Genomic DNA, 72,089 nt, shown 5'->3' on the forward strand with positions numbered 1-72,089 from the left:
GGACAGCAGCAGTAACGTGACTTTGGAAAATCACCATAAATTGTGGGAGATGAGTTAGAAGCTGCATAAATTATGTAATTAAATCTTAATGAGTCTAGTTTCAAATGAAATAAACGAGAACATATTTTAAATTCTGTACAATGAGAAATTTGATTCGTAATGAAGAGTGGTCAGATTAGTCAAACAGTAAAACATGGGAAACTTTAAGAAAAATCTGGTATTGATTGGCTAAACCAAAAATTCTGAAAATTTTATGGATAGAAGATATGTGAGTCTATTTTCAGGTAAAATTAACGACACTTGATTTGGAGTTTCGTAGCTCCAGTTATAAATGATTTAGTGGCTGTTGCTCAGGAAGACAGCTTGCAGTGAAATTATGATTATGTGGTAAACACTGACAAAAATTTGTTAATGAGTTGCTTATTGATTTCTTATAAGCTTACTCTGATCTGTAGGTGTGGTTGGCCGAATATTGTAAGGGGTTAATACGTAGTTCGTATTTGAATAGTTAGATTAATGTGTTAGTAATCCAATTGTAGGCAGTTTGTTTGTGGATCTCATCAGCATATCATCACAAACAGGTGTGTAACTAACACCCTCTTTCTTAGTCTGGATCGGCAAAAGTCGAAAAGCCGAAATGCCGAAAACTGGTATTTTGTAGATTTGCGAGTGTGCGAATGCTCGTGAGGTAAATCAATTAATGTTTTTGGTAAGCTGCAAAATTTGGACTGCAAAGTGCATGATTTTTGTGCCATCGATATTTTTGGGCTTAATGGGCCAAAATTGGAATGATGGGCTAATGGGCCCAATTCGGTAAGAACCCTCGGTACGTGATTCTGTTAGCACGTGAAAAGTAAGAATATGCATGAAAAACCCTAAAATAGATAAATTACTGAAATACCTTTAAAAGTGAAAAATTTACAGTTTTACCCCTAGTAGATAAATTATCGAAATACCCCTAGGGTTAAATTGACCTAAATGTATGTTTGACTGTTGTTATTTACTGCATGCCATGTTGTTATTATCTGATGCATGGGATTGGGATATTGACGGAGGAAGTACTGAAAGTGACTTGTCCACGTACTGGAGGCTTTGCCTCAATTTACTGTTAACTGAGCAGCAAGGCTGCAACTGTGGAGTGTTGGCCTGGGTGGGTTGAGCTATTCCCCACATGGAGTGTAGGGCTGGTACGGGTGGAGTGTAGTGGTTGGTGGGTTGAGTAGTCTCCCCAAATGGGCTTGCATATGTTATTGATGTTGCATGTATTTTGAAATGGGCCTATGGGCCATACTGTTATCTGAATAAGGGGCTAAGGCCTAGTTTATTGTAATCTGAAAAGGGCTCTGGTCTAGTACCACTATTACCTGAATGGGCTTAGGCCCAATAGGCTTGAGCTGACTTGGGCTTTGAATGAGTTTTCCTTACACACTGAGTTTCCCCAAACTCACCCCTTTTATTTTCATCCACACAGGAAATCCCCAACAATAGTGAGCTTGGAGCTGTGAGGGAATTCAGAGTGGCCACCCGTTCTGAAAGTTTGGTTTTCTTCTGGTGAACTGGACATCCTATTATTTACGTTTGAAGTTTTGGGTTTTTAAATGTAATAAGGCCGCTTAATTATTTTTGATGGTTTTAATATGTATTACTAAGATAGGTATTACTTAGTTTAACTGTTGAAATTGGATAGCTTTAGGGCGCGTTTTCAAAAATAACAATTGATTTTAAAATAACACGACAACAAGCAAAGCTTCCGCAATGAAAGTATTTTCCAAAATTAATCACTTTTCCTAAAAATGACATAATCAAATCGGTTTCCTAGAAATATCCATGACGTTAAGGTGTGGCAATGGCGGTATGCATGTCTAGGATTGAATCCGAAGGGGGCTTGGTACTTAAGCAGTCCGATGGACTCACCACCTCTTTTCCGATTTCCTACCTGGTGCACAACTTCCATTCACTTTAACCTATAATGAAATTATCTTCTAAAACACTAAGTAGGTTTTTCTAGATCAACAATATAAAATGTTTTGAACGCTTCGATGTGGCATGTCGGATCCGGCCATAACGTCTGGGCTGGGTTTGGGGTGTTACAATGAAAAGTAATGATAATAATTATTATAATAGTAATGATATAAAATCAATGAGGTAATAAGCAAATGGGTATAAAAAGAAAATATAATCATAGTAATAATAGTTGTAGTAATAATAATAGTAAGAAAAATAGTGATAATATAACAATAATAGTAATATAACAAAAGAATAATAATAATAATAGTAATGGAGATAATAATAATAATAATAATAATAATAATAATAATGATACTAATAATAATATAAATAAAAATATAAACAACAAAAAAAATAGCAATAGCAATAATAATAATGGAATGAAGGTAATAATAATAATAGTAAATAATATGCAAGAAAATAAAATACAATTATAATACCATAATGTTAAATAATAAAATAAAATATAAAAGAAAAGGACGAAAAGGGGCTAATTTGAACTCTAGACAGAAATTTGGGGCGAAAATAATAAAATAAAAAGAAATGGGACCGAAATGCTAATATACATAAGTGCCAAAGCCAAATTAAAAAGAAATGAAATAAATGAGGCATGATTGAATGTTTGCGCAAATGGGAAGGACCTAATGCACAATTCCCCCATTTTCAATTAAAAGGCACATATTAGGCCTGATAAACGGGTTAAAGTGCAGGCCTTCTTTTTAAAAAAAAAACTTAAAACCCTATTTTTTTTTTATTTTGTGTTTCCAGCCCCCCTTTTTTTTTAAAAAAACAAAAAGCTTTTTGTTTTCTCTCCTTCCCCTTTTCTCCCCCATTTCTCTCTTTTTGGCTAGGGCTTCATACCCATCATCGCCGCCGCCGTTAAGGCCACCATGGACGGTGGTTGAAGGCATGTGAAAAGGAGGGTTTTTCACCTCCGTTTAAAGAGTTTGAAAACCGAGCCTCCTCAAAACCCCCTCAAAAAAACGATATATGAAAGAAAGGCCCCTTTTTCTCTCTTGAAATCGACTTCAGCGACGGAGAGGAGAACTCCGATGGCCGACCAAGGGGCGTTCGGGTAAGGTTCTCCTCTTTTTGTTTTCTTTTATTGATTTTTCTATTTAAAATAGATTTGTAATGAAAATAAAAAGATAAAAAATATAAATTGAACAAAAAGAAACCGAACAAGTAGAGACTAAAATCAACCTTTCTTGATTTTGTTTTCTTGATTTTTTACTGATGTGTGTGTAAAAAGCTTTTGTAAAAAAGAAGAAGAAATTTCAATGACCAGGTTCCGGCTTTTAAAGCCAAGTTACAAGACTTTTATTTCTATTTTTTGTCTTTTTGCTCTTGTTTCTTCTGCTACTTGGCCTCTGTTGTTGCTGCTGTTTCTTGTTGTTTGTGTTTGCAAGGTATAGGAGTGTCAGACGCGTGGAGCGTGGTGACCAAGGCTGAGGGGCATGCGTGGGGCGTGGTGGCCAAGGCTGAGGGGTATGCGGCGGCTGAAGGTCTTGGTACCTAAGTTTGGTTGCTGAAAAATTTTAGGATAGTGGGCTAGTTGGGCTTTTAGGGTTTTAATTTTTTTGGGCTGTAATTGGGTTGGTAACTTTGTTTGTAAATGAATTTTTAATTTGGGCTATTTTATTTGTGTTTATTTGCCTGGGCCAAAATTGGCTACTACAAGATTAAAACAAGTTTTTATATTTTTAGAGGGCCAAAATAAAATTTTACATTTATTAATTTAAAATTTTAAAAATTTTAAAGACACCATATAAAAAAATTATTTTAAAGGAGGTCAGGACCCTTGTCAGCCCCTTTTAATTTTGTCACTGCCTGAGGGGTTTAACTCATCGGCATTTTGGAAGCTGAAAACCCTTATCTACAAGTGAATAATATACTTATATAAGGAGAGTTTGGTAAATAGAATTTTGGATTTTTTTAGTTTATTTGGGTACAAATAAAAATTTGAGTAATCAAATCCTCTAATTGTAATGTTTGGTTAATGGAGATTTGCAAGAGCTTTTTAAGCTAAAATTTCCCTAACAAAAAATGCTAGGATAGACAACTTCTTTCACAGCTGATTGAAAATGAGATATATGGAATGATATATCTGACCATACTTGCTCAAGAATTACTCTATTTGCAAAAATTACTCCATTTGTCTACTCCATTTGTCACATGTATATATTTCTTGAATATTTATGTATGTTTAATTTATTTTCAATTTACTTGTGTAAAATTATTTCTTATACAACTTTATATTAATTGAAATATACTAATTGAAAAATTTATTCAAAGTGTGACCTAATTATTACTAATTTATATACTAAGAACATGACATAATTATCACTAAGAATATAGTTTACAATTATATTGATACACTATTAATATTTATCAATTTCCACAATATTAATATTTGCAAATAAGAAACTTAAGAAATTTGTTTATTTAAATTTTTAAAAATATTCACTAATTAATCTTCATAATGGATGTTTTAGTTCTTTGGTAATAGTGTTTTATTTTAATAATTTCACTCAATAAAACTTAAAGCATTATAAAAAAATAAATACTTAATAATAAAATGTGTCATTCTATTATTTGTCATTTTACACATTTCAACTTTCAGCTATCAGTTAAGTTTTACCAAACACTTTTAAATAAACAATTAATAGAATCAGTTAATCAAATCAGTTAATAGAATCAATTAATTAAACCAATCACTATAATTAACAATAAATTATCAACCAATTAAAATATATTTTCATAAGCCCCAAGGGTATAACCCCTCAGCAAGGCCATATATATCCATATATTATATATAAAAATAAAAATAAATAAAATTTGTTAATTGCACTTTTTACGAGTTGTGGCATCTCTCGTCAGCTGCCTGCTGTATTTAGAAAAAAAAAGGAAAAAATTGTTATAACCCTAAGCAGATATTTTAAAAAGGAAATTGCTCCTTAAGATTAATAATAAAAACACTACTAGCTTGTTAAAGCATTTAGCAAAAAAATAATATTTTTAAAAGTAGACATTCAAGTGGAAACTGTTCGCACTAAAATGGAATAGAACTGTAATTGAATAGAGTTGTAATTAATAATTCAATTATTTGGATAACTGGAATAGAATTATAATAGTATTCTTGTATTTAGTTAAATGAAATAAAAAGTGTAATAGCATAGGAAAAAAGTTAAAATGACCAGAACATTCTTAGTAAATTTTTTTTAAAGTAGATGATTATTATTATTGTTATTAAATTTTAATAAGATTATTATTAAATATAATTTAATAAAAATAAAAAATAATTTAATCATATTTTAATATAATTATTAAATATAATTTAATATTATTATATAATTTAATAACATTCTTAATTTAATTATGTTTTTATTTTTGTAAAGATATTAAAAAACCAAAAATGTTAAATGCTGAAATGACAAATATACCATTTAATTAAATTTAGTGACTATTTTGTAATTTTTTGAATTTGAATGACCAAAATATAAACTTACAATAGTTTAATGACGGTGGGTGTAATTTACCAATAAAAACCCACCAAATACCCAAGCCCACTTGCCCACCAAAATCCCAAAACCGACCAGCCATCATCACTTTCTTCCCCATTTTCAGTTCACGATAATTCTTTTCCTTTCACCCAAATTTCCCATCAACAATTGTTCTTAAAATTGCTTCATTCCAACATTTTTATTTTATCTAAAATGATAAAATATGTATCCTTCAATAAAATATTTATCCTTCAACTCTTATCTACTTGTTATGCTTAGAAATTTTGGATTCCAAAATTCATAAATAGCAACTAGTCATGATTTTCTGTTTTGCCTTAAAGATCAAATAATAACAAAGATGAAGAAAGATGCAAGGTACTTACTTAAAAAATTAAGCAGATTCGGTTCCTTTAGGTGTTCCTGTAGATGGGTTGTTGTTTCTTTCCTTTGCATTTTGTTGGAGTGTGTAATAGCCCAATTTTCAGTGGTGTGGAAAATAGTGGTTTCAAGACCATAATTCCGACAAAATACTTCGTGAATATTATTTAATTAGTATATTTATGAGGTCTATAGAGTCATATTAAATTTTGGTTGAGAAATTATTTATTTGGATAGTTTAATAAGTAAAAAAGAACTGAATTGTAAAAATTACAAAGGTTATGTAGTTAAATTAAAGGGACTAGGTGGACAATTTAATCATGGAAAATTAGTTAGTGGGATTTGATGAGTTTATGTTTAATAAAGTAACTTAGTTAGACTTAATTAATGATTTATTAAAGCTTAGTTAAGAAAGTTGAAGTATTTACAAAAATGTCATAAGTATATAAATTAAATTAAACCTAAATTTAAAGAAAATTTTTCATTATTCCTCATCTTCTTCACGGAAAAGAAAGAAAAAAGCTAGGGTTTTCCAACTTTGATTTTAATCTTTGATTTGGTAAGTGTATTGATGCTCGTTTTTAGTAACTTTTTATGTTTTTAAGGTCGTATCAATTTGGTCTATCTAAATCGAGGACCAATTGGTGAAACTTTTAAATATTATAAAATTTTTCATTGATGAATGAGGTTATTTCTTAAAGTTTATGATGAAATATGGAGCTTTGTTGATAGATTAGAATATTTTGAAAAGTGATTTTTGATGATTTTGATGTTTAGGGATTAAATTGATTAAATGATAAATTGTTTGTACTTGACGTGAAATTATTACAAATAGGGATTTATATGAAGTTATAGAATATTTCGGTATCATGGGTGTTTAGGAAAAATGAGTAAATTGCATGATTAAGGCCTAAGGGTTGAATTGAATAAAATGTAATTTAAGGGGCAAATAGGTAAATTGCCAAAAAGGACTTAGTTGCATGAAAGGATCAAATTGTGTTGTTGTCCTTATTGATGGAATGAAATTATTTTTTTTAGATCGAGAACGTGCTGATAATCGTGAAAATGAGAAAACTACGGAATAGTCCCTGTATTTTGGAATCTTCTGCAATTCAGTCCAATAAGTTTGTATGTTTATTTATACTCCTAAAATGCTTAAATTCTTGTTAATATTCTCTTAATGAATGTTGTTTCATATATTGAAAGTACACTCTATCGAGCCAAATCTTACTGTTATACTGAATGAAGCTCAATCGAACAAATCATACTGTTATACTGAATGGAGCTTAACTAAGCAAATCTTACCATTATACTGAATAATGTTTAATCGAGAAAATTTTACTGTTATACTGAGTGAATTTCAAACGAGTAGAAGTCTATGGATATACTAATGAAAAACTCAATCGAGCAATGCCTACTGAGTATATTGAACTACCGAATTGGTTTTAATTATTGTTATAAGCTGCGTATAATTTGTTCATTTTGTAGATCACATTTTGAAGGCTAAGAATATCGGGTCAATGCTAGGAATCACACTATCTGAGAATCTTGGTAGACTTAATTTCTCGATTTTGGTATATGGCATGTACTAGGACCCTATGTATTGTTATGAGAAATGCCTAGCTTATGAGTAATATATTGTGATATGTTGTGCACTTGAACAACTTGTGATCTCCTACTTGTTACTTAAATATGTTTGATAGGTCATAGTATGAAATGATATGCTATGAGTTAACTTGAGCTTGAAATGAAATGGATGTTTGTTTATAAAGAATGATGTGTTTGTAACTACAAATTGGAAATAAATTGTGATGAAACACATTGAGGTGCCAAGGTTAATAAATGTTTGATATATAGAATGAATTTATGATTATCTTGAGTGTGTTTGAAGTTGAATTGCACCTTCCATATGTGTATTTGAAGTGTGTGGGTACCTATGCAATAAGGGAGTAAAATTAAGCAAGAAATGGATCATTTTGGGTTTACATGGCCTGAGACGCGAGCGTGTGACTCAGCTGTGTAAGGCACACGATCTTACGACTTGCGAAATTGTCGTGTGCCATCTGAGGGTCTTTTGTATGCAAGTCAATGAGTTACACGACCTAGCACACGGGCATGTGACATGGCCGTGTGACCCTACTCAGAGAGTTACACGGGTGAGGACACGAGTTGGGACACGGCTGTGTGTCCCTTGTTCAAAAGTTTCATGGCCTAGGAGGTTCCACACGACTGTGTGTCCTTTGTTTTCGAATTTTGCTTCTTTTTACTGAATTTTCAATTTTGTTTCGATTTAGTCCTGAATTACTCCCAAGCTATTTTTAGGGCCTCGAGGGCTCAGTTTAGGGATGAAATGTATGAGAATGAATGGTTATGATATTTTTCTTGAATTTATTGAATGTTATGATGCTTAAAGGTTCTAATTGATCGGTAATACTTTGTAACCTTAATTCGATGACGGATATGGATTAGGGGTATTACAGAGTGTTTGAGGTTGAGATGATTGAGACTCTTTTTTAAAGATAAATGTTATAATTTTTTTTCCATGGTTTACTTGCTGCAATGTTTAGATTAAAGTGTTGTTGTGTTGGATGATCGCTTGGGATAAGTTAATTGATTTTCTTTATTTAATTTTGGGGTTTTATATTATTTTTTGCATGGGTAAATTAGGTAAAAAAAAGGAAATCTATTTCAGGAATCACCGAATAACCCATTCAAATGTAGGTGTGCTGAATGGTGATTACGAGACTTTGTCGCTTAGTCCTCGATTAGGCCATTCGATTGAATGGCCATTAGCCCAACCAAATGCTTGCTTCACTGTGGCAGCTTGAATACACCCGAAATGGCTCAGTCATTCAGGTGAACCAAACAACACAATAGTTTAATAGTAAAAACACTACTAAATTGTTAAAGCAATTATCCAAAATTCAATATTTTCAAAAGCAAACACCCCAGTGGGGAAATTGCTTGCTAGATTAATAACATAAACTCCTCAAAGACACTTAATCAAATAACAATTAAAAAGCTGACTTTAGAAACTCTTAAATCTTTGAAGAATATATTACGAAATCTCTAAAGTGTTAGGAATATCTGAAGCAATTGAAACTCTCTACATTTATTAAAAATTTATGAACCATTTTCATCGATCTAGTAGATAAAAAAAAGACTTAGTGTACAACATGGAGGCTTCCCCCATTCTTTTGTCTTAGATAAGGTCATTTTATAATCTCTTCCTCGACTAGTGGCAATTGTTATACATATAAAATATCAAGTCTGTAACGATCCAATTTTTAGTGGTACCGAAAAATGCAATTTCGGAACCCCATTTTCATAAATCAAGTTTGTAAGTATAAATATAATAATATTTATAGAGTTAATATAAAAATATATTGAATATTTTTGAGTAATTTTTTCAAATTAATAGTTAATTAAGACTTTGGACTAAATTGTAAAAGTGCAATCTCTATAGAGTTTTAATTGATAAAAAGTTTAAGGAACTAGATAGCAATTAACAAAGGGTCAAAATGGCTAATAAACCACTATTAAGTACAAGTTAATGTAAAATGATGGCAATCTCCAACTAAGTAAAATTAAAAGTGGATTATGGTAATTAATTATGAATTATTATGTTAATTGTTTACTAATTAAACTATATATATATATCAGTTTAAGTAGACAGAAAGAGAAGATCATCATCTTCCTTCTCTTTTGGCTTACTCTATAGAAAGAAAAAAGGTTGAAGAAGCTTTCAAACCCTTGGTTATTCGGTTATACATTTAGGTAAGAAATCCAAATATTTTTCTTATATATTTTTTTATAGATTTGTGATCATGGTAGCTTTATTTAGTTATACCATGTACCAATTTGATCAACTATTAAAGTTTTAGAAAGTTGTCATTATTGATTAATTAGACTTGAAATTGGTAGATTTTAAACTTGGATTATAAAAATGACTAGATTGTAAACTTAATTTAGCTTGTTTGTTAACTTTGTTACATTAGGGACCAATTTGAATAAACGTAACACCTATCATGAAATTATGTTATAAATAAAAAATATAAGGTCTCTAATGAGAATACGTGAAATCGAATTTTAACCTAAAGCTAGAAATTGGAAGTTATGGCTATCCTAAGTTTAGGACTAAATTGAATAAAATAAAAAAATGAGAAAAAAAAAGATGGACTTATATAAGATCATGCATATCATGAAATTGTACAAATTTTTTTTGTTTTGATTTGTTAAACAAAATAATTATATAGATCAATATTTGGATCAAAGTGAAGCTAATAAGGAAAAAAATGAAAATTATGGATTAGTCCTTGAAGGATCCACTCGTTTTGTATTTTAAAAAGTTAAGTTCATATGATACATACTACCTCATCTTGTGTAATATGTGTTTTTGGGTTTAATTTTACACACACACATACACGTGCTTGAGTATACCTTGAAAAACTAGTGAATTTGGCATATAAGGCTAATAATGGATTGAATTGAAATGTTATGTGATAATTGACTATTGTGAGTTTAAACCCTTAGGAGCTACCTGGTATGGTGTAGTTTACCCGTGTATTAGAGTTCGTTTTACTAGGGTTCCATAGGGCAAAACATTATAATTGAAATATGAAACTTGAAAATGTAATGAAATGGATTCGATAAAATAATTTGATATAACGTTGAAGTGAATTGTATAGAATCGATATAATCTTATAGATTGGTAATGGAACATGACATTGAAAATGAGCTATGTGAAATTGGCATGTTCTTACAGATTAATGATAGACTATTGACATTGAGAGAAGTTATGTGAAATAGAGATAATTTGGTTTGTTTTGAGCTTGCTTATAATGTCTAATAAACATAGATACTTATGCTCACTTGTTATTTTAAGTGTCATATCCTAGCCAAAATTATGTCAAAACTAAGGTAGTTAACATGCTTGTGTATGAACAAAGTAAGCATAGTATTTTCCATTTGAACTTACTAAGCATTTATATGTTTACTTTAGTTGTTTTTGTTAGAAAAAATCTGATTTGAAAACAGTTTTTTGGCACAGTGAAAAATAAAAATTTTAAAAACCGAGTCAGTTTATGATATTTATAGCAATAAACCCTGAACCAAATTTGCACCTATGTTTTCTGATAGACGGATCCTTGTCGTTCCCGACTTTCAACCAAATGGCTTTCTCTGCTATTCTTGTACCACGAAATGCTTCAAGTGTGGCTCTAACAATTTGAATCAAAACACAGAACTAGAAATAGTTTTCTTTGTTTAAGTGTGAAAATGAAAAATATATTCTCAAATAGAAATTGGTAGAATTGCTATTCTGGAAAATAGATTCAATAGTTAAGAATTAATTCTCTCTATTTTCGTGTAGAGTAACAATATCTTAAAATTCTGTAAATAGCTCTACCGGTGCCATCTATTTATAGGAGAAGGAGGTAAAACCCTTATTGAATTGTAAAAGTTTATTTCAACTAGAAAACGAACTCCTAGTCTATCTAGTAGTATAGGGGGTGGCAACCCTAGTTAATAATACTTGAGTTTGTCGTCCCATTCATTAACATAAAGGGCTTTTGGGCCTCTCCCACATGGGGTCCAATTACAACTACTTCCTAGCTTTTAACCCAATATTTTATAAATCAATCCAACTTGATATTTATTTTTCTATTTCCCAAAATAAACATTTCAATAAATATCCAATTAAATAATATTCTCAACTCAATTTTAATTTCGTTAAAATCATGATGACTTTACCGTAAAAGAATCTATGAGAAAATATATTTAATATTTCTACATTCAACTGTTCACTATGACCAAATGGTTTATTTCCATTTTCGAATTTCATTTAATTCGAAAAACATAAATTCATTTCCAGGTTATTTTCATTTTTCATTTTGGACAAAACCAGATTCATTTCAAAATAATTTCATTTCTTCATTCAAAACCAGATTCATTTCAAAATAATTTCATTTCTTCATTTACATTTTGGAGAAAACCATAATCATTTCTGAATGTCATAATCATTTCCAAATGTTTCTCATTTCTCGATTTTCACCATTTTTATTCATTTGATTCAATATGCAATTAATTTATTGTTTTAATGAGCTAGTGGAGAATTAATTGGACATATACAATTGAGGCTCTAATGATTTAAAATTAAGTTTAAGGTTTTCGCCAATTAATTATAAACTCATTTAGTCACAAATTCATTCCATTATAGTATTGTGACTGATCTCTTCCCAATGACATACCATTATGAAAGCAACTCGATCAGTGCTCATCCAATAACATTGTCATAAGTGTGTTACCTTCATAGGATATCCTTAATCTCTTTAGGATAATATTCGTTCTCCCATATGATCCTACTTATCTCATAGTAACCATTATATTTTCCTTCATGAAAAGTCAATTACTATCAAATAGTAATCAATTCATTCATCATACAGATGAATGACCCGTGACCACATTTACTTTTCATCAACCATGTAAAGCCAATGAGAGGATATCATTTACCCATGTCTTGGGCTATGAATTCCACTATTGCGAATGACGTTGCATACTGTAGAAGTCGTATACACAGTGCACCAACTTTCATTTCCTTATCTATTTGAACTCAGGCTTTTACTTACATCAAAGTATATAAGTCACACATACATAGTCTGTCATCCGCTCAGGATTTAAGTATGTCACACTATGAACGTTATAAGTAAATAAATCCATAAATGAATTCAGGATCTATTCTTCTTGGGTCATGTCCAATGTACTATCAGTCCAATCAGTCACATCTATATCTCTATCTTTTGGGAGTCATCCGCTCCTATGCCCAAGACAAAACATCTCCCCGGTTGGATTTGATAGGCGACATATTAGTCTTTCAATCAGTTTGCTCATTTTCGATTATACTAAAGACATATTTAGGTTCGTCTACTAATATAAGTTATCTTTCTATATTACGATCTAACCACATAATACCGCTTAATATTAATTTAAACATTAGACAACCAGTGAGAAACATTTGCTTTTATTTTTCTTTGTGTGCAAAAATCATATGAGGACAATTATATAAAGTTTATTAATGTAATTACAAATTTATTTTATTAACCAATCTGTTCGAAAAAATTACAAGTATACATAGACGAAAATACTACACTTAGGGCACCAGATCCAACAGTTTTCCCTACTTGTAGATCATCACCTTGTGGAACTTGCCGAGCCAGATCAATGCGAAGCACACATACCAGGACGACGATAGAATTATATTGATTTTGAGTCTAAATATTGTGGCATGTATCTAAGGGCATTTTTGGATGGATAGTTATGTGACATTTATGGTTATGGTATGTTTGAATGTTAAGCATGAGATATAACTTAGTGCATGCTTTGTTTGATTCGCGTTAGGGTCATTTAAGTGATTGGTTCCCAAATTGCATAAGTATTGTATGTTTGAAATGGAAAATGAAACAATTTGGTATGACTAGTTTGATAAAGGGTTGAATATGCTTAAATGATAAATATTTGATTGGTACTATATTGAATGTTTGGTTAAAGATTGGTATGGAATGATGGTGTTTTGATTGTAGATTCTCATAATGAAATGACAAAAAAAAAAGAAAAAAAGAAAAAAAAAGGTTGAATATCAATAAAATTTACCCCATAATTAATAAACAATTACAGGGAAGGATCAGATAATCCCGTTAGTCGGATGGGGATTTAATTCAGGAAGCAAGTGTTACCGCTGCTTCATCCAAGCCAAGTCGTCATGATTAAGAAATTAGAAGAAATTAATGCTGCTTGATATTTACTTAAATTATTATTTATGGTATTATTTTATTATGAAATGAAATGGAAAAATAATAATTTCCGAATTCTAATGTAGATCTCATGAGAAGTTATTAGACAATATTTGTTTTTGTTAAAATATTAAATATTAGACAAAAAGTTGTTGGGCGTTATAAATGTTGATGTGCATTTTTAACTATTTTTCTGCACAAAATGTGCTACGTAAGTGCACACATCGTCTTCATCATTATCATAAAAAAGAAATCAATAATTGGATTTCCATGTATAAAATTACATCCAAACTGGATTTATTTAGTAAAATAAAAATAAATATATTTTTTTTGAAGTGAAAAAAATAGTGACTCGTATTATCTTTTGGGCCTTTGTTGGAACTTTGGAAAGCCTCAAAATTTCTAAGTTGATAAAGGGCCTACACATCAAATTACCCACCATTTCAAAGCAAATCCAATGAGATAACTCCGGGATGGGTTAGATCAAGACCCGAATGTCTTGACCCAGTTACTTGAAGTTGTTTATAAAACACCAACATGAAAACCCTAATTCGTCTTTGTTGATTTCTTCCCAAGAGCCGCTCTGCTTCTCGGACCACACACCTTCTCAACCTAACTACAATGGTACTCTCTTCTTATTTCCTTTTTTCTATTCTAGGAATTTTATATGTGTTTGTTTCCTGAGAAAATGCGTTCTACAGGAAGTTATGTTGTTTGTGGGTGAAGGGTTCAGCTTTGTTGTCTTGTTTTCACTTCAAAATCTTCATTTCTCATGCATCAAAGAAGTAAAAGGAAGGAACACATGAAACCAAACAAATCATTTTAACATCATTGGGGGAATAGAGTTAGTTGTTTTTCATGAGTTTTCCTCGGTTCAATTTATTTCTGATATTTTTATTTATTTATTTTGATTCACTATCACATTGGTTGTATGCTAGGAGAGAATTTGAATAGACTTCTTCTAGGATTGGGTTAATTATAGCCTATTCATATGGTTTTGTGGAGAATTCAACTTGAAGAAAGCAATATAGGTTATTATATGTTAATTGGCTTTTTTGTTATTTCTTGGTACAAGTTGTTGAATCATTCATTTGTTCATGGTGCAGACTAAGAGAACGAAGAAGGCCGGAATTGTTGGGAAATACGGTAGGTGCTATTGGATTTTATTCGGTATTATTTTGTTAGAGAGGGTTACTAATCAGTAGCCATGTTTATGTTGGAGGAAATTATTATGCCTTTCTAATTTTATCCAAATTGTTCAAGTTTTTAACCGATGTAGTAGCTTTACGCTCTTAAGTAATCTAAATTAAGATGGAGGTTTTTCCTTTTCTAGTCTAAAGTTTCTAATTCCTTGATTTGACTCTTAATGAAGGTACCCGATATGGTGCCAGTTTGAGGAAGCAAATTAAGAAGATGGAGGTCAGTCAACACAGCAAGTACTTCTGCGAGTTCTGTGGAAAGGTTAGATGGTTTTGATTATCGGTTTTAATTGTTTGCTGTGTCTTCTGTTGCCATTTCTTTATTTGAGTTGCATGTATTGGTTCTAATAAAATCTGCTCCTACAGTATGCAGTGAAGAGAAAGGCTGTTGGAATCTGGGGCTGCAAGGATTGCGGGAAAATCAAAGCCGGGGGTGCTTATACTTTGAAGTAAGTACCCATGTTTACGCTATTTCAACAATTTAACTTGTTTTTTCAGATTGTCTAAGTATCTCTAACAAGTTGCTGCATTTCATAATATAACAGCACTGCTAGCGCTGTGACGGTGAGGAGTACCATTAGAAGGTTGAGGGAGCAAACTGAGAGCTGAGCCAATAACATTAGCATACCCAACTTTCGTAGGATGTTTTTGCATGTTTAATCTAAACGTATTGAAATCTTTCTTTTGACAATGATGTTATTTTGTATCAGGATCTGGTGTTGAAACTTTATATGAGATATTGAGTTGTTGGTTTCTTCATGATGTTAAGTCTTCTTTTGATTTGTTTTCTTGCCTTGCCTTTATGGTTTTTTAAAAAAGTTAATTTTTTTTGGTAGGAGTATTATTTTTTACATATGTTTTAGTATATGGATTAGCAATAAACTAATTCAATTGGTAATATTTGACCATTCTCATAACTTATTTTTAGTGAAGAGGAAAAATCTTTGATTATTTTGAAGAGGTTTTATTTTTTTACAAGAGTTATTACTAGGAGTGTAAATGATACATTGGTATTTGTAAGTTACTCGAGTTTGATTCGAAAAAAATTGAACTCGATTTGGTAATTATCAAATTGAGCTATCGATCAAGTCAAATTTGAGCTTAGTAATGCTTAACTTGAATGACTCACGAGCTTTTCATACTTTTATATTATTAAATTATACTATTATTTCTAAGTTTAATTATTAAGTCAAGTTCAAGCTTGGTACGAAAGTTGATAAACAGTTTAATTAAGTTTGAGCTTAAAATTAAATGTTTGATCCAGCTTCAAATTTTGATTCGAGATTGAGCTTGAGTTTGAGCTTAACAATATTTAAACTTGACTTGGCACTCCAATTTATTACTTTTTTTTTAATTTCAAATTTAAATTTGCACTAAAGGTTTATTTGGAAAATACATAATAATTAAATGAAAATGTAATTACTATGGTAGTAACTACTCTCTTGTCATTATAAGAAATTGTAATTTTCTAGACATGTTTGGCCGATAGAGTCTAGTACTAATTGTAAATACATGGTTACATTATTTTCATTTTAAAAAATATTAATTACTATAAAAATTTAAAATCTTGAATGGTATTATAAAAAAGAATTAGTATGATAAAAATAATTTATGAAGAAGCAACAAAAATTAAAACCAAATAATCATATGTATTGTGATAGTTTAAAAAAGTAGTTGATAATGCAATTGTTAAAAAAATAAGAAGAAAAATAAACATCATATGCAATTTTATCTAATTATTCTAGTTCATATTTGTTAGGTTATTCCCTCTTTAATATTTAACATATGCTCTTTATCATAATCCGTTGGTCTTTAACCGAGTTTATTGTTATCTGAATTTGAATCTGCATCATTAATATCATCAAGATCTCATTTTTCCTATGCTCTTTAAAGTATGGATCGTCTCAATTTCACCTATGATTAAAGTTATGAAAAACGCAACATACTAGCACGATCCAACATTATTTTTATGTTATACTAATGTTATGTTGTTGATATGAGAAATATCTTTTTAGAAAAATAAATGTCTTTTCAACCACATTTCGAAACTTTAAATATTTTAAATTAAAGAGTTCACGAGCGGTCTATATGCTTGTGTCTAGCATCATTTTCTCAAATAGTATATTTGCATAGTTAACCTTATGAGTTCATAATCTAGATAGTCTATAGCTTTAATTGTAAATATATATATATATAAATTTAATTTGAAAAAAGACTTATGTTAAGTTATATTCTTTTTTATAATATATAAATTAAGTAAAAAATAATATAATATTTTAACATATAACCTTTATAAAAAAATTATAATTTGTTCAAAACTTTCATATCACTTTTTTATAAATAATATAATTTATGTCATAAATTTAGAAAGTTATTTGTTAAGGGAAATTATTTGGTACACTTCCAATGGAGTTTTTATACTCCACAAGTAGTGGCAGGAGGTTGACAAGTGTCTTATAGGAGTACAATAAAACATTAAAAAATAAATATTTAAAAAAAGAGACATGTCAATTTTTTAAAACTCCATGTGAAATAAAGAAAATACACCGTCATTATATCAAATACTAACCCTTTTTTTTAAAAAAAAATTTAAGTTATGATAAAAAAACTATGATGTATTTTTATATATATATGTATATTATATTTATAATATATAGCATGAACACATAAATAAGTTATGCCCATATTTATTGACCATAACTTTTTATAAATAAATATACCATAACATTTTTATAATATGTAAATTATTTTTATAATAAACTTTTTGCTATAATTTTAGAAGTTTTTTAGGATTTGAATAATTTTTTTAAACTTTATAAACACACATTATTTTTATAATATAAGATTTTTTTTGCCATAACCATTCTAAACACTCATACATGTTCATGTTTATAATATAATTTTTATAACCTGTATAAAAATAATCTTTAAAATTGGATTTGGGTGTAATTAGCTATGTAATTACTTTAATTCTCATCCTCCCGCTACGAATTGAAAAGTGTAATTGGTGCCTCCAACTTCACTAAATTCTATTGGATCCACCAATTACAATGGTCATCCAAACATGTCATCCTTGTGTAATTACAAGCAATTGCACTCAAATTTAATTGCTAGGTGACTTTCCAAACGCTATGTTTAACAACGGTAATATATATAAGTAGTAAATAAACTTTTACCTCATGTTATTGTACTAGTAACCAAATGAGGCATTACGGTCTTGGTTCGATGGTGGTTTTTGTGCTTTTGAAAGTGAGTTTTCTTGTAATAGTCCGATTTTGGGCCTGGTCGGAACAGTGGTTTCGGGACCACGAATCCGACGTAGAAAACCTTGTTTTTTATTTCATTTTCATGTTCTACAGTTTTACTAAATGATTTTTTGAAAATTTCGTTCGAAAATTTTGACGTTTGAGCACTCAATTTAGCAAAAAGGACTAAATTGTAAAGAGTGCAAAAGTTGAGTTCTACATGCCAGAGGTGTCTAATTGTTATGAAATTTTAAGGTACGAAAATACGTAGAAGCAATGTCCGCTAAAATCATATTGAAGGTCCTTAGATGGTAATTAGACCATTTTGCTTTAATTTGGACAAAAATAGACATGAGGTAAGAGAATTTTAATGTTTTGAGATAATGACATTTTGGTCATTTGATAATTAAATGAATTAAAAACCAAAAATCAAGCCAAATTTAGTCCATCTTCTTCATGCTTGGCCAAATTTTGCAAGGAGGACATAGCTAGGGTTTTTCCACTTTTCAAGCTCGACTGTAAGTCCGTTCTAGCCCAGTTTTTAGTGATTTTTATGTTTTTAAGATCCTTGATCTATCTATTTCTACCATTAATTTGAGAGATGATTGAGGTCTAGGGTTTGACCCATGTTAGATACTTGTCTATTTTGATTCCTAATGGTAGATTATGCAAGTTTAATGTTAGATAAACAACTTTTACTAGGTGATTTTTGATGAAAATGTCAAAAGGACCAATTTGTAAAAAGATTTCAAAATGTGTATAAAAGTGTGATTAAATGGAAAATGTGAGCTGTTATAAGCATAAAATGTGGTCGGCTAGGCTTGGGTCATGATGAAATTGAATAGATTTCATTTTACGAGCCTAGGGACTAAAATGTAAATATGTCAAAGTTTAGGGGCAAAAATGTAATTTTTCCATAATGTAAGTTTTGGACTGAATTGAGTAATGTGATTAATAAATGAGTTAAATTTTCTATTATAGATCAAGAGAAACGAGGTTCGGACTTAGATCGAAGGAAAAACAAAATATTTGATAATTAGGTCTATTTCCTACTATTTTCGTATCGAGGTAAGTTCTTATGTGAATAATGCATCGTTATAATTATGTTTTAAATGCTTTACTATTGTATGAATTATGATTGACCATTGAGCATGTTCGACAAAGTTACGACTAGCGTAAAATCCTGGTTGAATCTTAAGAATAGATAGGATACAAATGTCATGACATTAGAGTTATCGAGACTATGTGTAAGACCATATATGAGATATGGAATCATTATGAGAATTCGTGTAAGACCATATCTGGGATATGGCATCAATATGAGATTTCGTGTAAGACCATAGCTGGGCTATTGGCGTCGATACGAGATCCCACGTAAGACCATATCTGGGATATGGCATTGGTGTGGTACTTTGTGTGCGAGATACCCGAGTATTCTTTAGTATTCCAAGTGGTTCAACGAGAAATGTAACGAGAATATCAAAGTTGTGAAAGACTGGTATGTTGTAAATTAGTACAAGTATGTACATAAAACTCATGTTTAATGAGCTCTATATCTGATGAATCCCTCGTTAGGGTTGTGAATGAGTAAGTTTGATTATGAGATTTACAATGACATTTATGTTAATTTATTTCAAGTTAATTGTATGTTAAATGTGAGTTTATAATGCTTATTATTTGCATGGGAACTTACTAAGCTATATAGCTTACTCCCCTTTCTTTTCCCTTGTCTTATAGTGTCACCAAGCCAGCTTGGGGATCAGAGATTGTCGGAGATCCAATCACACTATCAACTTAATATTTTGGGTACCAGTCATTTCAATATTTTGAGTTATGGCATGTATAGGGATTTGGTCATTTTGTTATGTGTCATAATTGAATTGGCCTAATATGTGGGCCTATATTGGTTGATAATTTATTTGTAAATGGCCATATGGTGTTGGCTAATATTGGTTTAAGTATATATATAAATATGCATGTGATGATGTTTTTATGGATGTGGGAAATTGCATGATTTGAGTTGAGATATATGTGATGTTTGTGAATGATTAATGATAGCATGCGAATGTAGTATTGATGTATTGGTTGTGGCTGATTTGGTTGAATGTATATACTTGGAATGATACTATGTTTTGTTGTGTAGGTTTGTGCATAGAAGGGTGACAATATGGCTTGGAAAATAGCCTTATTTTTGTTCACACGGGTAGACACACTCGTGTGTGTCTAGACCGTGTATGACACACGGCTTGTCCCATGGGCGTGTGTTCTGGCTATGTGTCCCTTACACCTTAATTGTTGCAAAATAGAATGCTCAGTATTGAGCACACGGGCAGATACACGGGCGTGTTTTTAAGCCGTGTGGACGGCGCGGTCTCGAACACGGGTGTGTGCCCTGGCCGTGTAAAGTCTATACCTATTTTATGAAAAATTATGAAAATTAAATCAACCACACGGCCTAAGCACACGAGCGTGTGCCTTGGCCGTGTGACTTTAATTTGTTCATGGATGACAAACAGAGAGTTACACGGGTTAAGGACACGAGCGTGTGTGACCATACAGCCTGCCCACACGGGCATGTCCCAAGCCACACGGGCGTGTGGCTCTTAAAACATGAAAAAATTTTCAGTGTTGTAAAATTTTCTCAAAAGTTCTCAGTTTAGTCCCGAACTGCTTCCAATGCATGTTTTGGGCCTCGTAGGTTCGTATAGGACAATATGAATGTTAATGAAAAGTTTTAAATTTGGATGGAAATTTACGTCTCAGTTTTTTATATTTGTGTTTAAGTCCAGTAATGCCTCGTACCCTGTTCCAGTGTCGAATACGGGTAAAGTGTGTTACATTTCTTCTTAGGGTCTGTTTGTTTCACTGAAAATGACTTTTGGAAAATGATTTTTGGAAAATGGATTACTTTCCTGTAAAATTTAATATTTTCTAGTGTTTGGATAAATCCATGTAAAATATTTCCTGTTGTTTGACAGATTTCTTAATGAAAAAGTTGTTTTCAATGAAATAAACATATCTTTGAGATTTTCTTATCTTTTAATTTGTTTAATTGAGTTTATTTTATATCTATAAATTTATATTTTACATTGTTTTTATATATATTAAAAATATTTTATAAATTAAGGTTCATTACAACGCCATTTTTTTGTTACATGATTACCAAGTGAGTATTTTTTATTTAAAAATGTGACATCAATAAAATTGACAAAAAAATTTTACAATGTCAACAATTGGACTTGATTTTCAAATCTGAGAGGGACTAAATTCTTAAAAATAAAAGTACAAAGACTAAATTGCAAATTTGTGAAAAGTACATAGACTTATGATATATTTTAATCATTATACTACAAAACATTTATTATTTATATGTTTATGATTGTAATAAATATTTATTATTAAAATATTAATATTGGATATTTTCAATAATATGTTAAGAATATTATTTAAAATTATTATTTTTAAAATTTATTATTAAAATAAAATTGAAATATTAAATAATTTATTAAAATAATAAATTATATTAATAATTTATTATATGACTACATATAAATAATTAAATATTTATGTTTAATAATATTGAAAGATATAATATTTTATATTAAATATTTTAATAATTTTAAATGTTTTTAAAAATAAAAATAAAAATTATTATCAATATAGTAATATTAAGCTTGATTTAAATTAATTTTTATATAAAAATAAAATTGGCTATAGAGTAGCTCTCTTTAAAAAAAAATAACTTATGTTTTTCAAAAGGGTATGTCATCTTACAAGAAATATTAAATAATTTATTATAATAATAAAAGGGTATGTTGACCAAACTGTTTAAATACAGAAAATATTTTTCGTACAACCTTTTACATGCAAACAAGAAGACACTTAGTTTCATATGATTCATGTCATAGTTGTCTCCAAGCTATGATCCCCTTTCAGCTTTAGTTGGTGCTAAGGTCACAAAGAGTACTAATCATTGAAGAAGTTTCATAATTCAAAAAAAAAAAAAGAAAAAGAAAAAAAGGCAGAACAATAATTCAAGAAATTGCTGAAAAAGTAAAATAACAAAGCATTCTTCTTAGATTCGACGTTTTGCGTCGAAACAACACTGAATGGTGGAGCAGTAAAAAAGTTTTGTTATTATAAAACAATTCCTGCAACGTTCTCAATGGTTGAATCACCCTGCTTGATTTCAGACTTAATTATAAGCGGCAATAAGATAATTTTATCAAACATCATATTTTATGTCCCAAAGAAATTATAAGCAGGCTGGGCTTGAATCCCGTACAAGATAAAAGGCCAATAAGCCAGAGCCTTCATGTCCAGCGGTGGACAAACAATGTTCAGACTTGCATTTATAGCCATCGTCAAGACAACACTCAATCGGTGAAACAGTTTTTGTGTCCGGTTCACCTGCAAATTGTTGGAGCCCCCATGATGAACAGTGTAATTCTAGTTGGAACAGTTGAGTAAGCTTTTAATAAGGATTCCATGGACTGCAGATTAACAATATTGAAAGAGAGATAATAATGTTTGAACATCTAAATGTCAAATGAAAGCATTAACTACTGCTTCTAATAAGAGCAAGTCTTGGCAGACTAAGGTGAATATAAGGATGAGTTGTAGGTTAAGACCTATATAACATGGTTGCAACTCAAGTAATTTTGTTTTATCTGCAATTAGAAAATGTTGACAAAAATGGTGTGGGATTTCAATGGTGTCCAAAAAATAGTGTTATATCTATCTTATGGGTTATTCACATTAACCGCAGTACATATGAAGCTGACCGGACCGGACTGGACGGTTTTATCCACACTTCCAGTATATACAGGAAAACTACTAACAACATTTACAAGAGGAAAACGAGACTAGTTGCAGGCTCTTTAAAGCACCTTAGTGCCATTCTTCACTCATAAACTCAACCTATATACATTACTCAAGCCATTATACAAAAAGGAAAAAAATTGGAGGCCCATTTCTTGCTCCACGATCAACCATCTTCTTCAATGATTGAAACATGGTTCCAAGCAGGTAACTTTTTACTTTTTATCATTTCTTATAACATGACAATATTATAATGGACAAGATAAAAAAGACGCCATATAGTAAGTCTATAAACCACAGCACCATTTGGAGTCCTTGTATTAGACGATTGAAGTTGGAGGATCATCACTGTTGTCGTGATGCAATCTTTTTTGGACGGCTTTCACAGCCACTACTCTGGCAGCATTGGCTGCTTTGTTTGCAGCTGAGACAGCTTTATTCACTCTCTCATCAATCTTTGCAATGCTGTAAGCTTTCTCCGCTGCTCTCCGCGCTTCCTGTACAGAGGTCAAGAAATTATCAGAGAACTCATACACGAGTTATCCTTGAAACTGTAGGTTACTAGGTTATTTATAGTATTTAACATGAACAAGGCTTGCGAATTTCTCAGGACAAAGGGATAATATAAAAATGGTTAGCGGAGCCGAAGAAAATGATATGAAAATTACCTGAACAGCATTAAGGACTCTCGATCGAGTGACATCATGGGGGGATCCAAGATGGATGCTTTGTGTGCTGTGAACATCAAGAACCCCATGTTGCCAGTGACCAGATTGTGTCTCACCATTTCTGAAAGTGTATGTGCCAAATCCCTGCCTTCTTCCCTCGTGCCAGGCTCCCTCATACTGGTGTCCATTCCCAAATTGATAAACCCCAAATCCATGCATCTTGTCGGCGAAATATTCCCCTAAATATATGTCCCCATTTCTGCATTTTCAATCACAAAGTTGACCAGTCATTAAAATTGAAATTTATGTTATACATGTGGTTGTATCAGACAATTGCTCAATGAATGATGACAGGGCAGTAATTTGTTGAAGTTATTATCAGCATTCAAGGCGAGGAAGATTGGAAGTAGATGGACAAGCAACAATATGGAATACGAAACACAATGAATAAACTAATCAAAATCAAAGAGACAGCTATAAAACCAATAGCTACATTTCAGTCTTGGTTAAACTTTAAACAACAAATAAACTGCCTAGGATGTTACTGTTAGTAATAGATACCAAACATATTCCCATAATATGACTATTACCTAGAGACCAAATAACCCTAAGTCACTTGCTCACTCACCAGGTTCAAACTATTGGAAGTAGATGGACAAGCAGCAATATGGAATACGAAACACAATGAATAAACTAATCAAAATCAAAGAGACAGCTATAAAACCAATAGCTACATTTCAGTCTTGGTTAAACTTTAAACAACAAATAAACTGCCTAGGATGTTACTGGTAGTAATAGATACCAAACATATTCCTATAATATGACTTACCTAGGGAGCAAATAACCCTAAATCACTTGCTCACTCACCAGGTTCAAACTAATGAAGATTATAATTCCAACAAGAGTTTATCAATGAATAAAGAGAGAAAAAGGGGAAGGTGCGAAGCTAAAAGTGAAGATTCCTTCGAACTCAATGCTGCAACTTCACTAGGTCAGAGTAGTTCACTAATCCAAAATAAGAAATTATAACTACAGCCTGGATGTCTGTAAGTATGTGAGATGCAACCATTGAACACAAGCTTTAACTACCACTTTCAAAATCTGTAATTGGAACGACCAACACCATATATAGATACACAGCAATACAGGCAAAGGCAACATGAAAATCTAATAATGGTTCTTCACTTAATCTATCCAAAGAAGGAGCAAGAATTCACCTGAAATGGAAATGGCCAAGCCCATGCTTTACACCCCACTTGAACTCCCCTACATATTTGCTGCCATCTTCACAAGTATGCACACCACATCCATGACAATGCCCATTAGACCACTCACCAGCATAAACATCACCTGTATAAAACCTATACACTCCAATTCCATGCCTCAATCCCTGCCTGTATTGACCGCGATATCGGCTCCCTTTGGCCCAAGTTTCCACACCATAACCATCATATTTCCCATCAATCCAATCCCCCTCATACCTTCCTTTCATGCAGTAATAATAAACCCCACTCCCTGAACATTTCCCTTTATGGAATTCACCTTCATATACATCCCCATTACTGTAAACCTGCACCCAAGTTCCCGAATTCGCTTTCTTCTCCGATTTTGGCTTTGATCCAATTGACCAAACAACAGGTTTTGAAGATTTAGAAGATGAACCTAGTTGAATAAACTTAGCAGGTAATGAACGAGCAAGAAGCAATCGAATCGAGGGCAAGCGAGGGAGTGCAAGATTAAGAGAAACCAAAAGGGTAACCGAGAAAGCAAGCAAAGCAAGAAAATTCAACACGAAAAACCGCCGAGGATCGGAAACCAAAAAGTAAAGCGAAGGGAGAGAAAGCAAAACAAGAAAACGCAAGTGGAAACAAAGCAAGCGGCCACGGTTCAAATGATGAACAAGTTTCCTACCCAGTTGTTGAGTATCAAAAGGAATAGCGAAACAAGCAGAACAAGAAAAATACCGAAAAAGAGGTAATCTTTCAGCCGTTTTGCAATGATCACGGCGGTGGTTTTTGAAAGAAGAAAGAGTGGGGGAATGAGGAAGAGAATTGTGGGTCATTATAGGCCGCTTATGGGGAGTCGAGAGAAGGGCATGAGCTGGAGATGGGTTATTGGAGAAGGAGGGTTTATGATGGTGAAAGTCGGGTTGTTTATGATGATGGGTTGGTGTTATTGTTGGTGTTGGTGCTGATGCTGGTGGCGGTGGTGATGGGTTTGGTGATGTGGGTGGGAATGGGACTTGGATGGTGAGATTAGGCTTGTTTGGAAGGGGAAAATCAACCCTGTTTTGTGGGGTTGATTCAAGGTAGCTTTGGTGATTGAATTGAGAGCAAAAGAGATGTGGAGAAGTGGTTTTGTTGATGCATTCGATGCTTACTTTTCCGATCTCTTGTTGTTTGCCAGATTTCTTCTGATGCATTTACATAAACAAAACTGTCTCTCTCTCAACTATTCTCTTTCTTTCTCTGCGTGTGTGTATGTTTATACCATAAGTAAAACTCAAAAGTGTCGTTTTTGAAGGCAATTTCTGATTGTGTGTATGTTTTTTTTCTTTCTTTCTTTCTGTGTACTAATTCTGGGTTTTCGGTTTTGGCTTTCGATGTCTGGTTTTGACATTCTATTCAAGCAAACAACATTTGACAGGGTTTATTTGACAAAACACCCTGGTTTTTCATTACATTTTCTGAAATGCCATTGCGTCATTTTCCCATTTTTTGTTTCATTTTCTTTATTTTTTTCGAATTAACTAAAAATTTTGTATTTCGAATCTCATTATTGTCATTTACTTATCTATCATTAACTAATTAATAACCATAGTATTTTATTTTTTGAAAGAAAAAAAGGAATAGGCAATTTTGTAAATATCGGTACAATTGGGGGCAACTACATGGATAATGACGCTTTGCCTTGGCCACATCTCCAAGAAAAAACCAAAACCAGTTCGAAAAGGGACGCTCCTATTAGCGGTCAACCATTATGTACCCACGTGGCCTCTTACTTTATTCCACGTGGCGTTTCTTTATTTTTTAATGATTGGGTGAGATGCTTGCGTGGCATATCCTTTGTTTCTTATTCTGTGGCTATTTACTGAATTTGGCACCTTTATTTTTTTCATTCATTTTGTCACTCTTTTGTCCATTTCCTCACACCTCAATTTTAATTGGATAAGCTGCTGAATCAGGCACATATTAAAATATTGTTTCTTTTTTCCTTTAATCTTTTCTTGCATTTCTAAATTTGATTTTCTTTTTTAGATACTTCTCCTAAATTATTAACTAAATAAATGAGGAAACATTAACCAACAAGAGGTCGTAAAATTATTATAATTTTCTCGTTGTTCATGATTTTTTTTATTTACACTGCTTGTACTGGTCGAAAGTTATTCATCTTTTTTTTTCTTTTTTATAATTTAAATTTTTTTCATAAAATAACTTTGAATGTTATAAATTTATGAATCAAAATCCACACAACTTTCTTCCTGATCTTTGACACTGACTACCAGATTAATTTGAATCTAATGTTTGTTCTTCTATTTGTCGATAGGAACTAATCCACCATACCGGTCGTTGAATTGTTACTTAGAGCTCTCTAATCTGACTTTTCTTAAAAAGAACTTAATATCTATGTGACGACTTAAATAAATTTTTTTAAATAATTTTGTGATATTTTATAACTTTTTGGAGTTAAAATTATTAAAATGTAAGTTTACTAATAATTTAATGAACTTGGACCTTTATAAATAAGGCTTTTTTAAATTAATTTCATAACCTTAATATAAAACTAACTATTGTTTGTAAGGGAGAAAAAAATGAATATATATATATATATATAAATATTATTTTCCGAATAACTGATTAGTGTAAATACCTTTTCTAAATAATAAATGTGTGTAAATACTCTCTTTTAGTCCTTGTCAACTTTGAAAATAAGTAAATTGGTCTCTCTCAACAAAAATTACAAAAAAAATTTAAAATAATTTTTAAATTTCAAAATATTTATAAAAAATTTCAAAATTTATATATAAAAAAGTTATGATTTCAGAAATTTTCTCAAATAATAATTTTGGAACCTAATTAATGATTCAAATTTACTATTCTCAAGTATTTTCTTTGTTTTATTTTGCTTTGAAAGAATTTCAAATATATATGCTTTTAAATTTATGTACTCTAACATGGAATTAATTATATTGTAACAATAATTTTATTTGATATGTTTAAATTTTTTTTAATTTAACTCGATTCGATTCAATTCAATTCGACTGGACTCAAATTTCATTTCACTCAGCTCAATTCGAAAAAAAATTTCAAATTGAGTTAAGATGATAAAATAGGACTCGTGAACTCAATTAATTCAAAATTTTTTCACTTAATTCGACTCGGTTTGATCCAACGCTCACCCAAGAATATTCACCCATTAGTTTTTGTTACTTTACTCTTCTTAATTAAAATAATTATCTATATGCTTGATGTATAGATGATGTATACAGTGAATAAAATAAATGATGTCGTATTATTAAAAAAATTAAGGTAAATTAAAATTTTAAACTATTTTATGATGTGCCTTGATTTATTAATTATATTTTATTTAAAATTTTAAAATAAGTTGTTAAAAATTAAAAACATCCAACATTTTGTCTATATATCACAAAACGCTTAGTATAAATTTTAAACTCGTTAAATTAACTTTATAGAAAAAATTTACGTAAAACACACAAGGTGGTATTTGAATTTGAGACACTAATATTGTGAGACTTAGAATGGTCGAATCAATTAGACCTTTAATTTTCGATTCAACCAGTTGAATTAGAGGACTTAACCAAATTAAAAAAAAGTAAAAAGAATAAAATTTTAACCCAATTATTTAGTAGACGTTTAAAAAATCTTGATGGCCGATCAGGTTGCGCCACCTGTCTTTGCCGATCAGGTTGGAAATGGATATTGTTATTACTGAAATTGAGAAAGGAGGGGTAATGCATTTGATAATTATATTGTTTTGTGTGTGCTAATCTCATATCAATAAATTAATTCAAAATTGATAAGAAATGAATAAATCGGAAATCAAGAGTGTGAACATCTGATAACTGTTGTGAGGTAGTTTGTAACTGTCTCAAGTTATATAGTTTAATTTAAATTAAAAATAAATAAATATAAAGGTGAAAAAGAAACCACATCCAATTGACAAAGCAAATGGCTGGACATGGTTTTGGTCTTATCCAGGACGAGGATCCTCTCTCATCATTATTTTTATTTATTTCATGCACCTATCTTCTTTTAACATCCATTTCATATATTTCTTTTTGAGGGCATGCATGCATTTCACTGTTTTCTTATCCTTTTCCTATTTTAATCCTTAAAATTTGAGGTTTCCAAATATTTATGTTGGATAGATGATTTCGATAAGTGTTTGAAAATTTTAATGTTAGAAAATATGAATTATAAAAGTTGTTTGATATTTAGTGAAAATTAAGTGTTTAATGAAACTATATTTTTTGGTAAATTGATTTTTCTAAATTTTGAAAAATAAAATATCTTAAACATAGTCACAAATATAAAATATACAATATTATTGTTGCATTCGCAAGTAGAGAAAGAAAGGAGGAGAAAAGAGTTTTTTTTTTATCAAATTAAGAGACAATGAATTAATGATTTTATTCCTCATAGTTTCAGTATTTTGTAGGCTTTACATTAGCGTAGTAAAAAATCAAAGGAAAAAAATCTCAACAATTAAGTAATCCCTAAATATTAAGGATACTTTGTTATCCACCTAAAAAAATCCCAATAAATCTCAACGATCCCTCTTTTATACTAAAAGTGGATTGCATACATATTACTTGGCACCATCTTGATTTTCCAAAGTGCAAACACCAAGCCTTTTTTTTGAACTTGATAAATGATGCCAACTTGAGAGACTAGGTAAATATATCAACTTGATCCCTCACTTCTGCAATACTCTAGCTTAATTATTCCTTCATTGCTGAGTATGCTTGCTTCTTCTATGTAGCATAGGATTATTTGACAACTTGATGGCTAAGTTATTATCACAGGAAACTATTGTTTCTCTTTCTTGCTTGAATTGTAGCTCTTCAAGGTTTCTCTTAAGCTAAATAGCTTGATAAGCACGAGCTGAGCTCTCAACAAATTCAACTTATGTGCTTGAAAATGTGACAATGGATTGCTTTTTGGATGACCATGAAATAACCCTTGTGCAAAGCATAAAAACATAGCCTAAGGTGCTCTTTATATCATCTTGGTCTCTTGCATAACCACTATTAGTGAAATTAACCAAATCTGACTTTTCACCCTTCTTGTAGAAAATCCCCAAATCATTAGTTCTTTACAGGTAACAAAGGATTCTTTTGGCAGTTAACAAGCGTTTTTAATAAGACTCATAGAATACATAATGTCTGGTCTTGTAGTAGTTAGTACATCAAACTACCTACAATTTACTTGTAAAGTGTGTTGTCCACCTTCTTCCCCTCTCTTTTTTATTTAGCTTTAAGCCAAACTTAGCTGAAGTGTTGGTAGAGTTGCAATTCATTCTTGAATCTATCCAAAATTTCTCCCACATCTTTTGGATAACAAAAATTCCACCATCAAATTGCATCTTGAGAAAAAAATGCATCTTTTGAAGATTAGACATTTCCAACTCATCCATCATAGGCTTCTTGAAATTATCAAACATGACACAATCATTCCTAGTAAAAATAACCTTGTCAACATATAAGCATACAATAGGTATTTCCTCATTATCTCCAATTTTAACAAAAAAAAAGCGTGTTCATATGGTCACTTTAGATACCCTACTTTAAAAAAATAAGCCTCAATATGACCATAACAAGCTTGTAGAGCCTGCTTTAGCTCATAAATAGCTTTATTCAATTTATAAACTTTATGCTCATTTCCAACCTTAATATATCTAGAGGGTTGTTCAACAAATACCCCTTCTTTAAAGTATCTATGCAAAAACGTCGATTTGACATCTTACAAGAAGCTAAGCCAAGAATTCTACGTCGATTTGACATCTTACAAGAAGCTAAGCCAAGAATTCTACATTGCTAATGCAATCACCATTATGCTGGTGTCATGTCTTACAAATGGGGCAAAATAATTTGTGTAGTCTACACCATACTCCTGCTTGTACCCCTTAACCACTAACCACTCCTTTTACTTGTCAACTTCGCTATTTTCTTTTAGCTTTATCTTGTAGACCCTTTTAACACCAATGGTTTTGTGCCCTTAATGAAAATCAATTAGCTCCTATTTCAATCACTTCAGTTTCAAATTACATTGCCTTTTTCCTTTTTGTTTCATTAACAAAACTTTCAAAACTTTTAGGTTACAATATGTAAACAATGCAAAATGAGTACATTGTCATTTTCTCTAATTTTGGTTACCTCATAATCTTGTATCCAAGCAAACCTTCTTCAAACATAGTAAAATGCTTCAACTGCTACACTATTTTTTTCCTCCTTATGTTGGCAATATTTCAATGGCTAGTGGAGAAGTATTCTCAAACATTCGTGCTTCTTCAACTTTACTATCACAAAGAACTTGAGTAGGTTGTTACTTGTCCCAATCCTACGTGTTTTCTTCATTAAACACAACATCTTAACTGATCAAAACCTTCTTTTTGAAAGGATTAAAATAAATGTATGCCTTTAGCATTTCACTAATACCAAGAAAGACACACTTCTCACCTCTATTATCAAACTTCTAAAGCGGTCTACTGGTAATCTCATTCCACTCCAAGCCTCATCTGAAGTCCCATCTCGAAGAGCATGAAAGGGATTTCTATTCAAGTTGTGGATGCTCCAATTTACAACTTTTGGCCAAAGCACTTATAAAACTTTCCCTCTTGATAGCAAGTTTCAAACCATTCTGAGAATGATTCTATTTTTTCTTTTTAATACACTAATTTGTTGTGGTGTATAAATAGTTGTGATCTCTCTTTGGATGTGTAACATCTCTAAAACCCCTTAAATCGTGAACATGGTTGGTTCGGGAATATATATGAGTTAGAATTTTTTAGAATTTTGAAGTACATATAATATGAATTAACAATGTTAGTAAAGAAGGTATAGGGATACAAGAGGGAATTAAAAAGACTCATGTGTTGAGTAAAATAAATTTGAGGTATAAATTAAATTGTAAGAAAGCGAAAAATGTTGGGGTAAAAGTGTAAAAAATAAAAGATAAATGATTTAATTGAATTGAGTGGAAAAAGAGGAAGAACTAAAAGTCTAAATATACCAAGCGAGTGTCATGAATTGTGGATGAAATTGTAGTGATTGATAACGGGCAAAATGATCTTTTCTTAAGTAGATTTTTAATGATATTTTAATAGTTTAATTATTAAATTAATAGGATATTTTTATGGAAAAGTGTCGAAAACTCATCCATCTTATTCTCCATCTCACACGATCACCATTCATGAAAGTAAATGTTTTCATTTTCTTCTAATTTGGTCCTTTTCCACCATAATCATCAAATTCAAGCTAGAAACCATCAAAATTCCATAGAAATCCTTAGTGATATCAAGAATACAACATCACAGCAAGGTGATTTTCAAGTGAAGAATATGTGTGTTCATGTTGGAGGAGAGAGAAAATCAAAAGTTTGAAATCAAGAGAACAATGTATGAATATCAAGATTTTATCATGTTTTTAAGTTTAATCTTGCTAGAAAAGTATAAAAATGATGTTAGTAAATATTTCTCATGGAAAGTTTTATGTTTTTAACATGTTGAAGAAAGAATTTGATAAAGTGAATCAAATGATAAGGAGAAGGGGAAAATAAGTGATTTGAGGTTGGTGATAGGTAAGTACCCTAGAATTATTTTGTTAACTAAGGATTAAAATGTAAATTTTATAACAATTGTGGTAAACTAATATAATAAGTGTAAAATAATTTGATATGTGAAATAATATATAATGATAGAAGGCTTAATTAAAGTGTAATATGAAAGTGAATTAAACATAAAGTGATGTTAAAGTGAAATTAAAGTAAATATTAAATTGTGAACTTTGTGAAACTTATAATTGAAATGAGAGAAGTAAAGTGCATAAAAATTTGATATGTGAAATAAGATATTATGATTAATTATTTGATTAAAGTGTTAAGTGATAGTGAATTTGAATGAAAGGTGAAATTAGAAGGACATTATAATAATTTTGAATTTTCATAATGTTAAAAATTGAATAGCAAGGTATTTAGAAATGACTATAAGTATTAAAAATGTTGAAATAAATTATTCGAGTGAAGTATTACATGAAAAATAATTTATTTAAAGTGACTAAGTAGTGAATATTGAACTTCATGGTAAAATGGACTAAATTAAAAAGTATGTGAAAGTTTTACGTATTATCATTTGACAAGTGAAAATGATGTAGAAAGTACCAAATATATGACATATTATGGACCAAGAATTTAGTGAATAAAATCTCTTGATTCTTGTAATTGAAACTTACAATTATTCTTTAATTCATGAAAATGAGGACTAAATTGAAGAAGTGAAAAAATATAGTGAAATTATGAAAATTGTGGAATATTACATTCATGAATAAATAATGTAAAGTCGATGATATTCGAATGTCTATGTAAACTAGTGTTGTAACACCTCTAACCCATATTCGTCGCTAGAACAGCGTTACGGAGCATTGCTAGAATTTACGGATCAAATACAGTTATTTCATATCATTTAACATTCATATAAAAAATCAATCATACTCAACCATTTTGTCCCTTACATGAGCCCTCGAGGCCCAAAATATGCATTAGAAATAAGTCAGGACTAAACTGGGTGCTCAGAGAATTTTTCGCGAAATTTTAAAATTTTCACTAAGTGCAGGGGACACATGCCCGTGTGGCTCACACAGTCAAGAGACACGCCCGTGTCTTAGGTAATGTGGGCATTCGGAGTAGGGCACATGGCCGTATCCCAGCCCATGTTCGTGCCCGTGTCATTCTCTGACTTATATCACACGGCCAAGCCACTCGCTTGTGTGCTAGGCCTTGTGAGCAATTTAATTTGCATAAATTAGGTGTAGGGGTCACACGGCCAAGCCACACACCTGTGTGCTAGGCTGTGTGGATAATTTTGAGCATTCTGGTCCTAAATTTTTAAGATGTAGGGGACACATGACCAATCCACACTCCCATGTGCTAGGCCGTGTGTCACACACGGCTGAGACACACGCCCGTGTCTCTACTTGTGTGGACAAAAATAGACTATTTTCCAAGCCACATTTCTCACCCAAGTTGTCTTCCACCTATATCAACACTTTGATATATTCACAAGGCAATACTAATCATTCAAATCAAGCCAAAATCAAGTCCTAGACAAGTCATTTTATCAAATATATCTTAGCATTCACTTTTACCTTGATGATTAAAACATATATTTGCTTACTTATACCAAAAATACTATTTCAATCTTTTTATCAACATGCTTATAAACTACCTATTATTCAACCACACCAAACACATTTCAAGCATAATAAAATCACACATATATATATTTACATCAAAATATGTTCAACATAAGCCATACCATTGGCAAATCACAACCAAACACATTCGTGCCATCATTTAGGCAAACTTAGCCTATACATGCCATTATACCCAAAAGAAATTTTGTTATTTATACCGAAACGAGCTAAAGGATAGTGTGATGTTGCTCCGATTGGCTTCTAACCTTTACGAGCTTTTGATTTACTATAAAACAGAGGAAATAAAACAGAGTAAGTATTTAATGCTTAGTAAGTTCGTATAATAAGAAATTAACTTACCATTCATTTTCATTAAAATAAACATACAAAATGCATCCAAGCAATTAGGTTAATAGCCTAAACACACCACTTCACCAAACATGTTAGTCAATCATTTCACATGAATATCAAGAATTGCTTATGAGCTTATCAATATCAAATTCCATGTATTCCGTGTATATACAAGTAACGATTCATTTTAATTAATTAATTTTCTCATTTCAGGATTTTGTCCGTTGAATCATTTAAAATATCGATGGATACCTGGGCAGTATACAGGAAGTGTACAAATCTAAAATCCATCAATTCATATTTGTGAATGCTCATACGAGCACATAAATGAGAAGCTCTTTCGAGCCATATAAAAAGAAGATCATGTGTGCCATGTAACGGAAAGCTCATAAGAGCTGTAATCGGGAAGCTCATGTGATCCAGTATAGGGAAGGTTCAAGCGAGCCATTATCGAGAAGCTTTGGAGAGCCATTAACGGGAAGCTCACAAAGAGCCTTTAATCTGGAAGCTCTCGAAGAGCCATATATCGGGATGCTCATAAGAGTTACGGTGTTTCCACAACACATGTAGGATCACAACCAATCGGGATGCTCTGAAGAGCTATTAACGAGAAGCTCGCAAGAACCATATAACGAGAAGCTCATGAGAGCTAGTAACGGGATGCTCTTTCGAGATGTGGTATGCCCGAAACACATACAGGACCATAACTAATTCGGGAACCCTGTATCCATCGAATTTCATTTGTCCAATTGGGACTTATTACTTGATGATCATTGTCGGGTATGTAATCAATTTTCATAAACATAGCAATTATACATTCACATACACACAATTCAATTTAAAATATATAATTATACAATTTAGTTACACGAACTTACCTCGAAAATGTTCGTACACACAAAAGTTACTAATCCACTACTTTATCTTTTCCTCGATTTAACTTTGTATTTGATCTATGTAACACCCCTAACTCGTATCCGTTGTCAGAATAGGGTTTCGGAGCATTACCAAAACTTTCAGAACATTTTACAAATAATTTATGTAAATTACTATTTATTAACCGAGATCATTTAAAACGTCCTTTAATTGGACCTTCGAGGCCCAATACGAGCATTAGAGTCGAGTCGGCACTTAATCTGGAACTCTAAGAATTTCTCGCGACATTTCAGAATTTTTCCAACGTGTAGGGCTCACACGCCCGTATGGTCCAAGGGACACGCCCGTGCTGGAGGCCGTGTTTGACACCGTGTAACTCTCTGACTTGTGCACACGGACGTGCCACACACCCGTTTGCTAGGCCGTGTGGTTGATTAATTCATTTCGAATTTAGGTGCAGGTTTCACACTACCAAGACACACGCTCGTGTCTCTGCCCGTGTGCTCAATTATAAGCATTTTGTTCCTCAAAAATTTAAGGTGTAGGGGACACACAACCTAACTACACGCCTATGTAACAGGCGGTGTGTCACACACAGTCTAGACACAAGCTCGTGTATCTGCCTGTGTGGACAAAATAAAGCCATTTCTAGCTTCATTTCTCACCGAAAATCACACCCATGACCTGTACTTGAATAACACATCCAAATACCAACCATTTCAAGCATTCAAATTAAACAAATTCTATCATTCAACATGATATACCATTATATGCATACATGTTCATATTCTTGCCTAGGTTTAATCCGTGTGATAGGCATGATTTGATCAACTACTTAACATATATGTAGCTATCATTGTATGACATTACAAATATATCAAAACAAACCATTACTAGCCATTCCAATGGCTAGATTACAAGTATCATTTACATTTACATGCCAACATGGCCAAGATAACCTATACATGCCATTACAACCATAATTGATTTACCATAATGTATTGACATGGGTCGATGGTTAGTGTGAGTGATCTCCGCTGAGCTTCCAATCTAACGAGCTTCCGCTTTACTCTAAAACAGGGAAATAAAACTAAGCAAGTATAAAGTGCTTAGTAAGTTCGTATAACATGGTACTTAACTTTCCATTCATTCTATTTTAAGGTAACTATGTAAGGCAAAATCACTCGGTTTGATATCAAGCTTTACACACATTCTCATTGCCCTTGTTAGTCAGATATTCCATGTTAACATCAAAACATATACGGGCTCAACAACAATCAAGTTTCCAAGCACATATGCTTTCCACAACATGTATTCATTCAACATGTATAGTTCATTTTATTATTTCAACTATAATTTCATAATAGTTCATTTCGAGTTCACATCATTTCATATCAGAACTTCACTCATATTATTCAGAACATAAAGGTCACGATTAGTACACTCAAGATGTACAAGTCTATAATCAAGAATGAACATGTATTTATCAAATAAAGTCCATGTACAAATATCATCATCTCATGTTTTCATATATCATATGTCATGTATCATCATTTAATTTCAGCCGGATATGTGTAATAACTCATTTCTTATCCACATCTTTTCATATCAAGATTTCTACCTGTTGAATTTATCTGTAATATCAATGGTTACACAGGTAATACACTTGAGGTGTACGAATCAAAATCCGTCAATTCATGTCCAATGGTACTCATAGGGTGCTATATCAGAGAGTACACTCTCGAGCCACACTTGTATACGACAGGATTACCAGTCCAAGCTAAATTCTTTTTATGACATATGCTCTAAAGAGCTTGATCTGGATTACCTGTCCAGGCTAAATCCTTTCATAAACGAGGTCAAAAGGATTACTCGTCCGAGCTAAATCTCGTCAGTAACAAATGCAAGACCTCATTCATTTCGAGAAATCTCATATCCATCGATATTCATTTATTCAACGAGATTTAAAATTTTCAAGCATTTCCTAGCATATAATTATTTTATACATCTCTAACATTCATATAATTTAAATGATCACATTCCACATTCGTTTCAAGCATAAAAGTAACATTTTTCTCGTTTATCCTTTATTGGGCATTTTTGTTAATCGGGCTTTGTCAGGTATATTTTCAACGTCATATACGTATATGATATTTATACAATTCATAAAAACAACACTTAATTCAAGCATAAAAAATATAAAATTTAGTTACACGAACTTATCTTGACAATTGTTCATGTATGAAAAATCGACTAATTCGACCTTTTCCTCTTTTCCTCACTCTAGCTCTAAATTTGGTCTATCTGGATCTATACGAGTAAATTTGACATCAATTTATGATATTTTATATGGACTCAATTTTTATCCTATGAAAAATTACCATTTTACACCTAACTTTTCCATAAATTCCCATTTCGTCCCTAGGCTCGGAAAATGAAATTTATGCAATTTACTCCCTATTCCAAGCCTAACCAAAATTTATGTACTACATTTACAACACATACATTTCACAAATTTTAGAATTTTCTATGGTTTTTACCACTTTTTCATTTTAGTCCCTAAATCAAGTTTCCATCAAAAATTACTTTGTAAAAGTTGTTTATCTATCAACAACCTTTCATTTTCTACCATAAATTTCATATTTCCAGCATATTCATCCATGAATCAAATTTCATACTTTGATAACTTTTCAAATTAATCGCCCAAATAGATAGATTAGACTATCTCGGTTTCAAAAATATAAAAATTACTAAAAACGGGGCTTGATTATTTACCCAAATAAGCTTGATAAGTCTTGTTCCTCTCTCATAGGGTTTCCATAAAAATATTTGGAGAAGATGATATGAAATTGTTTTCTTTTTCATTTAGTTAAATTGTCATTTAATAACTTTTCATCTTTCTAGTTTAGTCATTAGCCTTTTTTTTATTTTTCCATGGATGAGTCATACCAAAATATCTACATACTTTATTTAATGGTCTAATTACCATATAAGGACCTTAAGTTTTGAATTCCATAGCTATTTGATCCTTTTAGCTACTAGAATCTAACTTTTACATTTTATGCGATTTGGTCATTCTCGTAATTAAACACTTACTCAATAATATATTCTTATCAGAATTATCACATGATGTCTATCATAATATGGACCATATAATAAAATAAAAATAAATTTTGTTTTTTTTCTTTGATTTGTGGTCCCGATACCACTGTTCCGATTTCACCGAAATTGGGCTATTACAATCTATCTGGATCTATAGGAATAAATTTAATATCAATTTAATAAAATTTACATTCAATTCAATCCAATTCACATCTTAGGAAAAATTACCATTTTGCCCCTATACTTTTAATTAATTCTAATTTTGTCTCTAGGCTTGGAAAATTAAATTCATGCAATTTAATCTTTATTCCAAGCCTAGTCGATTTTTTTTTACATTTAACAATAATAGTCCATGTATTTCACAAAAATTATAATTTTTCCATGAATTTTACACATTTTTAATTTAGTCCATAAATCACAGTTTCATGAAAATTTCCTTTATAAAAGTAGTTTATCTATCAACGACCTTTCATTTTCTACCATAAAACTTCATAATTCATGCATACTCATCCATGGTAAAACTTTAATACTTTAATAACTTTTCAAATTAATCCCCGAGATAGCTAGATTAAGTTATTACGATTTTGAAAATATAAAAATTACTAAAAACTGGAAAAGAATACTCACCTAATTTAGCCAAATAAGTTTGTCTTCTTCAAGATTTTCTAGCTAAGGTTTCCATGTGTTTTTAATTTGGGGAAGATGATGAAATAAGATGATATTAGATTTTTATCATATTTAATTATTTCTATTTCCAATTTAGTCCTTTTCTTTATTTAATTTTCCATGGATGAATCATCATATTTATCAACTAACTTCTCTTAATGGTCTATTTTCCATATAAGGACCTTAAATTTTGGAATTCCATAGCTATTTGATACTTATAGCTACTAAACTCAACTTTTGCATTTTATGCAATTTGATCCTTTCTATCTAATTAAACATGTAACTGGTAAAATTTTCTTAATGAAATTTCCATACGTCATTCCTATCATAATGCAGACCATGCAATAATATTAAAATAAATTTTCTTTCGGACTCAGATTTGTGGCCCCGAAACCATTGTTCCGGTTTCACTGAAAATGGACTGTTGCAAGTGTTGAACTTCATGAATATAGTTGGCATGCCATAAAAACCCGAGCGCTCCCGTGTTAATCCTGTTATTCATGATTTTACACTTTGGTGCCTCTTATTTTGTTATGCACTTTGGTGCCTCCTATTTTGTTATGCACTTCATTGCCTCCTGTTCTGTTATGCACATTGGTGCTTGTGTTTCCAATACTTTTGTGCTTCGTATATCATGATATGTTCCATGTGTCCATCTAGTTCAAACGTGTCTAGCATGCGCTAAAAGTTGTGCGAAGTAAGTTCTGATAAAATGTTCCTTTTATATCGTGAAATGACAAAGTAATGAATCAAAGTATTAGTGAATTTTATTAATATTGGGTAATCTTTTTGTTACTATTATAAATTCATGAAATATAATAGTAGAATTAAAACTAAGCAATGGTAATGTTTGAATTCATGGGTACTTACTAAGTTTTCATGAGTTTAATGCGTTATTTATCAACGTGTAGGTGAAAAATCGAATTGAAGTTCTCGTTCAAAGTATGACCGCTTATAAATAAGTAAAATGCAGCACCAAAAATATAATAAATTAGAACGGCGGTGTCCGCAAGTGCACGGGTCAAATTGTAATATAGTTTAGTACAACAAAATACTTTGTTAGTATACTGAGGATTGTATCCAAGGGAGAATGGAATAAGCTATAAAAATGTTTTTAAAATGATAAATCTAAGTAATAGTAATTAATTCTTATATTACGATAAACCATAAAATAGATTAAGGAGATAAAAAATAAATAAATAACGAAAATACATAAATAGGAAAAATAAACAAATAAATTAAATCAATAAACCAATAAAGAAGATTAACTCGCTTTAGGGTTTGTAACTAACTTCGAATTAAGGTTTTAGGGTAGATTAGCTATCGATTAACCATTTATTACCTCCTGACCTCTAACTAACTAATCAATTGGTTGATACTCGATTATCTCCCGACCTCATTTTCATAACTAGGATAAATTACAATTTACTCTATTCGACTAACCTCTCGACCTCGTCTAGCCTATGATAACTTCCTAAGATTGTCAATCCTAGGTTAAACACATGTAATTCATACCAACTAATCCCTCTCGGAAAACCTTAAATCCTCCGTTAATCACATTGTCATCCACTCATTAATCTCCCCAAAGGGATTTAGCCACTCATGTTATTCATAATCTCTATCTCAGTTGAATAAATCATGTGAAGAACACGATCGATTCAGAAAAGAAAAGATATTTGAATAACCGTGGATTAAATACCAAATGGGGAAAAGAGTAGTAAATCCCTAATGCCTTATTTATAGAAGTATTGGCAACCCAAATTAGGTCTTTGGCACGTCTTACGTTTTCGTATAAATTTGATTGTGAGGAAGAAAATAACCTCGAATTACTTGGGCAGGACGTCGACCTGTGTCTTACCACACCCCTTGCGTGGCGTGACATGACACCCAATTCCAGCCTTGTGTGTTTGTTTTGTGCTTTGACATCCTAGGAAGCTTGTGCATCACTCGTCCCTTGCTAAGACGTCAATTAAACCTTTATATCTTCATCCTACATAAGAAATTGAACTTATTAGCACAACCTATGGCCCGTGTCACCCTATTGGGTCACAACGCTTGCAAAATATGTTAAAAAACACTTATTTTATTAATATTTAATCCTATGACCTAATTACCAAAAATGAAATATAAAATACTAAATTACATGGAAAACAAGTTCCTTAAGCGCGAAATTGACTCGAATTAACTACTACATTTGACGATTGGTCAAAGTACCGACCTTAACACATATCATCACATAATCAAGATTTGGGAGAAAAGGGGTATGAAGGTGTCTAGTTGTTCTAATATTTGAGTTTAATGTGTTTTGAATGATAAATATGAGGTATTACATAGTTTATGAGCTTTGATTATTTTTTGGAATAATCGTGGATAATTTTGGTATTGTTTGGAGGTTTTTGAAAACAAAATTTTTGGGGTCCCTTGTCCTAAGTCTCGAGACATACGAAAGGTGTCTCAAGACATAAGAAGTTTGAAACTAAAAAGCTACAATATGAAGGTCATGTCTCGAGACATATTGGACTTTGTCTTGAGACATAAACCCCTTGTCTCGAGACACACACTCACTTGTCTTGAGACATGATAAATTTGAAGCTAAAGTTTTACTATAACATGACACTGTCTCGAGACATTCAAGCCTTTGTCTCTTGACATATAAACCTAGAACTGAAAATTTTTAGTTGAGCCAAAAGAGACTTGAAACGAGTTTGACATGGAATTAAACTTTATTGTTAGTCTAACTAAGTTCTAAAAAGAGTAACGTAACCTTGATAAAGGTCTAAATTATAAGTATTTAATATAGAAAAGCATGTTCAGTGTTAAATGTAGCATTTATTACTTAGTTTCTCGGGTAAGGGGTGTTATAGGATGTCATGAGCTTCACAAAATTTACTAAATTCCTTAAAGAAATATTTTCCACCTCGATCAGTTCAAAGAGTTTGAATGTCATTCTCTTCTAATTTTCTACATGAGCCTTAAAGTTTTTAAATGCATTAAAAGCTTTTGATTTTTCCTGTAGAAGGTAAATCCAAGTTTTTCGAGAATAATTATTAATAAAGGTAATAAAATATAATTTACCTTTATTATAAATTGGATTTATTGGCCCACAAATGCTCGGGTGCACTAACTTCAATACCTTTTTTGTTCTCCATGACTTGCTTTTTGGAAATTGAGATCGGTGTTATTTTCCAGCAACACATTATTCACAAACTTCGAGAGTGAATAACAATTGGAGGAAAACTAATCACCATATTTTTCCTTTGAAGTATTTTCAAATCGCTAAAGTTCACATGACCGTAGTGAAAATGCCATAAACATGAAGGATCTCTAACTTCCGCCTTCAAACATGGTTGAACAGTCTCAATCTTCAATGGAAATCTCACAAACACTATTGTTGAAGGTGACAACATACCCTTTCTCTACCAGTTGACCAACATTCAACAGATTTCTTTTCGAAGCAAGAGCATATAACACATTAAATATGATTTTGAAAAAAAATATTCTTGGTTCTAATACTAATGTTACATTCCCCCCATCACATCTATAGTAGAACAATAGCAAATCTAACTATAGAATAAAAACAATCATTTAAATACAAAAAATATGACTTACTTCCATACGTGGCCATTGTAGCCTATATCCACAAACCAAACACCTAGTTCAAGTTCATTTTCAACTTAAATTGCCATCAACAAGGTTTCTCAGTCCTTGTTCTCTACAAAATACGGTTGATCATTCTTCACATTAGGTAGCCTAAAATAACATTTAAAATATTATGACCAAACTTTTGACACCTAAAGAATTTTATCTTGGATTTATCAAAACCTCTTCATTTTCTTTTGCTTTGGTCATCATTAGTTTTGAAACTCCTGCTACCACTTTTGTTGCCACCATTTTCTACTACCTCGATATCCTTTTCCTCTACTTATACCTCTACCTTTACCCCTTCTAGAATTGAAAAAAGAAGTAAAAGTAGAAGCCTTCAAAGCTTGCTCATTGAAAGTTGAATTACAATTTATTTTCTACTCATGCACTAACAAGGAACTTCGCAACTTATCAAAAGATAGTACTTCTATTTTTTTTAATCTTCAATGAAGCAAAAGTCATCATCAAAATTCGACATCATGGAGCACAAAATCTTCTCTAGTATGGTGACATCCTCTATCTTCACCATGGTATCGCATCTTTTTGCATGTCTTCATGGTTCTAGCATAATAGATAATGACAGATTCTCCTTCTTTCATTTGTAGAACCTTGAAGTCCCTCCTTAAGGCTTGAAGTTGTGCTTGTTTTACTCTGGCAAAGCCGTGATACTTTTTATTTATGAAATCCTATATATCATTGAAAGTTTCTTTTCAAAGAATAATTTCCACGATGAGATAGTGAACAGCCTAAAAGAGATAAATTTTCGCCTTGAAATCTTTTAGCTTTCTCGTTTCGAACTCTGCTTTTTGAGAATTCATTAAAATTTTGCCTTCTATCGAAACTTTGATACCTGCATAACAATTGGCTAATACTCTTTTGATCATAGGAAATTTTCCATCAACATACTCTAATTGTAACACCCCTCACCCGGTCCGATAGCCGAACCCGAGTAATAGAATGCTACGAACGAAAACCACACAATGACAAACAATTTATAATCCAAAATCACAAATAATTATTAAATAATCACATATGTGCATAAACAATCACACTAATTAATCAATTTCAAGAAAATATTGACTATACAGAAGTTTAGGAACAATTTGAGATTGAACAAGCACTACAGCAAAACAGTTTTTTAGTGGCCTTGTTTTGGTCCTATAGCGGTGCTTTGATAAGTGTTGCAAAAAAGGCCGCTATAGATAATGTTGCTAAATTGTACGGCATTTATTTCGGAAAACGTCGCTATAGAGCATGATCTTTAGCGGCGCTTTCCCTACAAACGTTGCTATAGAACATAATCTTAAGCAGCGCTTTTATTACAAACGTCGCTAAAGAACATGATTTTTAGTGACCTTTTTTTAACAAACGTCGTAAGGGAGTTGAGCATGTTGTAGCATTTGTAGCTAGAATCACCGCAAAAGATCTTGTTCTCTAATTTGTGTTTGTGGTAAAAACGCTGCTAAAGATCATGTTTTTTAGCGGCGTTTGTGGGAAAAGTGCCGCTAGAATTAACAGATTTTACCAAGTTATTTTTATTTCATATAGAACCCGAATTTTCAACATATTTTCCTGCAACTTCAAATCCAACCAAAAACTTCAAATCCAAATGATACTATCATGAAAGAAATATGTATATGATCTAAATTAATAAATGAAATAACAAAATATATTCAAAAGTTATATGTTAAGATATTCCCACAATAAGAAAACAAAAATCTAAATGGGGGATTCTGCGATTGATTCTGCTGAAACATCTTCATCATATTTTAAAGCTGTAGCTAGAGTTCGTCATATTTTTTTGTTGCCTCTGCTGCCCTTGTTGTTGCATCTGCTTTAAGTTGTAGCTGGAGTTCATCATATTTTCTTTGAGCCTCTGCTTCTCTCGATGCTGCCTCAGCTTTAAGTTGAGCAATTTGCTCAACTGTGTTCGCTTGCATATGAGCCATCTAGTCTCTTAACCTCTAAACTTCATCTTGAGCCTGATTCGCCGAAGGTATGTATTACTACTAGTTGGATCCAAAATATTGGGTTGGGCTACCAAAAAATCCTTGAAATTGAACCCGACTATACCTTTCAAGACCCAAAACTTCAGTAATAATTTGGTTATCAATGTCTCCCAGATTAACAAAACTATCACTTGAAGCCATCGCTTCATACTCTTCCCGTTTATCCTTTAGTTTCTCCTAATAAATCAATCAAGGAGTTAGAAACTAAATATATAATCAAACAAAAGCAACATAACTTGGCATTATTTGCATTACAAAGGATGAATTAAACCATTATAATTAAACATGATAAATATTTAAAACAATTCAAATTTTATTAAGAAAATATACCATAATTTCTGCAGCTTCAACAATCATAAAAGATTCATCTTTCTTTTTATGTGTAATGTCAAAAAGCTGAACGTGTCTAACTTCTTGACTAGACAACAGTTCCTACAATATAATAGGAAAAAAATTATTTAGTAGAAAGTAATTAATATTTGACACAATTAATAAATTCAAAATACCTCCTCATCAGCTACACAAGCAAAACTTTTCGACCCACTGTGTGCGTGAATTTTTGTTTTTGCCTACTTGTAGTTCCAACTCGCTCACGATCCTACATTATGAAATTATTATTATGTATATAGTAAATACTATAAACCGAAAGAATTATAAGAGTTTGGAAGTATGTAATACCTCTCATTTCCTTGAATTCCAAAATCTAACTACATCTTCCTATTGGTATCTCAGCATTCTTGGTGGGACATTTCGCAATTTCTCTTTGAGACTTATATTTTTCTTAAAATATTCCTTCTTTAAAGTACTTTTATGGTCTCTCCATTTCTTTGCTAATGCTTTCTTCACATAATTATCTGAGACCTCTAAAGCAAATATCTCCTGCAAATAACACAAGTTTAGAAAGTAAATATAAATGAAAATTAAGCCAAAGTATTATAAATTACATTCATGTTGTTACTTTAATATTATCGAGAGCTTGATTTTTGTTACTATCAGGCATATAATGCCATGACTCATAGTTGATTGGCAACAGATTAGCATTTCGTGCTATAATGCCCAAGTATCTCGCTAAAAGTCGAGCTTCTGATCCAATAGGCTAACCATGACTATTTTTAGATACTTTGACATGCTCAACAAAATTTAGATCGTATAAGTCCTTTAATAACGTACGTCCTCGAGTTTTGCGCCTCCTACCATTTTCAGCTAAAAAATGGTATATGATAATATAAGAATTTGAAACAAAAATCAATAATAAAAGTCAAGATGCATGTAAATTAAAGTTAACATTACTTTGAATTTCTACAGGTTCGTCAACTGTATTCGGAATATTCGAAGATCCAATATATAGCATTCTATTGATCACTATTTGTTTCTTTCGAATATGGAGGATTTTGAATAATACTTAGATCTCACAATCTTCTTCTAGGCATATTATCTGCAATACACATAAAATAGTTGAAATATTTAACAAGATCAAGATTTAAATTATAATATTATATAAAATTAAAAAAACGTAAAATCTTATTACATCATGATTCGTAAATATCTTCATCCACATCCTAGCGAACCCATTGAAATTGTGTACTAGTACTAGAGATAGTTTCATTTAAGTTTTGCTCTGGAAAATGCAAAGTTTCTGATCTTTCGTCGATGTCATCTCTACTTCCGTTACCCATGTCAAACAAGTCTCTAGGGGTGTTACGGAGTACAACGTACCAACCCTCATCAATTGGATTTTTCGAGTAAAAAACTTGTTGGACTTGAGAAGAAAATATATACAGCTCGTCTATCAATTGTTGTCCAGTGTGAATTAATCGAGAGAAGTTCACTATTGTAAAACCAAATTAATCATTTTTGGTTTCGCGAGTAGTATTAACATCAGCTCAAGCACATCGAAATAAGACAACCTTTTGTTTGCCATAGTAATCCAAATCAATAATGTCTGTAAGAAGTCCTTAATACTCCACATTTCCCTCAACAGGATTACTGTCCCTAGCACTAGCATAACTTGTAATTAAAGAATTAACAACTATTCCACAATTTTGAGTCCTCCTCAATCTTTCACGAGATTTTGTATGAAACCTGAATCCATTAATTAGGAAGGCATTATATCTTTTTACTACTCTATTCGGACCTTAAGAAAGCTATTTAACTTCTTATTGACGTCTTTTCCACTCCAAACCTATTGAATTGAAAGTAAATTGATTAATTATAATATTATACGAAAATATTATTATTTGTCATTGAAAGCTTCAGTTGCATACTGTCTGCACTAACCATTCATGAAAAGATTCTGTGAATAACTTATGAATTTCTTGATGTTGTAATCTTCGGGAGCGTGAATGAGATCTCAAAACTTATTTAAACTCACTATGTTAAAAAGTGCATTACTTGGCTAGAAAATAAACAAATGAAAAACATGAATATTTATCAAATTCTAAAACTTACTTGCGTAATGGTTCAATTGAATCATGGTGAAAAAAAACATATCGGTGTGCTTATACATATTAGTGTAGTACCGAATGCGACATAAAATAGTAATTTGCAGCTGAGCTACCAGAATATTAGGCTTAAGAGCCTTTCAGTACATTTCCTCCAAATATAATCAACCAACCCAATGCAATGCAAGATACAATGAAATGTCATGCTATCACAGGTTTGTCACATAAACATTTAGTTTAGTGTACATGCTTGTATATAACATGTTCAGTACATAATCCACACAATCAATATCACACAGTTAATGGTCTAAGTAGTGCTTACCGACCCTACAGAAGTTTCACAGTTGACTTGGACGACCCGTGCAACCTTAACAGTCATTTCAGTAAAAATGGGCTCACACGCCATACGGCTTGCCCGAGTAGGCCCACACGGCTCAAATTGGCCTTGGACGTGACGTCCTGGCCTAGTCGATCACACAGCCGTGTTAGGGCACACAGCCTACCACACGGGCAACCACATGCCCGGGTGGCACCGACAGTGAGGTTTTTGACTTTTACTAAAACCTTATTTTCTACGCAATCGAGTACACATCTGTATCGCTTTTGCTCCTAAACGTAATCTCGTATTTCTAAAACCTATGATTGACATTACCAAAGCCAATTTTAACAGCACATTTGGAAACCAACTCGGGAATATTCATAACATCATCTTAGAATCATCAAAAAGTGAACACGGTCACTTACTGAATAACGAACCAATATCCCTATCGTTCAAGACTCTACCGAGGCACTAATCGTTGCCTAATCCTCACCTAAATTGATAGAACCAAAATAGCCCTCTTTTAGAAACTAATTTCAGAACAACAGAATAATAATAAAATGAGTACTTACTGAACGAACGACAAGAAATGTTGTACATGAAGAAAGCAAAACGAATATCAAAAAGGAGAAAAGAAGTAGAATTTTGGCAGATTCTTGAGCTACACCTAAACCGAGAGTAAAAAAAATCTTCTTGTTAATCACCCAGTCAGAAAATCGCTAGGACTTATGACAAAACACAACTTATCGAATGATTAGGATTACGCGTAGCACAAAACAAAGGAGGTGAACTTGAGTAAAACAACAAAAAAGATGAGAGGGACGGAGAGGTAGAATTTCGGCAGAAAGAGGGGAAGAAGATACCAGAATTTTGCAAAAAGAAAATTGAACAAAAATATTCTGATAACCCTCTATCCCAATTCCCTTTACTTTTCTCCATCCAACACTCTACTACTCAGAGTCCAATCACAGTACCAACGCAAAGAATCGAACACAGGACCTCCATCTCACCAACACTCCACTTATCCACCAGACCAGCATGCCTATTCTGTTAATTACTTATCATCTTTTATTTAAATGCCTATCAACCAAAGATTGGGCTTTTATTCATAAAAATACCAAAATTTTCCCAAGTTTTGGCTTGAACTTGGGACCTCACACACACACCCAGAACACATAACCACTGAAGCAGATACACAGTTGTCTCACATTCGTAAAAACAGAAATTTAAATTTTGGGCGTTACAGTGAAAGTCGAAAACTTATGTGTGTGTCCACGAATCGATTAGTTATGATGATGTATCGCTATTTTCATGCTTATAACGTGTCTGGTTTGGTACAGTTTCTAGTTATCGAGGGCTGGGAAGTGCTTCGAATATGAAAGCATGTTTTTTTAGGCTGTTTTAAGGTGGTTTCAAGACTACACAAGTGGCCACATGGGCGTGTGCCCCCACACGAGCATGGCGGTGTGTAATTAGGCATTAGGGTTTTCGGCTAAAAATTTGGTGTCACACGGTCGTGTGGCCAATTTGGGAATTTTTGTTGATTTTTACATGGGCGTGTGCATTTGGGAATTAGGGATTTGATTATTTGGTGCGACACGGCCGTGTGACTGATTTGAGGATTTAAGGATCTCACGCGGACGTGTGTTTTGAACACACGGCAGTGTCTGGTGGGCACACGGGCGTGTGTTTTGGACACACAGCCGTGTTTGGTGGGCACATGAGAGTGTGAGTCCCTCACACAGTCGTGTTTACCCTGTACTCTTTTTAGTACAAATGAACGATGAGTTACACAGTCATGTCCTTCTTCACACGAGCGTTTGACCTCCCACATGACCTAAGCATTTCCACACGGCCAGAGCACACGGGTGTGTGGTTCTAAGTCACTTATTTTGGTTCTGTGTATATTTTTTTATCTAAGAATGTGTCTATGTGTTATGGCCATGGTAGATCTTTAGTGAGGTTGGCTAAGAATTCTGATCTGGGCTTCGGCTTATGTGTTATTGTGACTGTTATGTGAGATGTTTGATTCTGAATCCGGTCTATTGGGCGTGTGTGCATATCTGCTTCTGTCTGATTGTCTGTTGATGTGTTCATTATTTTTGTGGGATTAAATGCATACATGCACTTGCATAAAATATTTTGGGTTGGGTTGTGAAGAGAAGGAAGACTGTTTCTGTTCTGATATGGCAATTTAACTGTAAACTTATTCTTACAGTGGTTTACCGCACTTTACTGCACGTACGTCAGCTTTGCTACGTACCATTATCTGACCTGGTAGTTTAATCTGCAACATGTTTGTATAGTGGATTACCGCATTGCATTGTACTGCATATACGACAGCTTTGCTACATATTAATATCTGAGTGGCTTAGTCCACATACATGGTGTGTAGGGTTGGATGGGCCTTTCGAGGTCCTACGTGGTGTGTTTTGGTTGGATAAGCTTAATTAGATCTTATGGGGTGTGATCGGGGGACGAAGAGTTGTGTTGGCTAGATGGGTGGGTTTTATTACTTGACTGCATTCCATATGCATATGTTCAAGAGTTCTAGGTGCAAGACTATTTAACTGTATTCTGTCTGACTGTGTGTGACTTGGTGTGCTTGAGTTGTTACGTTCTGTTGGGACGTTGGTTCCAAGTTTACTTTCTGACTTTGTGTGCATTTGTAAGTCTGTTGCGCCATTGGATTGAATTTCGTAATTTGTTTTTATTGTCGATTCGAACTCACATTAAGCTCGTATAGCTCACCCCGTTAGTGTTTCCCCTTACAGGTTTGTTTCTGAAACTCTGACGCTGGACTCGGTATGCGGAGGTCTCGGATAGTCTCGGTTAAAATAATTTGTTAGTTATCTTTTTAGTTTTCATTTTGATTTACCTTTGATCAGTAGGGTTTTCTAAAAACTATGGTTCAAGTTCTACTTTTGAATTTTTCTTGTAATCTAATTTTGTTTATAAATTAAACTTAATTGTAATATTTCTGCTTGAAATCTAAAAGATTAAACATTTTTGGTTTGTAAAGAGATACAAATGTTTGTGATGGTATTTGAGATAATTTGTTTTGTAAAATTTTCCTACGGTCACTTCGGTAATCATTGTAACCTTTGGGATTCAGTCTAAACTCCTAGGTCGGGTTTTGGAACATTACAAAACCATTAGGTACCTAACCTGCACACAAGAAAAAAAAAACAAACGTATGCTAAATATAACTCAGTGATATTTCTATATTCAATATTAAATTATAATATAAATCATGTAATGCATGGCTCAAAAAATGGGAGTTCAAATGCAAATTAATATAACTATCTACATATCAAAATATATAACTCGCTTATACAATCAAATTTTACATTTCTAAATCTATAATCCAATATCCACTATTCATCCTTATTTCAATTTATAATAATCTATTTCTCGATTCCACAGCATAATTTCATCAACCAATCACCAATTAACATATGTTCCAGCACAACTCATCCCAAATCGAATCCAATAGCACGATTATAACAATATATCATATTTTTAAATTTATTCAATTTAGTCTTTATCACAAAAACTAATTCAAATCGATTTAATTCAGCTTATTCTATCATTTCCAGGTTACCTTATATTAATACCATACAATTTACTTCATAAATTCAGCAGTTGAAAAGGTTTGGGTTTTAGAAATACAAACCGTAAACTCTGAGCTATTCGTCGATAACTTTATCTTTTCCTTTATGTTTTGAGGAATCCGAGTCGATGTTAGCTATGATTAATATAAATACACCAATCCACAATTATTTTCACATTCAATTGCTAATTTATGCGACTTTTTCATTTTATTCAATTTAGTCCCTAAGACCGGGACTAGCCTAACTTTCACATTTAACCCAAAATTTTTACATCAATTTCACTCTAAACCAAATTTAACTCCCTATTGCATAATTTTACCCCTAAATTTTGATTTTTTTTCAACTTAGTTGCTATTATTCAGAATCAACAATTAATTTCACAATTTAGTCCTTTTTCACTTCTAACCTAAAATTCTATCAAATTAATCCCTAAAGCTTTAACTACTCAACAATGGTAACATCTAAAATATTTAATAGTACCAAAAAATAAGACATGGATCAGCTAGTTTGAGGTATTGAGATTCCGAAAACATAAAAATTACAAGAAAAAGACTAAATTGCACTGACCAATTTTGAATTTGAAATTTTTGAACCAAAGGCCAAATGCTGCTCTTCTTTTCTTCAATTGTTTTCAATTTGCATGAAGAATAAAATAAAGAAATGAGTTTTGGTTCTTTTTATTCCACTATCCAAATTTTAATCATTATATAATATTAATTAACATAATAATAACTAAACTTTATAATATATAAAATACATATGTTATAAAGTCATAACCGGCCACTAATAAGATCACATATCTTATGGTCTATTTATTATGTAAGTGCTATATATTTAATTCTATTTTTAAATTGACTTTATTCAATTATGCGATTTAGTCCTTATACCCTAATTAAACACTCTTTTGTCGAAATTACCTAACCGAAATTCAATTCACTTCTAATATAACTCTGTAAATATTTAATAAAAAAATTTACGAATCTGATTTATGAAAATAAGGTTCTGATACCTCAATTTCCAAAACCAATGACTTTAGAATCGATACACTTATAACTTGTCTAACTTTCCAAATAACCAAAATTATTAGACCCAACTTTAGTATAATATTGTAATACCCTCATAAATATTAATAAATAATGTTTACTGACTCTATTATCAGGAAAAAAAAAGAATTTTGAAACCACCGTTTCCTACATCGCTGACTTTCGGGTCGTTACACCAATAGTCATAGTGTCAATTAAAATGACAAATGATTGCTTGAATAAAACTAGTCTCTAAGGTCATATAGGACAAGAATTTGGACAAAGCAAAGCTATATCTTTTTCTAAGTTAATTAGATTGAACCAAGCTCTAATATCATCATTGTACTCACAAGTAAAGAAAAAAAACAAAGAAAAGAGTTATTTTTTTTTCACTCAAATGAAAAGAAAATGAATTCATGATTTTATTCCTTATAGTTTCAACTTTTTATAAACATTACATTAACTAAAAATAGTATAAAAAAAAGAGAAAGAAATAAGCTCAACAACTAGTTAATTTTTAAATATTAGTGATAGTTTGTTATTCACCTAATAAATTCCAACAAATCTCAACAATTATAACACACTTACGATGGGGTGAAAAATAATGTAACAAATATATTAAAAAATATATGAAAACAAATGTGGCTTTAATTAGGGGAGAGCAATTTTTGGTTTAAACCGTGAAAAATGACTAAACTAACCCAATTTGTTTAGCTCATCTTGGTTTGGGTAGTTTTCAGTCGTGGGTTCTATTTTGTTGGTTATCTTAATCAGCTATCGATTTTCAAATTTTCAAATCGACTTGACTAAAAAAATCGATTTAATTTAATATTTTTAATTATTTTTATAATATATAAAATGAACGTATATTATTCAAGTCTAATGATCCAACCGAATAACTAAAGTTGTTTAATCGATCAAACCTACATATCTAAAGTTAGTTCAGTTATATTGGTTCTTAAGCTCTAATTCGATTAGGTCGACTTTTTTAGATTATGGTCGGTTAAGTCGGTTTAATAAAAAATAACAAATGCTTTACCCTATCTTTAGTTGAAATGGTAAAGTTGAGGAAAGAGAGATTTTGAGGTATTGGGTTTAAATCCTATCATTTGCATATATTTTTATAAATTGCATGTAAAAAGACAAAAACAAGTACCCTCAAAATTTTATTTATTGCTTTATAAAAATGTTGATTTTTTTTAAAAAAAATTTTACAACTAAACTAGGATCTTATTGAAAGTGACAACAACTTAACCAAATATTTTGGGGGTGTTTGGTAAACAGAGTTTTGAACTTTTTTTAGCTGATTTGGGTACAAATGGAGGATTGGATAGTCAAACCCACTAAGTGTAATGTTTGATGAATGGAGGTTTGCAATAACGTATTAAGCTAAAACCTCCAAAACAAAAAATAAATAAAAAAATTAGGATGGACAACTTTTTTCAACAGTTGATTGGGAATGAAATATGTGAAATGACATATCTGACTATACTTGCTCAAAAAGTACGCCTTTAGCCACATGCTCTCAAACTTAATAGGGGTGCTAAGATATTAGTAGCCTCCAGTTTTCCATTTTCACTTTCACCTCTGAAGTCTAAAGTAAATCTCAAAAACTCCACCGTGAATCTACAAAAATCAACATTGCCGCAAAAAATTTTCAATCGAACCCATTCATCATTGAATATTTATGTACTCTTAATTTATTTTCAACTTACTTGTGTAAAATAATTTCTTATGCAACCTTATATTAATTGAAATATGCTACTTATTGTGAGTGTGACATAACTATCAGTAATTTACATACTAAGAACATGACATAATTATCACTAAGAATATAGTTTACAATTATATTGATACACTGTTAATATTTATCAATTTCCATAAGGTTAATATTTGCAAATAAGGAACTGAAGAATTTTTTATTTAAATTTTCAAAAATATTCATTAAATAATTTCCGTAATGGATGTTTTATTTCCTTAGTAATAGTGTTTTATTTCAATAATTTCACCCAATATTAAAGCATTATAAACAAATAAATACTTAACAATGTGCCATGCTCTTATTTGTCATTTTACACTTATCAGTTTTTAACTATTAGTGTCGTTTTATCGAACACTTTTAAATAAACATTTAATAGAACCAGTTGGTCAAACCAACCACTTGAATTAGCAATCAACTATGAATAACCAATAGAGAGAGTATAGATAAATTTATGAGTAACCAAACTAATAATGTAGTGACCAATTTTGGCTCGGGCACGCTAAAAAAATCCCAAACCTATAATAAATAAATAAATAAATAATAAAATTATAACAGTCCCTTAAATACTTAAAGTCCAATTACATAGCATAAGCCCAATTGCATGACCCCATTACTAATACTTTAGTCCCATTACAAAAAAACCAGTAGCCCTACAGCCCAAATATGAACACCCCAAATGGCCCAGAAATTTTAGAACCTTAGGGTTCCTTCCCATGCGCCGCAACCAGCAACCCTAGCATCCTCCTGGCGCCACGCACCCCCCGTACACACGCCAGCACCACCCTGTACACCTCGAGCCAAGGGCCAACGCACAGTCCCGTACTCGTACCTGCAAAGGAGAACAGACAAAAGCAGCAAAGACAAAAAAAGAAGAATTGTATTTTCATTTATTTATTTATTTATTTTACATTCGGCTATAAAAGCCTATTGATTTTCGATTGTAAAGTTTTTTTTTTGAGAGAAACACACAAATACAAACACAGACAGCAAATCAATAGAAAAGCAATAGAACAAGAAGGTGATCTTTTCGAACTCCTCGTGCTTTTTTTTCTTTTCTTTTTCGCATCTGTTTCATATTCCTTTCGCTTTCATATGTTTCTGTATAATAAAATAAAAGAGGGAGAGTGAAACTTTACCTTTGCGTACGAGCTATTGAAGACCTCGTCTCCTTCGCTGAAATCGAAGTCGGAGATGGGATTTCGGGGCTTAAATCGATGAGTTCCACGCTGGAGTGAATGAAAGAGCAAAAAGGGGGGGTCACCGAAGGTCGTCATTCATCGTCGCAGTGATGAAATGATGGCCGAACGACGCAGAACCTTTGGGTTCCCCCTTTCCCCATTGCTTTGATTGAAATGCCTAGGGTTTTCAGGGGCCTTGTCCTCTTTTATTCGGTGATGCGAAACGGTGCCGTTTAAGGCATGATCTGTAGCCTTAAAACGACACCGTCTAGAGAGCCTGACCCGACCCGTCCCCAGGTGCCCCGAGGACCCGCGCGTTTTCGTAGTGAGGGTTATTTACAGGCTTGGTCCCTTCCTTTTAGCCCCATTTTCAAATCAATTAATATTCGTATTTTTTTCTTTTTAAATTTTACCCATAATTTGCGTGTGTTTTCAATCAAGTCCGCATTTTAATGCTGCATTGTGAGGACTGGAATATTTCCAGTTTAGATCCTCCTGCATTATCGCGCCTCGCGCATAGGTCCCTTTTTTTATTAGCACCATTTTCTTAATTTTCCCCTCTTGTTTTAGCTTAATTTCGATTAAGTCCTTTAGTTCATAGCCCTTTTGTGTGTTCTTAATTAATTATTTTTAATTTTAAGTCATGGTTATTCCATTGTTGTAAACTGTTCTCTTTTAGCAATCCTAGTATCATGTTTTGTACATTTTAAATATTGGTTTCATTTATATATATATTATAACAATGTTAATCTATTTTTATACATAATGGCTTTTGACTCTATAAATATATCATTGCATTTCAACATTTTTTATTTCAAACATGCTTTATATATGTTTCACATTGGATTCAAAATTATTTTGTATCCATTTATATTAGTGCATGCTTTTGATTCATACAAGTTATTGAGTATGTATATACATTATCTATAAATTTGCATGTACTTACCTTTAGACAAATACATTCTTTCTTTTGAATCCATGCGTGTATATATATAAACCTTATGTATATTTTCATTAAAAAATAAATATACTTTGCACACATTAGTATGTTTTTAGTCACATTCATTTTATAATATGTATCAAGTATATATATCCCTAGTTTTTTAAATAGATTTAAAGTGTCTCAATTCATTAATTCGCATGTCGTATAAATTATTGGTTCATTAGATCGCCTTTGTTCCGACATCGTTTTATACTACTTTGACTCTTAAATTCTATTCCGTTTTGCATATATTTTGTCGATTGTTCTATATTGTAGCATATACATTCTCATCGCGTGGTATTCATCCTGTTGATATGTCAATTATTATTACGCGATTGAAATTAGGTTAACTTAGACTAATTATATTTAATTACTTGTTCTGCTAATTGATTAATATTTTCATTCGTTAAGCATTGCGTTTCGCATGTACATATTACCCCATTCATTGTTTTCCTTTTGATTTTTGAAATGTGGTTCTAAAACCCAATTTTTTACGATTAATGTCATCTTATTCCAAATCGAATTAATATGTTTTTAAGTATTCATCCAAAAATTCTTCAATACGAAGATGAAATTTGATGTTCGGCAATTCGCGGAATCGTGCCCTAACGTGTTGGGTTGCAATTTCGCATTTGCTCAAAATAATCGAATTTCCCTTCGAAATTTCATTCATATCTTTTAAAATCCCTTAAACGAAGATGAGATTTGATGTTTGGCAATTCGCGAAACCGTGCCCTAACGTGTTGGGTTGCAATTTTGCATTTGCTCAAAATAATCGAATATCACTTTAAAATTTCGTTCATGTCTTTTAAAATCCCTAAAACGAAGGCGATATGTGATATTTGGCAATTCGCGGGATCGTGCCCTAACGTGTTGGGTAGCAATTTCCCGATTGTTTAAAATAATCAAATATCCCTTCAAAATTTCACTCGGGTCTTCTAAAAATCCTTTAAAATGAAGGCAATACTCGGTGTTTGACAATTCGGGAATCATGCCTTATCGTGCTGGGTTGTGATTTCTCGTTTGTTCAAAACAATCGAGTATTCATTTAGGTCTTTATTCATAATTATTAAAAACCTTTCAAAACGAAGGTGATGTTCGATGTTTGGCAATTTGAGAATCGAGCCCTATTGTGCTGGGTTATGCTTTTTTCATTTGCTCAAAACTATCAAGGATCCCTTCGGAATTTCACTCATAATTTTTTAAGGTGAGGCAATGTTCGATATTCGGAAATTCGAGGAATCGTGCCCTACTGTGCTGGGTTTCTTTTTTTCGTTGGACCAAATAGTCGGGCATCCTTTTGTCAATTTCAAATTATAGACTTACAGACGTCGAAACAAGAAGAATTTTGATAACCCACTTGGGTTATACAAACGTTATTAAAACAGGGAACCACATTTTAGAAACATTCTTAATTTTAGACATAAGGACAGTATTTAATCGATTTGGTACCAATTTTGGGCGTAGTGAGGGTGCTAACCCTTCCTCATACATAACCGACTCCCGAGCCCGTTTTCTCACACTTTCGTAGACCATAATCGGTGTTTTAGTAAACCAAAAATGTTTTATTAAAATAACCAAATTCTTAGGTGACTCAATCACACCTAAACAAAAAGGATTGGTGACGACTCCATATTTCTATTTTCCAAATAGTCGATTTCCTCCTTTTTTTTAAATTTAAAATATTTGAATAAAAATGGTGGTTTCGACAAATAATAAAAGCAATTAATTTAATTTATTATTTGACTTTTTATTTAAAAGATAATATAATATTAAAATAAAACAAGAAATTAATAATTTGTTCTCTATAACCTTCATCTACTTATCTTTTTCTATCGTTTTTTCTTCAAGAATTCAATTCAATAGATTTTAATATATGTTTTAGTCACAAAATTTGCAAACAAGAGTAGTATTATTATTCAATGTAAGAGTCTTGATTGAGTCTTTGCATGGCGATAAGATAAGATAAAAAACAAAGCTACAAAATATGGGAAAAAGAAAAGGATGGAAATGTTAGATCAAGCAATTGATAACTCCTAAGAAAAAAGTCTTTTTATAATTATTTCGGATAGAGGCGATAAAACCCAAGTTTAATTTGATAGTGAAAGTTTTAGTATTATATCATCACATAGAATTTGGCCACATGGATGATCAAAGTTGGTCGTATTCATCGATTTATCCCATGTCTAATCTGAAAATAGGACAACAGAAGATGATGATTCACGTATGTTGAAGGGTTTTTCCTTTTTGGTACGGTTGTTTAATCAGTAGCTTAGACTGTAAGTGTAATTAAATGATAGTCATCAAGTAAGCATGACTTGTCAAAATTGGGTACTTAATCATCATATATATTTTGATAGGAAAAAAAAAAAAGGCTAAAAGTTGATGGGACTGAGAGGCTAGAGTATAAAGCAAAATATGCCGAAAAGTTAGAAATTTTGTGTTCACTTTTGGAAAAGGATGGGTCTTAATTTGCCATTACCCTATTATTTGGTTACTTAAGAAAGTGTAGGTCATTAAGAAAATGATTCACTTGTATTGAAGTCAATTTCCTTATACAAGTGGAGTAAATTCTTGAGGAAGATGCAAATACTATATATTAATGTAGTCCCACCATGTAACATAATCTTATAAAACTAAAACATTTAATATATTTCAATCCGCGGAAGCTTTCGAGTGTCACTATGTATAGTTTCTCTTATAGATTATTTTGGGTTTAAGTTTTACAATGTATGAACTTTATTTGAATGCATTTTGTTTTTTAATTTGTTGTACTTTATGTTCATTTGGTTATAATTCGGCATATAATATGATTGTACTTGTAGTTGTAGGGAGATATTGCTTTTAATCAAAACTAGAATATTCCCTTCACTGTACTTTGGAAAATTATATTATATTAAAATTTGAGAAATTATTTGGTACATTGTCTAGAATTTTTAAACACTACAAGTAAAGTTAATGAGTTGATAAGTGTTCTATAAAAGTATAATAAAATATTAAAAAATAAATATTTGTTATTCAAAAAAAGAGACATGTCAATATTTTAAAATTACTAGTGAAATACTATATATATATATATTACGAATGTACGAAATATTCAACTTAAAATTTTAAATATCATACAATAATTATACATGGTAAATATAATGATTCATTTCTTTTTAATATTAAAGTTAGAATGAAATCATTATCACAATCTAAATACAAATTAACAAGATACGATATAAAAATAATATGAAAAATTAACTAAATACAAACTGGCACAAAAATAACAACAACACAATACATGCTGATCAAAATATATAAATTATTAATTATTAACGTTTTAAAAACTTTATAAATTTATAATATTTTGAGCATAAAAAAATTAATACCAACACATCAAAATACATTTTTTTTAAATTGAATTATTATGAAAAAATATATAAAATATGTTACGAATAAGACACAATGTTAACTTAAATTTTTGTTCTCTAAATTAAATCATTATACAAAATATGAAATCAATTAAGCGAGAGCATAAAAATTAATTGAAACACAAAAGTCAAAACATGATTATACCAAAATATTCATAAATTTAATTATTAGAAATATAAAAATATTTTGGACTATTCCCCTCTGACATTAGAAATATCATCAATTAATTGTTGACCAAATATAAATAATTAATGATAAGTACTATATAGTTTAGTTAGAATTAATATAAATAATTTGTAGTAAATACGGTGTGTCAAAATGTATGGGGAATTATCTTCCATCAATAAAATTTTTAGATTATTTAGATGAGTTTTGTAAAATATTATATAGGGTAAACTATAGTAGTCACTTAATTATGTTTTTTTTTACCTAATTATAAAAGGTTACAAAATAGTCACCTAACTATTAGTTAATTTCTTTTTTGATCAATCAACTATTTAATTTGGCCTTCTTTTGTCACCCAACTATTTTAGATTTTTAGATATTTCAATTTTTACATTAGCCACCACTAAAGATAAAATTGAGTAATTGAATGATTATTTTTGTAACTTTTCATAATTGGGTGATCAAAAAATTCATAATTAAGTGACTTCTACTATAATTTACCCTCATATAAATATTTCAAAAATAAAATGTATTATTATTGCATAAAAATAAACTTGTTAAACTAGGTGTGGAAATACATAAAAATAATTGAATTAGGAGAATGTGAATGTGATTATAATGATGACTTAAACATGTCCTACATGTATAATTACCAATTACTTCCAAACTCAATTTAGTGGTGTTATGAAAAAAAGGTGGTGAGGATGCAGAATAGGGGTAAATGGGTTTTAATGAAAGGAGGGTCCACTTGTTTTATGGGTAACGGAGGCTCAAAGCTAAATCTCATTTAAAAGACATTGATTTGGGGGACTTGTTGGGACCCCCTTAAGTGGCAAGTTTCAGGCGGCATTTATGTATGTAATTGCTTCCAGGGAAAAGAGGTGAGTTTAATAATGGGATGGAAGTGCTCAAAAGTACTGAGCAGAAGTGGGCCTCTTTGTTCAAAACAAGCCCAACGTGGGTTGTTCCCTCCCCCTTCTCACACTATTTCAGATTGGGGTTTGTACGGATGACCAAAAATCCGATTTTCTCCAACTGCATTGATGAAGTCGTTAATTAGTTTATAAACCCTTAAAAAAATTGATAAAAACATGCTCCCATCATTCTCGTAAAAAATAAATTAATTTCAAGTAAAATTTAACAATAATTAATAACTATTTATTTGAGATGACATAAAAAAAAAAAACTATCCACCTAGCTTAAGCTTAAACCTTATATCTCTTGCTCCACTTCTGTGCCCAAAACCATTAATTAGATTAAACTCAGAAATTAAAGACTTAAAAGATGGAGGATGAGAAAGAAGAAGAAGCAAATTAGGAAAGAGGAGTTGGTTGGTTAAGACTTCAATCTCATGCCCTCTTCCACAAAATTGCCTCAAACATTAATAACAATCCAGCATCTCAATCTTTGACTACAGAGAATCACTTTAACAAAACTGGAATTAGGCCTTGAAAACAAAATTTGCAACCCTTTCAATTATTTTATTGCAATAACAGTTAAAACATTTCGACTTTTGCAGCGATGTTGAAACCAAATAAGAATAAAAAATAAAAATGAATAACAAGCTATTTTATTAGGTGTGATATTCTAACCGAAATCCAATCATTAACTCTGTTACTAATTGTTATTAATTTTTCACTTCGGAAATTAGTCTCAATATTAAATACCTTTTTACTAAAGAAATCAAATACTACTTATATATACTAAAGTCAAATTCATATTTGAAAGAACCCATTAAAAAAAAACAAACAAAAATCATCGTTAAATCACTGAACTAAGATGTAAGTCGATCAATTAAAATGTGAAATTGATCCGTTAATTATACATTTTTCCTTTCTCTAATGGGCAAATTACCCGTCCCTCCGAAATTGGCCTAAGGTGTCAAAGACTGTCATAAATGAAACCCCAACTGAAAATCACTAATTTCATCTTCTTCCTGGTCCCGGAAAAGCTCAGCTTCTGCACTTTAAATTAAAATATACTACAAGTCCCTCTTTATCTTTTATAAATTTAAAATTTACTCCTATAATTTTATTTCTAGAAATTTAACCCCACTTTTCAGGTCAATATTTTAAAAAAAATTTCAAAATATCACACCAATAAATTTAACAATCTAAAAAATAGAAATTATTATTGTTTTGTCAAAAGCTCAATTTCATGTTCAAATAGCCTTCACCTCAACTTGAATAATATGTCTCTTAATCTTTTACTTCTATAACGAACTCGGAAAGAAACAGAGAAGAGTTAGGAACATCACCATAACCAAAAGGCTTAATCCACGATTACATTCCTTCCCCTTCATTAACTACGTAAAACACCAGATATTAGTGGATAGTCATAACATGTTTAACATATCGTATAAGCCACAAACTCATGTAATGTGCTGCCAATGTAAGGCCACCAAATTGATACAGATAACCAATATCAGATTATAATGAACACTGAGTAGATGGTAATACACAAGAGCAAACAGCGATTAAAAAATCATCATCATCATCATCATCATCAACATCAAGTACAGTACAATGGAGGGTATATCTAAAAGGGAAATTTAATAGATACTCTACCAAGAATGAATTTTGGATGAAAGGCGACCCCCAGGAAAAGGCTGCTACGTTGAAAATGAACACTTGCTGGTTTGCAAATATGTTTTTATGGTAATTCTTTTTCAACATATAAAAGAAAGGCTCTAGAAACATGATTACTTAAAAGAGGACTGTCAAACTATACCTGATCTTTCAAAAGCATTACTTCCATAATAGAAGCTTGGCGATAAAACTTGCAACAACTATGGCTTATGGATCTTGAACCCAAATACTCTTGGAACGTAGCTTTGAGATGCCTTCTGTGGCTTCAGGTGCCCGTATGTCATCAGGAACAGGTGTGGAAATGTGGTCCCAAAATAGGCTCCGTCAATGTCTTATATAGAGTTAAGGTATCTCATCTAAATCTCAAAGCAAAACATGGCAGGGTCAAAGTTGGAAATATGAACATTGATCTTATGCCAGTACATCATCAGACCATTCATGTCAACATGATGTATTGGCAGATAGTGACCTGAAATTTACTAATGACTGTATTAGTTCCCATTGATTTTATATCCTTATGATCATCAAATTGATAATGGTTCTGCATCTCCGGTGGACCAGTTCATGACATTTTTGCAGAAAAATGGAACCCCCCTCCTCCTACAATATCTCAGGCATTTCATATCCAATGAAATTTTTTCTCTTAATAAAATTATACGTAATATCAAAATATAATTTTTATTTTTTTTTAAATCTTACATTGACATTCTAAATAGGTAGCCTAGAGGAGTTCTCAGGAAATGAAACAAGTAGTCCTAGGAAGTATCCACGATGTTCAGAGAAGAAACTTATGGCCCTAATGCAGAAAATGACAAAAATAATATATGAATGTCTTTTTTTATTTTAAATTAACAATCATAAACGCATAGAAGTGGCAAGAAGGAAAGTATATTTATGACATGCATGTTATCTCCCTACAAAATCCATGCAACAAGAAGAAAAAACACAAGTTCAATGGCCAAAAGGATACTGCCTTGATACTTGGACCGAGGGTAGTAGATATCTTCACATCTAGGGCAGTATATTTTTACGGTGCTTGACCGAGGGGTATCTGATTGACCAGCTGGAAGACAAGGTTGTCCACAGCAATAAACCCTGGGGCATCTTCCAAAATCATAGTTCTTGTACTTATCTAGCTGTAGAAGTTTAAACAACATTATTCTAATCTAGTTGCCAATTTCACACGCGCGCGCGCGCACACACACACACGTATATATATCAAAACATGAAAGTATCACATCAAACATGATGGCGGACATCTCACCATAGCAGCCATTCCTTTGCTTGTCAATATGTATCTGGCATGAATCAGACCGTAAAGCATCTCCGCTGCAGATTCAACTAATTCATTTTGCTCCTCTGTAAACATATCTCCTACCGATTTCAGCCCCAACACAAATTACAGATCCAAGAACATAATAAGAGAAAGGAGACTTGCCATGTTGCTAGATGACATAAACAGTATGTTTCACTCTAATTAAATTATTATTATCAAGAACATCATATATAGCAAAAGTTTAAACTTTTAAGGTCGTCAAGATCTAAACACAGCCAGATTAGAATAAAAGCATGTCATAAAACTATATGCTTTGAAGAATGTGAATGAGACTAGCATTAACACTCTCAAGTCTCCAAAAACTAAAAGCAGAATGGAACAAAAGGCTTCAACAAGGACAGGATGGAACAAAATTTCACACATCCAAACAACTTAACCTCAGGAGAAACTAACTGTAAGCTTACCATGGGAAGATTCAACGTCCAAAATCAAATCAAGCGCATAATCATAATAAGGAACTTGGCTGCTTAGCCCACAAAGGTTAAAATCATCTTGGATGTAGTCATCATCAACTTCACAAAAGAATTCATTTCCACGTAGGTTGCAAAACCATGAAATCCAAGACGTGTCATCTCCATCAGAACCACTAACATCTGACTCTTCGCTGTCTGTTTCAGATTCATCTGCAACCATTATAACCAAAATTTTGCATCAACAAATGTCCCTAACAAGTGAAATAGAAAATCAGTGTCACCAAACATCAAAAGATAATAACCCTCACTCTGAAAACATGGTTCAAATCATGAATTAAAGTACACTTTCATAATTCACAAAGCTGAATGTCTAGAGGTTCATCAACATATATGAATCAAAATTCATTTAATTTTGGAAATTGCCCCTGGCCACTTTTCCCTCGATAAGGGCGTAACACAAAAAGCAAAAACAAACTTATTTTCAAGGAATCAAAACCGATGGTTCATTCGAAATATAAACGCAGATGTTTAGCAAAAAACATTCATATAAATACAATGTTTGGCCAATATCCATGTAATCTCATAACACCAAAAATTGAGACAATTCAAATTAAGAAAACTAGCCTAACAAAGTATGTCTCTTTTTCCAACTTTATAGATAGCAAAGCAATCATCTCATCGAAACTTGGATGTTAGGGGTGGTTTTAGAACCTTTGACCTTTCTGATGTTTTCTGTCTCTCTGAATTTAAAGCATCAGAATATATGAATTATTAATTTGTGTTTCAACAATAAAAACTCAAGAGTTCCATTTATATTCAGTTCCAATTACATGAACAATAAAAGCAAAACTAATGGAAGAAAGAAGAGTAAAATTTTAAAACAGTAAGGTCTAGACCTAGATATAAATTAATGATCACTAAAAAAAACCCAATTTGTCGTCTTTTCTCACAAGAAAAGAGAGAAGTCCGATTTTATTTTAACAAAATAGTCCTAATTCAAGAAGGATATGTTGTTATGTCTATACCTTCAGCGTTGGGTTTGGGTAGAGAAACGGAGCGAGAGTCGCGATGATGATCAGGTGGATGCTTTCCGGGGAAGAGGTAACGTGCAGACTTATCCTTGCCGTTGATCACTCTGGAAGTGGAGGGCGAGGATCGTTCGAGCTGCTTATCAAGCGCCTCGTTGATCCGCTTTCGATCCACAGCCCCCACCTCTCCCTTGGACCCACCAACCGCTCTTTCCCCTCTGTACATCTTCTCTCTATCTCTTATTCTTCTTTGCCGACGATATTAATGGCTTCCGTTATCGCCGATGCATATCGTGAAATGACGGAAATGACCAACCCCTAGGTCCCCCAGAAATCTAGGGTCTTCTGTCTCTCGTTGGGTATTTTTGTTTGGTTTCGATATTGGTCTGTTTTAAAAACGGAGGGATGAGCGATAGAAACAGGGTATTTGTTTCCTCTCTAGATTTTTTTTTTGCTGGATGTGGAAACAAACAGGGTAGAGAGAGAGAGAAAAAGAGTGAAGGGTAATTTTTAGAGAGATAAAAAGGTTAAAATGGGTAGAGAGTTAAAATGTCCGGTGAGGTGAGGTCGCCGATGAAACGGCGGGAGATGGGCTTTAGTTTGTGTTTAAATAGCGGGGGGCATGGCATCTACTCTCGGGTCGGGTCTAATCGCTTCTACATTCTCTAAAAATATCACACGTGGACGTGGTGCATGATTAAGAATTTTTTTTCATTATTAAATAATGAATTTAGAATAAAAAAATTAAATTAATTTTATAATCGATCTACACCAATTTATAATTTAATTAATTTATTCTCCCAACCATCATTGCTACTAGAATTTTCTAAATAAACTTTTAATTGGCATTATAATCGTTATAACTTGAAAACATCAATGTAACAACCTTAAGCGTGTAATATTCTAAGAATATTTTAAAATTTATATAAAATAAAATTTGAATTTACACATTCATTTATTTATAATTCATAAAAGAAATGAGCAAAAAGTGAGATCATCGCTCAAACAAAAATTAAACAATACAATTATTTCATAATATATTTATAGTAAACCAATCAACAAATGATAACATTACTTTAGATGTCTTTGTTTTCTACATAAAACTTAAAATGTTCTTAATATTCAATGATTCTCTCATTTATCATTTTTGAATAAATTCAAGTTAAAATGTATACTATTTTTGTTTTTGTAAGTTAAAACGTTTGAAAAAAAAATGGCCCACAACGAGAAACAATAGTTGAACTCTTCGTTAAAACTACACTCAAATATCAAAGTTCAAATTTAAGTAGTGTCATCTCTCACCCTTTCCCAATTTGTAATATATATAAAAAATAACATTGAAAAGAATTTGCATTTCTTTTTTCTTTTTTTTACTATTTTCATCTTGATGTGTGAAAGTAACCATCAATGGTCCAAAAGAGGCAAAGGAATAACAAAAGAATCTGAAGTGAAGAAGAGTAAATATTGGAGACCAGCTGTGCCAATCCAGCTAATTGGGCAAGTAGGCCAACCCTAGCAAGCCAGCTACATACTGTGTATTGATTCTTGAGATTCTTCATTCTGCACCTGGTTTCATATGTGTCTTAACTCCAATTTAATTCAATTCCATTCGTACCGACATCAACTGTATCTAGTACTATTATATATTGTGTTGGATCATATGGGACACCTCACCAGCTTAAGTTTTCAGCCTATGTTTCCAAATACCGGTCCTACAACATAAAAAAAATGAATGCTTCATTAGCTCTACGACTACTTAAACTTTTGTCTCAGCCATGAATGAAGTTCGCCTTGTCTTTTTTGGGGTATGCATTTTATTTTTCTAGTATGTTAAACAACAAGAGGGTACCAGCGACTGTTGGTATTATTAGTCAAATTGTCTTTTCGTTAAAGACACATTCATTCTATGATTTAATGATTGAAATTACCCCCCTACAATTTGGACATTCCATTTTAGGAATTTGCTATATGGATATATAGATATGGTTAGGAATTATGCTATAGGATCTCATCTTTTGCCCATATTCAACTAACTTTTACCTGTATAAAACTCAATAGGATTCTCTGTTGAACTGCACATAAATGAACAATGAATGATGTCCTATAAAATGAATAACTATCCTAAACGTACAATACTCATTTACATTCCATCACTACAATTACTAAGAACTTCATATTTATCTTCTCTACTAGGAAAGTTCAGATAGCTATGGAAATTTTTGTTTCTTTTCCTAATATTATTATATTACTAATGCTCTTTCTTGTATTCAATGTTCTTCCAAAGACGTGTAACTTACTATGCACTAAAATTTTCTCATCTCATAATACTGTTAAACCTAACCTAAAACTTGAGCTCGTATGTACTGCAATTGCAGCCAAGCCAACCCATGAAACTTATGGAACATATTAGTGTACCGGATCAATTAAATGCACTTCTCTCCTGGATTCTGATTCAGTAGAATGGCTACTCGTTAAAATATTGAGCACAATGTCAAGATCAACATTCTGAAGCTTCCCCCCCACCCCCTCTAGATTCAGGAAGATTAATGTCAAGTCCCCTATGTGGTTTCTCAAGCCACACAAGAACAAACTGCTCACCACATTATATGCACAAAAACGATGGTTCACATATTTCTTCAGAGAAGATTTGATAACAACTACCCTTGGTTCTAATGCTGGTCTATCTGAAGAATGGCTACCAACATGAACATGCCATTCCATAACATTTATATAAGAAGTTAGGTACATAAGTAGAAAAAGGTAATCACTAACCACTGCTATAACGAAGAGATATCTGCAAATGTTGGGAGATCAATGGATGTAATTTTCCGTTATTAATCTTCAGCAAAATACTTCTCCTCTGCATCATGGTTAGCTTCCCTAAGCCAGTGATCATCCAAGGTCTCATCGTCATCTATTTTAGAGTAATCTAAATACTCATAATCTTCACCAGAGAGAAACTTCTGCTGCATGATGTAGGTGAATTGATCCATCCTTTCTTGCATTTCTTCTGCAGAAGGTGCTTCTTCGTGTTGCTCCATAGTTGCAGAAGCAGCAACAATGTCATCTCCAAGATGGTCCAAAAGCATCTGAAACAGACAATGCAAGATATCAATGCATGGACAACAAAATTTCACCACGAATACAATGAGCCAGAGTGCCAGACATCTAGTTCCAAACACTGTCTAAACATTCAGAAACACCAACACATCATACTTGAAGACAAAATTACTAGGCAGAGCACAAACAACAGTAATAACCTAAAACCCTTTCATGAAACATTGTTTCTACCAAAGAAACCCAACTAAGAAACTTGTTTAAAAATTGCACGAACAGAGTCAAGTACTTACATCCTTTCCATGGTTGCCTCCATTTTCCATTTTCATTTCATCCTCATCTTCCTCCTCCTCTTCCTCCTCCTCCTCCTCCTCCTCCTCTTCTTGTTGTTGTTGAGGATGGATCTCATTACCAACCCAATCTTTTTGAGCGACACCAAGCCTCTGCTGCTGCTCCCTAATCTTAGCAACCAACCTAGCTTCCTCACACCTCCTCATCAAAGTCTCAGACCAGCGTTCCCCACGCCTGGCCATGCTCCTCCCACTTAAATCCTGAAACCTCCCTAAATATTCATGATGCAAATAAGGCTCCCTTTCCCTCATCGCATCCTCCGAAAAGTAATGCCCATCACACACCAATTTAGTCAAGTAAGCCCGCCTCCGATTCTTGACAGTCACGGACCTCAATTTCAATTCTTCTAAAGTCGGGCTCATCTTGCTTCTAAGATGCTTTAAGTGCCAATTAACCTCATAATCATCGTTAAGTGCATCAAATTCATGGAGCTCATCACAAGTAAGCTGAGACCCATATCTTTCTGCATCGCCAACACCAATTTAGTTAAAAAAAATTACTTTTAACACAATTCATGGAAAAAAAGTGAAATTGAAGGAAAAGGATAGTACCTAAGAAGACAGGGACGTCGCGGGAAAGGAGGTCGTGGAGGATGGATTTGCGATTGGAGGGATCGGAGGCCGAAGATTGAAGGGCGCGTGGGAAATAGAGATTATCGAGAGCCGACAGCCTCTCCGTGATGCTCTCCATCGCTTCTTCGCTAACTTTTCTTTCCATCTGGATCGATTTGGGAACCTTCGAAACCCCAGCTACACCGTTCTATGTTTCTTATGTAAGCTTATCAATGCTGTCGGCTATTCAAGGCGGTTTTTTTTTTCCTGGGCTTGGCCGTTGGCGGGCCTTACCGAAACGACATCATTTTACATCCCAACTCTTTTTCTTTATGAAATTTATGATCACGTGTTGCCCACCTGACTAGTCTCCCGCTCGGACATCGGTCCATTTATTTCATCAAACAGTTCCATTTTGTTTCCCCAGTCGAGTCCTTGTTTATAAACAAAATATACATTTTTTTTAAATTTAAGTTTAATTAAATATTAAAATTCTTAACAATTTAAATAGTAACTCCTACTTTTAGAAACCATTGAAGTTTAATATTTGGAACTTGTATTAATAGCAATAATGCTTCTAGAAAAGCACAGCAGAAATAGCATCTACCTCTCACGAGTTTCATCAATACACTAAAATGGGAGCTATTTAAATCTAATTACCAAAGGACAATTTTTTAACTTATGAATCTACCAAGTTGGGGGGTTTGCCTTTACAAACAAAGGCTGAACTTGGGGGAACTTTATCATGTGTGATGTTCATCTGCAAAATCAAAGTTAGTAAAAATATAAACCATCCTCTTTGTTTTGATCCTGTATTTGAACTATCTGAATTACAAACTAACAAATAAGTCTGTCGATGACTATGATTGTTCAACGTGATTAGTAATCGCATCAGGGCAAGATTGTGCTTGTAGAAGCTCCAATCGGTTGAATGGTGGTGCGAATTGTAGTATGTAGTCCTCATCTGAATCCAACAAAAGAAAAAGAACAATCACAGAGTCATTATCTAAAATATTAGCTCCATAAGATTTACTAAGATAAGGAACTACAAAAACTTCCATGATGCTCCAAGTTGATTTTCCTCAATCATATAAACTACTATATATTTCTACCAAAAAACAACCAAAGTGGTGAAGTTGAAGCCACAGAGTAGCAAAGTTGTTGTATTGGCATCGCAGACCAAAGGGGTGCTGATGATACTTGATTTTATTCAATCTTATAAACAATTATACATTTCTATCAAAAACAAATAAAGGGGTTCAAGCACATGTTGAAATGGAAATGGAAATTAGAATCTTACTCTCTTTGACTGTTCCGTAAAGCCAGCACAGTACCTCATCAGCAAATGCCAGGCAGACTCCTCCCTAAAGATGAGTTTTAAACAAGCAAATAAGCGACTAATAGCACAATGAGTCAATGAAATTGGAAAAGGGAAGCCATAAAAAGGGGAAAAAACCAGTTCGGAGTATGTATATAGCCTAATACCTTCGTTGCACATGAGTAGTTCTTCACTATCACCCACTTACATCTTTGGGAATACAATTTTTTTAAATCAACTCAGTAGATTATTTGCTGTAATATATAATACCTGCCAGTAATTCTTCATTTTGACTCGATGGGTGATGTCTTTGGTTCTTAGTCTCTCAGTGCGTACAAGTCGCCCTGCATCATCCCTACACCATAACATGTCAATGGAAAAGTTCATATTTAACTGAAAAGAGAAAAAACCTAATACCAACAGCACCGCGGAACTGAACACCACTCAGCATTATTTTTTCAGATAAATACAGCTTAGCACACTGAAACAATTTGTTATTATTTATCTCAAATATGCCTGAGCTAAACTTATTTTATGGAACAAAGTGATTTTCTAGGCAACTGAAGTTAGTACGAAATAACAATAGAAATTACCTAAATCCAATAACAATATAAGGAACACCTGCCAGGAATGATTGAATCTGAGACAATAAAACAACCAAGTTATTTTGTCTGCAAATAAAGGCTAATTTGAAAAGGAAGAATGCCATTTCTCCATAAATAAACCGATGGAATAAGAATATCTTAAAATAAGATATATAATTTGCATGCCAAACTTCAGAGTAAGAAATATTCAGGTCCATTGGCTAAAATAACATACCCAAAACTTCAGCAGTTTCTCTCTTTCATACCTTTCCTCTGTATGATAATCCAACTGCAAAAGCAGAAACATTCATGAGTTACTCAAGTAAACGGATACAATAATGAGAAGGCAGCAAGTGAAGCATTGGGAATCACTAATTACCTCACGACTTGTTTTCAACTCCACATAAAATCTTCTTCCCTCATCTGGTGAATCACAGCAATCCATTTCAGCACCCATCAGAATACGATGAGCCCCTAATTTGGTTTTAATCACCGAACAGTATTCAACATTGGCATCAACATGATGTATCCCTTCACCATCTTCTCTTCTTGGATCTTCAGTGGCAAGGCTCTCAAAACAATACCCCCAATAACATCTAAATTAAAAACAATTCAAAAGTAAAGCACTCAGATCATTAAGTCAATGAAATAAGCAATAAAGGAAATAAGTTGGGTTGCACGCCACCTCGAAGCCTTTGATTTCTTCAAATTGCCCACCCATAGGAAATTTTATTTAAAGAAAGAAGGATAAAAGTAGGAGGGGGAAGTCATAAAAGTTTTGGACTTTTGGTACCTTCGACGATCCAACTCACTTCGTGGTCTCTCAGGCAGTTTATGCACGTCAAGATAGACAACACCATTCCGCTTGTGCACTCCCATTTCCCAAGGCTCATTTCTAATATAAGCAGTAGCCAGTATCTGCATGAAAACAAGACAGCGTCCAGTGAAATACTGTTATGCGCCTTGGCGTAGGATCTAGTCACAGGTCTAGACGAGAAAGAATTCTTGCTTCGACCTATGGTTACTCAAAAGGCAGATTCGTCCTTGACTGAACCCCCTCTCAAAATAACGTTTCTTTTGATAGAATAATTGCTTACCTCTTTATTTCATAGATAAGTAAAACTAAAACTCTTAGTAAAACCTGATATAATAGATAAGTAAAACTAAAACTCTTAGTAAAACCTGATATATAATAAATAAATAAAACTAAAAACTCCTATTGCAATTGAAGTGTCCATATCAAATACATACAAAAGTGGTTTATCATCTATCAAATTCAT

The 72,089-nt window shown here is 32.2% G+C and overlaps 5 protein-coding genes and 2 long non-coding RNA genes across 12 annotated transcripts in view; 2 read left to right on the forward strand and 5 right to left on the reverse strand.

Moving 5' to 3' along the window:
- Positions 1–6,375: 6,375 nt before the first annotated feature.
- LOC107918613 (uncharacterized) lies at positions 6,376–7,709 on the forward strand. Its single transcript, XR_001690172.2, has 3 exons — positions 6,376–6,447; positions 6,927–7,016; positions 7,377–7,709. It is a non-coding gene; the product is annotated as an uncharacterized lncRNA (long non-coding RNA).
- A 6,239-nt stretch (positions 7,710–13,948) lies between these two features.
- On the forward strand, positions 13,949–15,633 carry LOC107918612 (60S ribosomal protein L37a-like). 2 transcript variants are annotated; one of them, XM_016848204.2, is made up of 5 exons: positions 13,949–14,299; positions 14,782–14,821; positions 15,048–15,136; positions 15,241–15,323; positions 15,420–15,633. In XM_016848204.2, exons 1-5 carry the CDS (start codon positions 14,297–14,299, stop codon positions 15,481–15,483), a joined length of 279 nt encoding a protein of 92 aa, XP_016703693.2. In that variant the 5' UTR covers positions 13,949–14,296; the 3' UTR covers positions 15,484–15,633. The 2 variants fall into 2 exon arrangements, with proteins under 2 accessions (XP_016703693.2, XP_040930761.1); XM_041074827.1 differs by lacking the exon at positions 13,949–14,299 and adding an exon at positions 14,382–14,519 and having other exon boundaries at positions 14,614–14,821.
- A 7,198-nt stretch (positions 15,634–22,831) lies between these two features.
- On the reverse strand, positions 22,832–26,294 carry LOC107920554 (uncharacterized). Its single transcript, XM_016850312.2, has 3 exons — positions 24,826–26,294; positions 23,609–23,867; positions 22,832–23,437 (listed from the first exon to the last, which is right to left on the reverse strand). Exons 1-3 carry the CDS (start codon positions 26,028–26,030, stop codon positions 23,261–23,263), a joined length of 1,641 nt encoding a protein of 546 aa, XP_016705801.2. The 5' UTR covers positions 26,031–26,294; the 3' UTR covers positions 22,832–23,260.
- A 28,085-nt stretch (positions 26,295–54,379) lies between these two features.
- LOC107920770 (uncharacterized) lies at positions 54,380–56,350 on the reverse strand. Its single transcript, XR_001690768.2, has 2 exons — positions 54,978–56,350; positions 54,380–54,670 (listed from the first exon to the last, which is right to left on the reverse strand). It is a non-coding gene; the product is annotated as an uncharacterized lncRNA (long non-coding RNA).
- A 5,337-nt stretch (positions 56,351–61,687) lies between these two features.
- On the reverse strand, positions 61,688–65,668 carry LOC107919855 (casein kinase II subunit beta-1). 4 transcript variants are annotated; one of them, XR_005899798.1, is made up of 6 exons: positions 64,946–65,526; positions 63,912–64,130; positions 63,436–63,530; positions 63,142–63,307; positions 62,314–62,502; positions 61,688–61,888 (listed from the first exon to the last, which is right to left on the reverse strand). XR_005899798.1 is itself a non-coding variant. In XM_016849253.2 (5 exons), the coding sequence occupies exons 1-5, from the start codon at positions 65,172–65,174 to the stop codon at positions 62,372–62,374; spliced, it is 855 nt and encodes a 284-aa protein (XP_016704742.2). In that variant the 5' UTR covers positions 65,175–65,668; the 3' UTR covers positions 62,060–62,371. The 4 variants fall into 4 exon arrangements, 2 of the variants coding, with proteins under 2 accessions (XP_016704742.2, XP_016704744.2); XR_001690467.2 differs by having other exon boundaries at positions 63,436–63,545; positions 64,946–65,523; XM_016849253.2 differs by lacking the exon at positions 61,688–61,888 and having other exon boundaries at positions 62,060–62,502; positions 63,436–63,545; positions 64,946–65,668.
- Positions 65,669–66,285: 617 nt separating this feature from the next.
- LOC107919854 (coiled-coil domain-containing protein 97) lies at positions 66,286–69,276 on the reverse strand. 2 transcript variants are annotated; one of them, XR_001690466.2, is made up of 4 exons: positions 68,908–69,276; positions 68,299–68,819; positions 67,721–68,037; positions 66,286–66,660 (listed from the first exon to the last, which is right to left on the reverse strand). XR_001690466.2 is itself a non-coding variant. In XM_016849252.2 (3 exons), exons 1-3 carry the CDS (start codon positions 69,071–69,073, stop codon positions 67,783–67,785), a joined length of 942 nt encoding a protein of 313 aa, XP_016704741.1. In that variant the 5' UTR covers positions 69,074–69,276; the 3' UTR covers positions 67,492–67,782. The 2 variants fall into 2 exon arrangements, 1 of the variants encoding a protein (XP_016704741.1); XM_016849252.2 differs by lacking the exon at positions 66,286–66,660 and having other exon boundaries at positions 67,492–68,037.
- A 164-nt stretch (positions 69,277–69,440) lies between these two features.
- Positions 69,441–72,089, reverse strand: part of LOC107919853 (NAD-capped RNA hydrolase DXO1) — a 4,960-nt gene continuing 2,311 nt past the window's right edge. The window contains exons 7-13 of the mRNA XM_041074828.1: positions 71,603–71,727; positions 71,189–71,405; positions 71,045–71,098; positions 70,819–70,865; positions 70,496–70,580; positions 70,208–70,271; positions 69,441–69,871 (exon numbers count right to left, since the gene is read on the reverse strand). Coding sequence (XP_040930762.1) covers positions 69,768–69,871; positions 70,208–70,271; positions 70,496–70,580; positions 70,819–70,865; positions 71,045–71,098; positions 71,189–71,405; positions 71,603–71,727 — 696 coding nt within the window. The 3' untranslated portion in view covers positions 69,441–69,767. The remainder of the gene's footprint in view (positions 69,872–70,207; positions 70,272–70,495; positions 70,581–70,818; positions 70,866–71,044; positions 71,099–71,188; positions 71,406–71,602; positions 71,728–72,089) is intronic.

This window comes from Gossypium hirsutum, chromosome A08, assembly GCF_007990345.1.
Source record: "Gossypium hirsutum isolate 1008001.06 chromosome A08, Gossypium_hirsutum_v2.1, whole genome shotgun sequence".
NCBI lineage: Eukaryota > Viridiplantae > Streptophyta > Magnoliopsida > Malvales > Malvaceae > Gossypium > Gossypium hirsutum.

Bases quoted from the DNA above. Each gene is read 5' to 3' on its own strand.
- LOC107918612 (XM_041074827.1), top strand. From the start codon at position 14,773: ATGGTGCAGACTAAGAGAACGAAGAAGGCCGGAATTGTTGGGAAATAC. The intron at 15,137-15,240 runs GTTAGATGGTTT...CTGCTCCTACAG, and splicing joins TCTGCGAGTTCTGTGGAAAG to TATGCAGTGAAGAGAAAGGC. The intron at 15,324-15,419 runs GTAAGTACCCAT...ATAATATAACAG, and splicing joins GGGGGTGCTTATACTTTGAA to CACTGCTAGCGCTGTGACGG.
- LOC107920554 (XM_016850312.2), bottom strand. From the start codon at position 26,030: ATGCATCAGAAGAAATCTGGCAAACAACAAGAGATCGGAAAAGTAAGC. The intron at 23,868-24,825 runs GTGAATTCTTGC...TTGAAAATGCAG, and splicing joins CTTGGCCATTTCCATTTCAG to AAATGGGGACATATATTTAG. The intron at 23,438-23,608 runs GTAATTTTCATA...ACCTCTGTACAG, and splicing joins GAGTCCTTAATGCTGTTCAG to GAAGCGCGGAGAGCAGCGGA.
- LOC107919855 (XM_016849253.2), bottom strand. From the start codon at position 65,174: ATGTACAGAGGGGAAAGAGCGGTTGGTGGGTCCAAGGGAGAGGTGGGG. The intron at 63,308-63,435 runs GTGAGATGTCCG...AAACTTCTACAG, and splicing joins GCAAAGGAATGGCTGCTATG to CTAGATAAGTACAAGAACTA. The intron at 62,503-63,141 runs GTATCCTTTTGG...ACTCTATATAAG, and splicing joins TCGGTCCAAGTATCAAGGCA to ACATTGACGGAGCCTATTTT.
- LOC107919854 (XM_016849252.2), bottom strand. From the start codon at position 69,073: ATGGAAAGAAAAGTTAGCGAAGAAGCGATGGAGAGCATCACGGAGAGG. The intron at 68,820-68,907 runs GTACTATCCTTT...TTGGCGATGCAG, and splicing joins CGACGTCCCTGTCTTCTTAG to AAAGATATGGGTCTCAGCTT. The intron at 68,038-68,298 runs GTAAGTACTTGA...TGTCTGTTTCAG, and splicing joins GAGGCAACCATGGAAAGGAT to ATGCTTTTGGACCATCTTGG.